We start from the raw sequence: 64,953 nt of genomic DNA, 5'->3' as shown, positions 1-64,953 counted from the left end.
CCCTTAGCCGAAAACGGGCGAGCTTTTTCCCCATATCCGGCCAAGGTGAGTTCTCCGCCACCCCTCACCGATCTTGAGTCCTTTCCTTCAGATCTTTCAAGTTTTTCACTAGTTTTCATCTTGTTTTGAAGATTTCTGAGTTTTGAGCAAGTTTTGGGAGCTTTGAGGTTCAAGAACTCAAAATCTTCCACCTCCGAGTTTAGGACGTCTCTCTCTCGATCTTCAAGAGGTAAGAGCCGATCTTAAGCTCATTTCATGTTTAAAGTGATTTTTATGCAAGATCTATGGGGTAGAATGCATGTTTAGCTCATGGTTAGGTTTATGGGTTTTATATGTGTTTATAGACAATGTGAGTTGCTTGTGTGTTGTAGTTGGGGTTTTTGATGGTTTGATGCCCCTAGAAACTTGTATGTTTGCTTATGCATGATTGGGAATGTTGTAGAATAGGTTTATGCATGATTGGATAGTTTTGGAGGCATAAATGCATAGGGGAGCTGAGTTTCTGCCATTCTGGGAGAAACCAGGTTCGGCAGCCGAAGGAACTTTCGGCCGCCGAACATGCTTGTGGAGGCAGCCTTCGGCTGCCGAAGCTTGCCCCCCGAAAGGAGACTTTCGTCTCTGTCTGGGACTTTCGGCCGCCGAAAGTGCCGCCGAACATGCATGAGTTTCGCCTCTGTCTGGGAGTTTCGGCCGCCGAAGGTGCCGCCGAACCTGCCTGACTTTCGGCTCTGGAGGGACTTTCGGCCGCCGAACCTGCCGCCGAAAGTGCCCTGTCCAGCCCTTTCTTGCATGTTTTTCTATGAATATTCCATGATGTTTTAGGGGGTTTTTGGGGAATAGTTTAGAGTTATGTTCATGTATGTTTGGTCCCTCATTTGAGTCCACCTGTGTAGGTTCGGACCCGAGGAATCGAGGACCCCAGCAGTGAGTCTGTCGCCCCAGTGTCTGGTCAGAGCTATCCAGAGATGAGTGGAATAAACCTTTATGTTTAAAGTAAATAATTTCAAAGTTTTGAGCATTGTTCATGCATCATGAATGCCATGTGATGAATTAGGTTGCTTGCATTAGAATTCACGAATATGTTGCATTGCACATTTTGATGTTGATGTGGATGAATGTTGAATGATCCATAGCCCTCGATCTATGATATGACGATATGATATGTACGGTACGGAAAGTAAGACCAGTGGGACCCATTCTACGTTCGCTGGCACTATGTAAGGGAAAGACCAGGACCCATTCTACGTTCTGGCACAGTTGGACACTGTTATGTTATGATATGTAAGGGAAAGACCAGGACCCATTCTACGTTCTGGCACAGTTGGACCATGTAGAGGGCTATTGGTGACAAGTTCATCCTTGATGTGATTAGCTGTGATGTGATGCATTTCATGTTATCATATGTTTTAAGTGTTTTATTATTCTGCTCACTAGGCTCTAGTAGCTCACCCCTCTCCCTATTTCCCCAGGATTGCAGGTACAGGGTAGACTAGGAGGTTTACAAGAGTAATGAAGTCTAGTATATGTAATAGATAGTGTGGACATGATGAATGTATTAATGTTATGTAAAAGTACAGTTTCAGTCATGTAATGATATTGAGGATTAGATATTGTGCTTGACATTGTGTATGAGGTATCCCTTTTATTACATGATCAAAAAAATGTTTTATTATGTTCATGAAAGCCAACTCATCTTATGATGTATCGCCCATTGGGGCATTGATGAGATCCCACAGAGGGATCATGATTATGATTACGGCTATGTGCAGTGCATGTTCAGGTTGAGTTGGATGTATGAAAGAAAAGTTTTAAATTTTTATGTATGTTGTGATCATGTATGGGATTAAACAGGTTTTCAGGTTGCAAGTCAGGCTTGCTACGGGTCTTGGCGGCCTTAAGCCGACCCGGATCTTAGCGCCGGTAGCGGTCCGATTTTCGGGTCGTTACAATAAGGATAATAGCTTTTTTGTGAATACCACATGTCTCAAAAAATTAAAAGATTTTAGGGTTTCGGATTTGATAAATGAGAATGACACAGGTTAAAATCTACAATTATTATCTAATATCTTATTGTCTAGTGATGTGGATTGTAGTTCTCGTATCCTTTGAATTTCTTTAGGCAAATTAATAATCTTGTATGGTACTATACAAAAAATGAAATATATTCTATTAAATCGGATTATCATTTATTATTTGGTTTTGAGAAAAATCTAAACCAATTTGCTATCCTAGATTTACAGTATAAGTTATGGAAGTTGTATGAATCACCAAAAGTTAAAAACTTTTATGTGGATAGCTTTACGAGGAATTCTTCTTTTTAATGTGAATCTGATTGATAGAGGTTCAAATGTTAGTTTAGATTGTAAAATGTGTGGCATGATATAAGATGATCTTCATGCTTTACTTTTTTGTTCTATAACTACTGAATGTTGGTAGACTGTGGATATACATATCCTCTAACGATCTATTTCTAATATGTTTGATTTATTTCAGTTTATACTGAATTTATCTGATACTTTTTTATAGAAAAGAATATGTATAATTCTTTGGAACTTATGGAATAGTAAGAATAATTATCAAATACTTACGATATAATTCTATCGTATAATGACAGTTCACTAACAGGTGGTGTGCGAGTTACTGCTGGTCGTGATGTCGTGTTACGGCTTGCATTTGACTCATCGGCATAATATGGCTTCAATTTGTTGACGTGAAATACTGGGTGGACTGTCATCCACTTCGGAGGTTCGATCTTGTAAGCAGCTGGTCCAATCTTGGCAACTACTAGTACTGGTCCTTCATACTTCCGGACTAATCTTCTGTCACGGTTGCGGAGGAATCTCAGCTGCTCTGGCAATAGCTTCACCATCACTAAGTCACCGACTGTGAACTCCTGCAGGCGCCGGTTCTCATCTGCCCATTTCTTCATATGACTCTTAGCTTTCTCCAACTGAGCGCGGGCAAGCTCCACATTTTGTCTCCACTCCTTACTGAATTGAAATGCTTTCGGATTGCGACCTGAATTGTAACGACCCGAAAATCGGACCGCTACCGGCGCTAGGATCCAGATCGGCTTAAGGCCGCCGGGACCCGTAGCAAGCCTGACATAACCTGTAAACCTGTACATGATCAACAATCATACATAAAAATTAAAACTTTTCCTTCATTCATTTTCTCATGTACCAATCTCAACCTGTGCATGGACTAAACATAAACATTAACTATAACATTGACCCCTCTGTGAGATCTCATCAAAGCCCCAATGGGCGACATAACATGCGTTGAGTTGTTTCACATATACATCATAAAACATCTGAGATCATGTAATAAAAGGGGATAACAATACCCATAGGGTCAAGCACAACTTCTAATCCTCAATATCATTATACATAACATGACTATTCAACTTTACATCATCTTACAATTTATCATGTCCACTTCCTATCTATTACAAATACATGACTTTACTCTCCTTGACTTCTCTGTCTAGCCCGTACCTGCAAGCCTGGGGGATTAGGGAAAATGGGTGAGCTACTAGAGCCCAGTGAGCAGAATAATGAAAAACAACATTTAAATTCTCATGCCATCATGTAATGCAACACATCACAATAAATCACATCTCGGATGGTATTGTCACCAATAGTCCTCTACATTCCAAAGTGCCGGGACGTAGAATGGGTACAACCGGTCTTTCTCTTAACATAACATATCATAACATTCCAATGTGCCAGGGACGTAGAATGGATACAACCTGGACTTTCTCTTACATAGTGCCAGGGACGTAGAATGGGTACAACCTGGACTTCCATACCATATCATGCCGTAACATCATCATACCATATGAGGACTAAAGGATCATCCAATAACCAATCCACATCAACATCATAAATGCAATGTAACATATTCGTGAATTCTAATGCAAACAACCTAATTCATCACATGGCATTCATGATGCATGAACATGCTGAAAACCTTATAATTTATTTGCTTTAAATCGTAAAGGTTTATTCTACTCACCTCTTGGCTAGCTCTGACAAAGACTGAAGCAGCTGACTCACTGCTGGGGTCCTCGGTTCCTCAGGTCCGAACCTACACAGGTGGACTCAAATGAGGGACCAAACAACTAGAACATAATTCTAAAAACATGCCCCCAAAACCCCCTAAAATACCTCAAAACAAACATGCAAAAACATGCAAAGGAAGGCTGAACAGGGCACTTTCGGCGGCAGGAACAATTGGTACTCACTCTCACCAGACTATTCCCTTAAAGTGAGAGGTCAAGGGTTCGAGTAGTGGGGGAGGCGACCTAATTTCCAAAGGAAAATTTGGGCCAAATCCACTTGGGGAAGGATGCGATGCGAGAACCCAAGGGGACAAATCCTGCCAGGAACCCGTGAGGGTTGTAATACCCGGCTAGACTCCGGTATCGGAATCCCTACCGTCCGGTGGGACCTCGGATGTCGGAAACCTCTAGAAGGGTAAAACCATGATTTTATGAAATGTTTTCATGTTTTTAAGTAAGAATTAAATAAGTTTTTGCATGAAAAATCTTTGGAGGAAAACCCAGGTTCGGCCGCCGAACTTTGAGGTTCGGCCGCCGAACATGCATGCTTTCGGAGGGACTTTAGGCGCCCGAAAGTTTTGAGTGAGGGAAATGCAGGTTCGGCCGCCGAACTCCAAGTTCGGCCGCCGAACCTTGCATGCATGCGGAGGCACCTTCGGCCCCCGAACGTGGCCTGGCCAGCCACTATAAAAGGGACCCTTAGCCGAAATGGGCGAGGTTTTCTCCCATTTTCGGCCACAACAAGCTTCCGATCTCCCTCTCCTCAAATCTTGTGTTCTTTCACTAGATCTCCTCCATCTTTCTTGAGTTTTAAACCCACATTGCAAGTTTTAAGCTTTAAAGGCAAGTTTTGGAGCTTTGGAAACTCAGGAGCTCTCGTGCTTGGATCTCCGAGTTGAGTCGTCTCCTTCTCGATCTTCAAGAGGTAAGAGCCGATCTTAAGCTCAATGTATGTTTCAAATGAGTTTCATGAAGTTTTAAGGGGTAGAGAAGCATGTTAGAGTTAGTTGAGCATATGTTAGGTTTATATGATTTTTGAACAATGTGGCTTGCTTGATGTGTGTTTGAAGTGTTGTAGTTGGGGCATATGTTTGTATGAGACCCCTAGGAACTGGTATGATGTGTATGCATGAGTAGAATCAAGTTTATGCAGGTTTTGAGGCGTTTTGGAGGCTGTGGACACAAGGGAGCCAAGTTTCTGCCCTTCGGCAGAAACTCAGGTTCGGCCGCCGAAGTGACTTTCGGCCGCCGAACCCCCTTGTGGAGGCAGTTTCGGCTGCCGAAGCCTGTCCCCGAAACTCAAGGTTCGTCTCTGTCTGGGAGGTTCGGCCGCCGAAAGTGCCGCCGAACCTGCATGACTTTCGGCTGCAGAGGGACTTTCGGCCGCCGAACCTGCCGCCGAAAGTGCCCTGTTCAGCCATTTCTTGCATGTTTTCATGTGATGTTTTCAGGATGTTTTAGGGGGTTTTTGGGGAGCTTTTCAGAGTCACGTTCATGTATGTTTGGTGCCTCATTTGAGTCCACCTGTGTAGGTTCGGACCCGAGGAACCGAGACCCCCGGTTGTGAGATAGTTGTTCAGAGTTCGTTGTCAAGCTTCAGTTACCAGGTGAGTGGAACAACCCCTTAAGCTTTAAAGTAAATGAATAAATGAATGAATCATAAAGCATTACCCATGCATCATTATGCCATGCAATATTAGGTTGTTTGCATTAGAAATTCACGAATATGTTGCATTGCATACTTTGTTGTTGATGTGGATGAATGTTGAATGATCCATTAGCCCTTATATGTCATGATAGCCTATGTGAGTCCAGGTGTGCCTGCTACGGCTCTACGCCCCTGGCACTATGACTGATTATGAAAGTCCGGGTGTGCCTGCTACGGCTCTACGCCCCCGGCATGTATAAGTAAGAAGGATAGGGGCTAAATGGTGACAAGTTCATCCTTGTTGTGAAATGTTTGTGTTATGACGCATACATGAAAGCATGAATAAGAAAAAGTTATATGATAACAATAATAATAAAATGAATAATAATATACCTAAAAAGGGAGGAATTAAAACAAATGTTTTTAGTTTCCGCTCACTGGGCTTTTAGCTCACCCCACTCCCATTATCCCCAGAGTTGCAGGTACAGGAGAGATCAAGAAGTCAGCTAGAGTGAAGTCAAGTCATATGTATGTAATAGCTAGAGTATGTGGACATGACATATGATAAGAATGTAATGTAAAGTTTGAACAGTTATGTTTATGTAACTATGTTATTGAGGATAGATTTGTGCTTGACCATAGTATATGTTAATCCCTTGGTATGTACATGATCTTATTATATGATGTGTATGTGAACCAACTCAACACAGATTTTATATTGCCATTGAGGCTTTGATGAAATCCCATAGAGGGATTAATGTTTATGTATATGATGAATACAGTGCATGCACAGGTTGAGTTTGGTGTATGAAGAAAAAGAAAAGTTTTAATTCTTAAGTATGTTTGTTGATCATGTATGGGATTAAACAGGTATACAGGATGTATGTAGGCTTGCTACGGGTCCCGGCGGCCTTAAGCCGATCTGGATCCTAGCGCCGGTAACGGGTCGGATTTCCGGGTCGTTACAAGGGTGAATGGATGTTAAGAGCTGTTCACGACGCCAGTGGAAAGCCCGAGGTGGCACGAGGCCAGGCGAGGGATAGCCCTGGGCCGTGAACGGTAACAGTGCCGGTGAAAGGGCCGGGCTGTTACATGAATAAGCCCATCTACATTATAAGGTGCCAACAGTTGTTGACTTGTTACAATCTCAAAAGGACTTTTGTTAGTAGCATAGCTCTGTAAAGAATTAAAACAAAATTGAGCAACATCAAGGAGGGAAACCCAATTCTTCTGGCTGGCACTAACAAAGTGTCGCAGGTACTCCTCCAACATTCCATTAACTCTCTCCGTTTGTCCATCTGTTTGAGGATGGTAACTTGAGGACATCGCCAGGTTGGTGCCCAACAACTTGAACAACTCCGACCAAAATGACCCTGTAAATCTTGCATCACGGTCATTAACTATGCTCTTTGGGATTCCCCAGTATTTTACAACATGCTTGAAAAATACTTTAGCAGTCTCCTCCCGAACAATATTTTGACACAGGCACGAACGTGGCATATTTGGAAAACCTGTCCACAACCACCAAAATGTGATCAACTTCCCCCACTCGTGGGAGTCCAACGATAAAGTCAATGGAAACACTTTCCCATGGCCTACTCGGCACTGTTAATGGCTGTAACAACCTTGGTTTCTTTCTGTCCGCCTTATCCTGTTGACAAACCAAACAAGTCTTTGTATACTCTTGGATGTCATTCGCCATTTTAGGCTAAAAGTACCCTTGTTTCAGAAGTGCTAAAGTACGCTGCCACCCTGAATGGCCAGCCCACCTAGTATCATGACATTCCTTTAATAACAAAACATTGATTCTGTTCCCTCTTATCATGATCAAGTCCGCTTCTAATCAAAATTGCCTAGTTTTGTCGTTGTCCACTAGTTTCCTCAAGGCCATGGCTTGGGGATCCTTTTGTAACTCTTCTCGAATCCTTTCTTTCAACGTTGACTTTGGTACACTCTGGGATAATTGAGCTATCTGCTTCAGGGTTGCTATCTCAAGTTTTCTGCTTAAAGCATCGGCCACTCTATTAAAACTTTCCGGGATGTACACAAACTGGAAATCAAACTAGATAAACATTCGTGCCACCTTGCTTGCTTAGGTGTTAATCTCGGCTGAGAAAAGAAATGGCTGACACCGTGTTGTCTGTCTTCACTACAAACTTCAACCTTAGAAAGTAATTTCTCCACGTTCTTAAACAATGAATCACTGCTAACAACTCCTTCTCTTGAGCTCTGTGTCGAACTTCCGCCTCCTTCAACTTTCGGCTCTCAAATGCTACCGGATGTCCTTCTTGCATGAGTACTCCCCTAGTGCCATGTTGGAAGCATCTGTCTGCACCTCAAAAGGTTTGCTCATGTCGGGAAGAGCTAATACTGGTTCGGCCTCAAAAGAAATGAAGAGTTTATGAACTTGCGTCAACGTTTAGAAGAGTCTTGGGGTCCTATTGTAATTCAACAGCTGATATTACTTTTTGTTGTGAATACCATCTGCTCTACCATTTGTCACTAAGAAAACCATTTTTTCTTTTCACTCAGTTTTTGGGTTTCTCTTATTTCTCTGTTAATGGGTTTTGTTTAGGCAATGTTGTTTGGGGCAACTTCTATATCTTCTTGTGCGGGTTTATTAGCGTGACTGTCTGCATGCTTAATCAAAACCCAGAAAATGTGTATAGATCTCTCTCTCTCTCTCTTTCTCTCTCTCTATGTGTATATATATTTATATATATACACACACACCCCCCTCTATGCATACGTTATATTCTTGACGATGGCAATCTTGTGGGTAACCCACCTATGGAATTTCTATTTTATGAAATGTGTTTTTACACTTAATTTAATAATTATGGGTTTCGTTTCAAATTTCTGTTTCTTGCTATGCAGCTGAAAAGTATGGCTGTTATTGCATACTATTTGTCCAGTGGTGTTTATCGATTTCAATTTGCAGCAGCTGTTAAGCTCAGATTTCTATTATCGATTGGTATGAACATGATTCCTTGAGATCTCGATATACTTTGATAATGAAATGCATGTTTAGTTTTAGATTTTTGCCTGCTCACTGCAGCAGATCCTCCAATCGATGAAGTAATTGAAAGGGGTTGTGTCCCTCGGTTAGTGGAGCTTATTGGAGACCATGTTTCCTATCCTGACCTTACAGTGAGAATTTCCTTAAAGATATTTCCTTCTTTAGGTGAATTGTTCTGTTTTAAATATATCAATTCATGAAAATTCTACAAGTCCAACTTATACATTCAACCAATTAAAAATTAGAATATAGTATGAATATGCGAGCTATAACCAAAACTATCTTTGACTTTATTTCGTAGTTTGAAGCTGCACAAGCTTTGGTGATAATTACAGGTGCTACACTAGAGCAGGCAAAAGTTGTTATTGAACATGGTGTTGTCCCCAAGTTTGTGGAGCTGCTTGCTTCTGAAAAACATGATCTGCAAAAGCTGGTTAACAATTCCATACTCTTTGCTTATTGCTGTCAACTTCTTATATTATCCATATATCTTGCACTCTAATAAACATTACTAGTCAACTGTTCTAATTGAAAGAGCTACTCATCCTTTTCTTATCTCACTGGCGGTCAGATATTGTGTAATTCTCTTGTTGAGTTTAGATTATTCCAGGAGTCAGTGACAATATTTCATCCTAAGGTGTGGTGATGTCATATTTGCTACCTAACTTTTGATTTATTGTTTTCCCTCTTGATTAGGCAGTACAGTCTTTGGGTAGTGTTTCCGCTCAATCTATAGCTTGTAGGGATCTCGTTCTTGGTCATGGTGCTCTCACACCATTACTATATCTGTTAGAGAAGTACTCTGAACCATCCATGCTTGAATGCACGATCTTGTTGCAGATTGCTAGCCGCACTTTGGCTATACTATGTTATGGCAGCCCACCACCACCACTTGATCAGGTGGGGGATCAAGGAGTCATTTTTAGAATTTTCACTGGTTTACTAAAGCTATTATAATCGGAAGTTCTTATAGGTTGATGGAGCAAATTATATGATACACACACAACATTTGCTCTTTTGTTCATATAGGGATAGACTTTTCATAATTTATGGAAAGGGCTACATTTACACGAGTGAATAAGCAGTAAAAATTTAGTGCTCCATGTGTCCCCATTAAGTTCTGGCTTAGACAATCCATAGAGAGAATGTATTATCTAAATTTTTACAGGTGAAGTCTGTATTGCCAACTCTTCGAAAACTTATTCACTTGCACCCAACAGTTGGAGTTCTAGGGAATGTTGTTGAGGATGCATGCCTGGCCCTCTCTTGTCTGTCAAATGGTACAGTCGAACAAATTCAGGTTGTCATTGATGCAAACATCTGTGAAAGGCTTGTGATACTTCAGCGGTTAGTTCCTGTCTTATTGCCTAGTTGTCTGGGTAGTTCTAATTTCTTGAAAATTATGTTCAACTTTCATGAAAACTATGTACATCTTTAATGGTTGCATAATAATGATGGTAACTGTAATAATAATCTACTAAATGGTGGTATTGACAATAAAGTGTGCCTTTGATAGCCATACACAACATGAAATTGTTGAACCTGCTGTTCGAATTGTTGGAAACATCTTCCGAGGTAGTGATTCTCAGATTCAGGTACATCTTGTATTTGTTCACAGTTTGTAGGACGTGTATAAATGATTGCATTAGTTTTACAGTTGTAGTCCCTTTTGTTGGGTGCGATCATACTAGCACATGAGAGCGTAACCTCTTGGGAAGTTGCATCCAAAAGGTTGATTAAGTTGATGGTGAACTGGGATTTATAAACATAGTCTCCAATTGAATTGTCCCATTAATGGTCAAGTACAAGAACTCCAACATTAGAATAGGCAGTCTTAATGTTGTTAACTACATTCAGGATGCGCACAGTTGACAGTATTCGATGAAATTGTGAACTTCCCAGAGCAGAAATATAATAAAGCTTATCGTGCTAGGTTCTAATTGACCATGGAGTATTTGCCAGTCTGCGTTATATTCTAACTGAAGAGGTCAGAAGTAGCATCTTAGGGAAAACTTGCTGGGCAATCTCAAATATGACAGTAGGGAATCGAAGCAAAATACAGGTACATCACATTTTTCCTCTACTTCTACTTTCATGCATATTTGTCTGCTGCATTATATTGTTCTATTCACATATTTGGTGCAGGTCAATTATCTTGGGGACTAGCATGATAGAGTTGATGTGATATATCAACAGAAACTAATAGCCGTTAAAAATTTGTCTCTTTTCATTCACTACTTCTATCACTTCTTGTATTTCACTTGATTTGATTGTTATTATTGAATGGCTAAAGAAATAATGGATTAATTAATTAAAGGTGGGGCTTTTCCAGATGACTAAGGTGATGTTATATGAGGTACCATGTACGTTATTAATTGTGTATGACATTTCCTTGAAGCAGAAAGTTATCGAGGCAGATATCATCCCTCCTCTCGTCAATCTTCTTGAAGATGAAAATTACGAGGCTGAAGTCAAGTGGGAAGCTGTGTGCGCTCTTTCAAATGCCACCTTGAGGGGATCCAGTAAGTAGATTGAGTATGTTTCTCTGCATTATGATTCTGATCGTTTTTACATTTGTATTATGAGAAGAATTCCAGATTGTAGTGCGGAAAGTAGCCATCGCTGCATTTTACCTTTTCATCTTATCGATGTGATAAGAATTTATGGAGACTTCGCAGCAACATGCATCAAGACTCAAGTTTTTATGGTCCATCGTCACAGGCACCTGGTGAACCAAGCTTGCATTGCATATTTTTGTGATTTTCTGCTCTGTCCAGACAACAGGACATTGAAGATGTGCCTTGTGGGGTTGAAGAACATCCTCAAAGTGGGTGAGGCTGAGAAGGGCGACAGAGTTAATCTTTACGCACAAATTATCAAAGAACTGGATGGATTTTGGAAAATTGAGAATCTGAAAACTAGTCCCGACAATGGTGAGATGGCTACCAAGATCTTGAGAAGCTACTGGAAAAGGGAAGATGACAAGTAAGAAAAATGTCCAATATAAGAGAGAAGAAAGCTAGGTTTGTTCTTCAGATAAAGTTACCATCTGAATCTTGCAACTGTTGGCTCTTGGTATACAGATATAATGAAGTAATGATTCTAGGATCTATTCAGACTTCCATAACTTTTTTTTTAAAGCCAACTTTGATACTTTTATATGTTCCTCTCTTGTAGGTTAACATGAAGTTTGCTCTTTTATTGTATTTGTATGAATGAACTTTCTGTTGTTACTTTTTCTAATGTAGTAGTAGCTAATTGCCTAACCGGTGGATCTATATCGTAAATATATCGTAAATATATGAGATTTTATATCAAATCAACTATAATTTTATATTTTCATTTAGATTTGGTTAAGATAAGTTAACATTATTAGCGACTGATTTGCGAACAGAAGACTTAAATTTTGTTAGGAATTTATAGCTTATATTAGTGAAGGCTAGAGGCTGTCACAATAGGTGGAAAAAAATTGAAATACTTATAATAATTTCTGTCACAAATTTTATTTATTAATTTCTAAAAACCTTTTGCCATTAAGACAAATAAAATGCATCAATTATAATAATATTGGTCAACATAAATAATTGTATATGATAATCCATATAAATGGTTTTTTGCCTCATCAATACATTAAAAGGTATTTTGCGAATTGCAACTTTAATTGCCACCAAATTAAACCTGTGAGTGTAATAATAAAAAATGTTATAAAGTTAATAATAAAATAATTAAAATATTTAAATAGACAAACATTTAGTTCAAGAGTTTAACATGACAAATCTATAATGTGTTACAAGCTAAATGCATTTAAGTAAGTTTAAGTCAGTTTTAGAAAATAAATATACTAATAAGGTATAATTCACTTCAAAATATTTATATTCACATGCAATTTGTTGTGTTAAGCATTGTATCGAACACCTACTGGCCATCATAAAAATTATGAAAAATAAGAAATTCTCCAACAAACTAATTATAACACAGGCTCATAACACACTCTAAAAGTGAATGTAGCTTCTTTAATTCTGAATCAATAGTAAAATAGCTAAAAGTACCATTTCCCATATACAAAAAACTAATGTAGAAATTCTCCTCAAGGAACAAAAAGAAAAGAAAAGAAAAGCAAAGCTTTCTAGCGTGTTAAACTAATTCAATTACCTTTAACCAAATATTTAATAAAAAACATATCAGCAATATGAAACAGACCTTAATTAAGCCCAGTTTAAGAATTGATACAAGTATAGACAATTATACAAGTATAGACTATTATATAATCATACCAAGAGTAGCCATTATTGCAGCAGAGATGATGAGTCCTGCTGCTTGCACTCTAAATTTTCCAATGGGATATTTATAGATATTGAGGCTTTTCATTGACAAGTGTGTGGAGATCCAACAAAGAATCAAGCAAAAATGCTACGTAAAGATTCACTCTTTATAGTAGCATATATCTGCAAATATCTATTTCCTACATGCATATATATGTTTAATTTTCAAATATCCGTTAAATTCCTTTTTAAGGTAAATAAATAGATCAAATGGTGATAAATAATAAAATTTAAGGAAGAAATTTTTTTTTTTGCTGTATGCTTGTTGGAGGACCAAAAGCTGAATCCAGGGAACTTGGGAGCCAAGAAAAAGATAAGCAAAACCAACTTACACGCGTCTTACGCTTACCACAAAACAATAGACCACTTCAAGGACCCGCACATTAGTTTGGAACATCACCGTCAACCAAGCCTCTGCTCTGTGACATTTCCTCAAACACACGCAGTGCATTAGCTCTCGAAGTGGGGAAAAATGTCGCTGAGGCCGAGCACGAGAACAGAGGTTAGGAAGAAAGCGTACAAGACGGGTGTAGATGCGGATGAGGCGAGGAGGAGGAGAGAGGACAATCTTGTAGAGATCAGAAAGAATAAGCGAGAAGACAGTCTTCTGAAGAAGCGAAGAGAAGGTCTATTGCTTCAGTCCCAACATTTGCTTGATGCTGCTCAAAATGCAGCCGCCATCGAAAAGCGGGTACCTTTATTTTTATTAAATTTACGTAGATATTTTTGGTTCTCAATTTTATGGATCTCTCATTTGGGTTGTTAAATTGTTCCTTGCAAAACGTGAAATTTGTTTTTTTGTCAAGAAAATATGCCCAGGAACAGTAGGAATTCCCGTGAAATACTTGCATCGGAACTCGATTCAGCATTAAGTAATTTGCCTCGTTGTGATGTATCTTTTCAAATGTTTTCGGGCATCATGTAAGTTATGACGAAAGGTCAACTAGTTGAGGACTTTCGATTTGTATTTTCTCTATGATTGGCGAAATGCTGTGGGATATGGAAGACGAGGCCATTTTGCTGCCTCTCTCTGTGTAGTTTGTAGGTTTGATATATCTGATCGCGTGTTTTTTGCAAAAAAAAATTATGGATAGTTTCTTTTGGTGATGAATTTTGATGTGTCAGATTATTCAACGATCTCCAACCAAGGAAGTATAGTTTTGGTCATCACTTGAACTTGAAGTGGACTAGCTTTTACCTTAGGTAGAGGTGCCTGGTTGTTCCTCTCCTTTCTTCACTTCATGTCTTCTTCTTTGAATAGCAAATATGGTGAAAGTTGCAATACTTTGAAATTAGGAAGAGATGAGACTTTTTCTTTGGCTGCAGCTATTTAGGATACCCTGCTTTGCCTTTTGATATTTGTCTCATGGCTACTGCAATATTAACGTTTTCCTTTTGGTGCGGTTCTGTTATTTAACTTCGGATGTCATGTCCTAATGTTCGGTTCCATTTATTTTGTTGTCTAATAGCTGGAAAGTATTCCTTTGATGGTTCAAGCATTGTGGTCTGATGATCCAGCTTCGCAGTTAGAAGCAACTACTCAGTTTAGAAAGCTATTATCAATTGGTATGCACATGGTTGGTACACTAAGACATACTTTTGCATAAAAGAGTATGCCTATTGATATTGACATATTTTGTCACTTTGCTGCATAATTGAGCAGAACGAAGTCCTCCTATTGACGAAGTAATTAAAGCAGGTGTTGTCCCACGGTTTGTGGAATTTCTTGGAAGGCATGGTCTCCCTCAATTACAAGTAAAATGCTTGAGCTAGTCCTCTCTATCTTCTAGTGCAATAACTTGCTTAAGATAGTAAATTATGTTATAATTAATTTGGCCTTTGTATGCAGTTTGAGGCTGCATGGGCTTTGACCAATGTTGCATCTGGGACATCAGAGCATACACGAGTTGTCATTGAGCATGGTGCTGTTCCCATGTTTGTGCAGCTTCTTGGTTCTGCAAGTGATGATGTTAGAGAGCAGGTTGGCATTCAGCTCCTCATTTGTGAGCTTCTTTTTTAACTTAAGGGTGTTGATGGCCCAGCATTTGGCTTTCCATAATCAAGATAATTTTGAAATCAGTAATATACGGTGTAGATATGGCTGCATAAATGCTTTGCATCCTAGTGAAATAACTTTTCCTTCCCCTTTCTGATTTACATTAAATTCTCAGATTACTTTTGGTTCATTTCATTTTTTTAATTCCTTACAAAAGATTCATTTTTGTCCATGTGCACTTTCGTGTCCTAATATCCTATTCAATATTTATGGCCTTGAACAGACTGTTATGTTGGGAGCTTAATTCCTTCTTGTGGCTACTAATATATTTCATCCTAATTTTGTTCTTGCTAGGCGGTATGGGCTCTGGGTAATGTTGCCGGTGACTCCCCAAGTTGCAGGGATCTTGTTCTTGGTCATGGTGCTCTAATGCCATTGCTAGCTCAACTAAATGAACACTCTAAGCTATCCATGCTACGTAATGCTACTTGGACTTTATCTAATTTCTGCCGTGGCAAGCCACCAACACCATTTGATCAGGTGGGAATTGGAAATGAATTTAGATCTTCATTACCTTGATAAACTGATCCTGCAGTTGTAGTATGATATATTTTAGGAGCTATTTTATAAATGGCTCCATATAATCTGATGGTGACTATAATATTTGTTGTGGCTTTTCGCAGGTAAAGCCTGCATTGCCAATTCTCAGACAACTAATCCACTTGAATGATGAAGAAGTTCTAACAGATGCTTGCTGGGCACTCTCTTATCTTTCAGATGGTCCAAATGACAAAATTCAAGCTGTCATTGACGCTGGTGTCTGTCAACGGCTAGTGGAGCTTTTACTGTAAGTTCCCATGTACACTTCTAATGTCTTTTTTATTTTCACTTGTGTTAGCATATTACACTTGCATGTTTTTTGCCTCTACCGACTGTGTGTACGAGTTAATTTTACAGTTGTCCAACTAGGCTTACTGACTTGAACGTGTTTAATTCTGCCAGTCATCCATCACCTACAGTTTTGATACCTGCCCTCCGGACAGTGGGAAATATTGTTACTGGCGATGATACACAGACTCAGGTACTTCCCATTAGGGGTGAGCAGTATGTGGTTTAGAACAGAAAAACCTACTGAAAGATCCAATTCATAAATTGGTTTGGGTTTAATAAGAAATTCAGTTTGTTTTGGATTTTAAAATAAATAGATTTTTCATTTCATTTTGGTTTTGTTTGAAAAAGTTTAGGAAGGACCAAACTGAAGTAAATAAAATTTAGCAAGAATAGATACCATGCATTAGATGTATTGTACAGTTTAATGGCAGAGAGCTTTCCACAGGTCATGTGTGCCCTGTGTTCAATTCCTATCGTTATAGGCTTTGGTTGAATTTATTGACGACCCACTCAACTTGGTTTGATCCAAACTATCCATCTGTATTCATCTCAGACGTCCATATTCTAGTATATATAGATGAGTTCTTACCCTAGCTGCTTCTTGTTTCTTCTTTTCCTCTCAATTCTTTCTGCTCTCTCAGTTTGGGTAGTCTCTCCTCACTTTCTTGCTTCTCCTCAATGTAAGCACTAACCACATATTTCTTTTCACTTCTTTGATTCTTTCCCTCTATCAATTGTCATCTCTGTTCTTTTCTCCTGTTTGCTGTTGATCTTCTTCACTGAAAATTCAAACCCCAATGCCCATTTGTTTTGACATGGCAGAAGGCATAAGCCAAAATAGCCTCCTAATCTGATATGTATAAGAGAAGAAAATACAGTGGGAAACAGAGAGGGAAAAGCAGTGATTGGAGAGGATATTGACTGCAAGTGATTGGAAAGGATTTTGATATCCAAAAGGTGGTTAGAAGTTGAGAAGTGGCTAGTGTGTTGAGAAATGGAGGGAAAACAGTTAGTAACTGTCAAATAGTAGCATAAATAGAAGGGAAGCTGTAAACAGAAGGATTATTCTGGAAATTAATGAGAAATACCTTCTGATTCTCTATTCTTCCTCCAAATCCCATTCTCCTATCCTTGATATTCTCTGTTCTTCTTCTTCTTCAATTCATCTTTCCTTTCTCTTGGATCTTGGAATCAACAGCTGAAGTATATAAAGTTCTTTTTCTAGGGTTTTTGGTTACATAATCTTACAGCAATTTTAGTTTAGTCAATGTGTAGAAGTCATAATCTGGTCCAGAAGGGAAAGCTTGTTGATTGTTGGTTATCAAGTGGCAAAAGCAGTAATTTCTTGTATTTTTCTTTCTGGTTTGAGAAACATTTTGCTCTCTTGAGATATGATATTTTATCGTAATTACTGTTAATTTGATAGATTGAAGTGTTAGATTAAATGTATTTTTTCTTAAATCGCAGTTAGTAAAATGATGTTAAAGTTTTGAGGTAGGGTATTGATTTTTCTTTTTCTATATGAAATTTGATTGAAAATCAATTTAATGTTTATTGTTGTTTCACTGAAGTAGATCGAGAACTGAGAGGAGTTCAAAACCTAATTTTCAAACTAAATTGAACTGAATATTTCAGTTTGATTCGGTTCCGTTCCTTCACTAATTTCAGTTTTATTCCATTTTTAAATTTCTAGAATTTCAGTTACCATCTGCACACCCCTATTTCCCGAGCTTGTATGCTTGCTATTTAGCAGCTTTTACAGTGATTGATAAGGTTATTCTTTAAATGAGTTCAACACATTTTGCATGAGTTTTTGTCAATAATTTAACATTTTAACTGAAATTTGTTTGAGTAGCCAGACTAGTATTAGTAGTTATTAGGAATATCTTTATCATGTATGTGCTAGTGTGTACATTTGATGTAAAAAGTTTCAGTGCTTTCCTTTCACATCACTCAGTAATCCACCAGGTGTGTCTTTTCAGTTTGTAATCGACAACCAAGCTCTTCCACGCCTCTACCAACTTCTCATGCAAAATCACAAAAAAAGTATAAAGAAAGAAGCCTGTTGGACAATCTCAAATATTACAGCTGGAAATAGAACCCAAATACAGGTACCAGGTTATAAGTTATAATCTTGTGTTTTGCCTCAATAACCTTCTCATTTATGATTATCTTTCCAGTTTTCTAAAATCTGCTGTTTAGCTTTATTGTTGAAGTTTAGTTTCAAATTGAACTTAGCTATTCTAACATAATGGACTAGAATACTAAAAACCTCTTCTCATATCAGTGTGAGAATTTTATATATTTATTGTATTTAGTTACCTTCTTTACCTATAACTTTTTAGTTTGTCTGCCATTCAAAATGTATTGGATAATGGCTAGAATTAGTTACCCTCTTTGCCTCTAAATTATAAATATCTAAATTCCCCTATTAGAAAAGGGAAGTGGGAAAATATTCAGGATGCCAATGACATTGTTGGAAAAGCCTTGGTCTGTACTTTGTTAAAGATACACTATCTTACTTGATTGTTATATTTTTTGTGAAACAGGCTGTTATTGAGGCCAATATTATAGTCCATCTTGTACACCTTCTCCAGAATGCAGAGTTTGACATTAAGAAAGAGGCTGCATGGGCCATCTCAAATGCTACCTCAGGAGGATCTCAGGAACAGATTCAGTAAATCTTCCCCCCTTTTTGTTTTGTTTTTGGTCCATGCTGTGCCCGTGTACTCTCCCAGTTGTCCTTTGGCAATACCTGACCTCTTGGGTTCCATACCACCCAGTTGTAATGCAGAGAAAAATATAACTAATACTTTGTGTCCGAGGCTGAAGCAGATTTTACACTGCAAGATTTAGTGCATGTAAACCAAACCTAACATTGCCACTATTTAATTTTGTTGCAGATTTCTAGTGAGCCAAGGTTGCATGAAGCCTCTGTGTGACCTTCTAATATGTCCAGACCCAAGGATTGTAACAGTTTGCCTTGAGGGGTTGGAGAACATTCTGAAGGTGGGTGAGGCTGACAAGGAAATGGGAAAGAATAACGGAGTTAATCTGTATGCACAAATGATTGATGAATGCGATGGATTGGATAAAATTGAGAATCTGCAGACCCATGACAACAATGAAATTTATGAGAAGGCAGTGAAAATTTTGGAAAGATACTGGGCTGAGGAAGAAGAGGAACAGAATGTTGAAGATGGTGATGGAAATCAGCAGGGTTTTGGTTTTGGAACTAACCAGCTGAACGCTCCCCAAGGTGGCTTCAAATTTGGGTGATGTGGTGGGTATGAGGCTGGTTTTTTTATTATTATTATTATTATTATTATTATTATTTTTTGGGTTTTCTTTTTATTTAGCCTTTTAGGTGTACTGTTCGTCTGAAAATTTAAACTATACTTGTTATTGTTGCCAAGGGTTTTTTGTCTGGCACATTGGGCTATAGTTGATTTATGGAAATTGTTAAAAGTGTTCAGTTTGCAGTGTTCAACTTGATTTATATTCCTACATTTCATAGGAGGAATGGTCTTTTACTGAGAAATTAGAATTGCATGAATGATTGTTGTGGATTCTCAGATAATGAGGCTCTTCTGATGCATCATTTGAGAGTTAAGCTTTATGTGCACATTATATAATTTATATTATTGTTAAAATAAATATATAATTATTAATTTACTATATATATTATTTATTTTAATATTGTAATTAATAAATAAAAATTAAATTATAGATCCGTAGAAAAGTGTTAGTGTTTATATATATAATTTATGGAATTTAGAAGTATAGGTAGATTGGGAGAATAGTAAATTTATCATGAAATAAACGCAAGTAATTGCAAATAATTGTTGATATGAAATTTGTTATTGTAACTTTTTTACTTTTGTTTCAAATGTACCAATATTATAAATAAAAGTGGGAAGGGAATAACGAGATTATCGGTTTTACTGTTATTTAATTATTTATAGTTGATTTTAAATTTTAAAATAAATAATTATTTTATTATTTAAATAATTTTAAATTATTAAATTATTCATATGTTATTTAAAATAATTTTAGATATTTATTATTTAAAATTAATATATGTTTAAATTTTTTATTTATGAGTTTAATTAATTTTATTTGATAATTATGTAAGATAATTATTAAAAATTAATAATTTTGGTAATATTTAAATTAAATCTTTTAAGATAAGATTATTAAAATAATATATTTATCTATGATAAATATATTGCACTTTATTTTATAATTTTATTAAAATTTGTATAAAAATTTAATTTTTTTAATATTAAAAAAAATCTTATCTAAAAAAATAGTATATTATGTAATATAATAACTGATCAACCATAATTAAGTAACAGCATATTTCAGTTTAAATTGAAAAATTAAATTAAATAAAATTGATTGATTTCAGTTCAACAGTTCTATTAATTAGAATATTCAATTTGATTCGATTAATATTTTCTAAATTATTCAATTTTCAGTTCGATTTAAATGTGGTAAATAATAAACTAACCGAATTAACATATTTTACTATATATTATTATATTAATTGTAACGATCCGAAAATCGGACCGCTACCGGCGCTAGGATCCAGATCGGCTTAAGGCCACCGGGATCCGTAGCAAGCCTGACATATAATCTGTAAATCTGTATAATCCCATACATGATCAACAACATACATAAAAATTAAAACTTTTCTTTTCATATACATCAACCAAACTCAACCTGCATAAACATTAACATAACATTGATCCCTCTGTGGGATCTCATCAGTGCCCCCAAATGGGTGACATAACATATGCTGAGTTGGTTTACATGTACATCATAAAAATCTCTAAGATCATGTATTAAAAGGGATAACAACAATCTATGGTCAAGCACACCTCTATCATCCATAAACATCATCTCATTACATAACTAAACTATACTGTTACATTACATCATAATCATTCATCATGTCCACACTAACTATTACATAATCAAAACTTCATTACTCTATCCGGACTCCTGCTCTATCCTGTACCTGCAAGCCTGGGGGTAAAAGGGAGAGGGATGAGCTAAAAGCCCAGTGAGTAGGACTATAAAAAGCATATTAACACTATGCTTTATGAAATGCATCATAACACAGACAATTCACATAAGGGTTGGGTGAACTTGTCACCAATTAGTCCAAGCTAACTCTGTGCCAGGCCGTAGCATGGGGTCCTGGTCTTCCTGTCATACATACATTACTTACCATTATCCCAGGGCCTCCTCTGGGCTCCTGGTCTTCGAGTCCCATTACCGTGCCAGGCCGTAGAATGGGGTCCTGGTCTTTCCTTACTCTGTGCCAGGCCGTAGAATGGGTCCTGGTCTTCCTGTCATGGACTAATTGGGTCATCCAACATTCACCCACATCAATAACAATCGATGCAATGCGGCATATTCGTGAACACTAATGCAATCATCCTATTGCATAATCATGATGCATGAAACATGATAAAACATTTAATTTAAAAGATTAAGTTTAGTTCCACTCACCTCTGGCTGACTCTGACAACACCGAAGCAGCTGAACTCACTGCTGGGGTCCTCGGTTCCTCGGGTCCGAACCTACACAGGTGGACTCAAATGAGGGACCAAACACACCTGAACATAACTATAAACTACTCCCCAAGAACCCCCTAAAACATCATGAGACAACCATACAAAATGATGCAAAGGAGGCCTGGACAGGGCACTTTCGGCGGCAGGTTCGGCGGCCGAAAGTCCCTCCAGAGCCGAAAGTCAGGTCGGCGGCACCTTCGGCGGCCGAAACTCCCAGACAGAGACGAAACTCATGCATGTTCGGCGGCACTTTCGGCCGCCGAAACTGCCCGACAGAGACGAAAGTCTCCTTTCGGGAGCATGCTTCGGCAGCCGAAAGGCTGCTTCCCCAGCCATGTTCGGCGGCCGAAAGTCCTTCGGCTGCCGAACCTGGTTTCTGCCAAAGGGCAGAAACTTGGCTCCCTTTGCACATTTCGCCTCCAAACTTATCAAACATGCATTAAACCTATTCTACAACACACCAACATAAGCATACATGTCCCTAGGGGCCTCAAACCATCATAAACCCCATCTACAACACATCAAGCATCCACATTGTTCATGAACGTATACCCATAAACATAACCATAACCTAAACATGCATTCTAACCCATAGATCTTGCATAAAACTTACTTAAAACATGCAATGAGCTTAAGATCGGCTCTTACCTCTTGAAGATCGAGAGACACGACCAAAAACTCGGAGTTGGGAGAGATTGGGTTCTTGAACCTCCAAGCTCCAAAACTTTGCTCAAAAGCTTAAATCTTCAAGACCAAATTAAAACAAGTGAAAATCTTGAAAGATTTAGAGGAAGAACATCAAAGATGGGTGAGGGACGGCGGAGAGCTCACCTTGGCCGAAAATGGGGAAAAGCTCGCCCGTTTTCGGCTAAGGGACCCTTTTATAGTGGCTGGCCAGACCACGTTCGGGGGCCGAATGTGCCTCCGCATGCATGCCATGTTCGGCGGCCGAACATGAGGTTCGGCGGCCGAACCTGGACTTCCCTCACTTATGCTTTCGGGGGCCTAAAGCACACCCGCAACGCATGCATGTTCGGCGGCCGAACTTGAGTTTTCCTCAAATGCTATTTTCATGCAAAAACTCATTTTCTTTCATGCTTAAAACATAAAACGCATTAAAACATTTTATAAAAACATGGTTTTTACCCTTCTAGAGGTCTCCGACATCCGAGTTTCCACCAGACGGTAGGAATCCCGATATCGGAGTCTAGCCGGGTATTACATTCTCCCCCCCTTAAGAACATTCGTCCCCGAATGTTCCTCAACTAGCACATGCATAGAGTCATCACAACATACACATAAAACACATAGAGACTAACCTTAAAAGAGATGAGGATATTGCCGGAGCATAGACTCCCGTGTCTCCCAAGTGCACTCTTCCAGATTGTGGTGGTTCCAAAGGACTTTCACCATCGGGATTTCCTTGTTTCTCAGCTTCCTGATCTGGGTGTCAATGATCCGCACTGGCTGTTCAACATAGGTGAGATCCTCTTGGATCTCCACATCAGGCTCACTAAGAACCTTGCCCGGATCTGACACAAATTTCCTCAACATTGAAACATGGAAAACCGGATGGATTCTCGCCATTGAAGCAGGCAAATCTAGCTTGTACGATATATTCCCAATCTTTTGCAAGACTTCAAAGGGTCCGATGTATCGTGGGGCTAGTTTACCTTTCTTCCCAAAGCGAACCACTCCCTTCATTGGAGACACCTTGAGCAATACCAGATCCCCCTCCTGAAACTCTACTAGTCTTCTGCGGATGTCTGCATAACTCTTCTGTCTGCTTGCAGCCGTCTTGATCCTCTCTCTGATTAAGGGTACCACCCTGCTGGTGATCTCTACTAGCTCGGGCCCTGCCAAGGCCTTTTCTCCAACTTCTTCCCAGCAAACAGGTGACCTGCACTTCCTTCCATATAAAGCTTCATATGGAGCCATCCCGATGCTAGCATGATGGCTGTTGTTGTAGGCAAACTCCACCAAAGGTAGATGCTGCCTCCAAGAACCGCCAAAGTCCAGCACACACATTCTAAGCATATCCTCTATCGTCTGGATGGTCCTTTCTGACTGTCCGTCTGTCTGTGGATGGAAGGCAGTACTGAAATCCAACCTGGTACCCATGGCATCCTGCAGACTCCGCCAAAACCTGGAGGTGAACTAGGGTCCTCTATCTGACACTATAGAAACAGGAACCCCATGCAGTCTGACTATCTCATCAACATACACCTGCGCCAACTTGTCCACAGAATAGCCACTCCTAACAGGGATGAAGTGAGCAGATTTGGTGAGTCTGTCCACAATCACCCATATGGAGTCCAATCTGTTGGACGTCGCCGGTAACCCCACTACGAAGTCCATAGCTATATTCTCCCATTTCCATTCTGGAATAGGTAGCGGGTTAAGCATTCCAGCCGGCTTCTGATGTTCCAGCTTCACCCTCTGACATACTTCGCAGACTGACACAAACTGTGCCACTTCTCTCTTCATAGCTGGCCACCAATAAACCTTTTTCAGATCCTGATACATCTTGGTGGCCCCGGGGTGAATGCTGTATCTTGCATTATGAGCCTCTCTCATAATGTCTCCTTTTAGCCCTATGTCATCTGGTACACATAAACGACTCCCATAGCGGAGGATCCCCTTACTGTCGAATCGGAACTCACTGTCCTTGCCTGACTGAACAGTCCTGGCAATCTTTACTAACTCTGGGTCCTCATGCTGTTTCTGAGCCACCTGCTCCAGAAACACGGGTGTCACTTTCATCTGAGCAACCAAGGCACTTGTACCAGACAACTCCAACAGTAGACCTTCATCAATGAGCTTGTAAAACTCTTTCACCACTGGTCTCCTCTCTGCCGTGATGTGGGAGAGACTGCCTAGTGACTTCCGGCTTAGAGCGTCTGCCACAACATTCGCCTTACCCGGATGGTACTGGATCTTGCAATCATAGTCACTCAGCAGCTCTACCCATCTTCTTTGTCTCAAATTCAAATCTCTTTGACTCAGGATGTACTGCAGGCTTTTATGATCTGTGAAGATCTCACATTTAACACCGTAAAGGTAATGCCTCCACATCTTGAGTGCAAAGATTACTGCTGCCATCTCAAGGTTGTGTGTGGGGTAATTCAACTCATGCTTCTTTAGCTGCCTCGAAGCATAAGCAATCACCCTCTCATTCTGCATTAGCACACAACCCAGTCCCACACGGGACGCATCACAAAAGACTGTGAAGTCCTCATCACTAGATGGCAGAGCTAAAACTGGTGCTGAAGTCAACCTCTTCTTAAGCTCTTCAAAACTCTCTTCGCACTGGTCGGTCCACAGAAACTTCTGATTCTTCCTGGTTAGTCTGGTCAGAGGAGCTGCTATTTTCGAGAAGTCCTGAACGAACCTCCTGTAGGAACCTGCCAAATCCAAGAAACTTCTAATCTCTGTCACTGAAGTGGGTCTAGGCCAGTTAGCCACAGCTTCTACCTTCTTGGGGTCTACCTCTATACCATTTTCTGACACCACATGCCCCAAGAATGAAATGCTCCTCAGCCAGAACTCACACTTGGAGAACTTGGCATACAAGCCATGTTCCCTCAAGGTCTGTAGAACCAACCTCAGATGATGGGCATGCTCCTCTGCATTCCTGGAATACACTAGGATATCATCTATGAAGACGATAACAAAGTGATCCAGGTACTGGCTAAACACTCTGTTCATGAGATCCATGAATGCTGCAGGGGCGTTGGTTAACCCGAACGACATTACAAGGAACTCAAAATGCCCATATCTGGTCCTGAAAGCTGTCTTTGACACGTCCTCTTCCCTGATTCTCAACTGATGGTACCCGGACCTCAGATCTATTTTGGAGAAACAACCCGCTCCTGCTAGCTGGTCGAATAGATCGTCGATCCTTGGCAATGGGTACTTGTTCTTGGTAGTGACTTTGTTCAACTGCCTGTAGTCGATACAAAGTCTAAGGGATCCATCCTTCTTTCTCACAAACAAAACTGGAGCACCCCAGGGTGAGGTACTCGGTCGGATGAAGCCCTTGTCTACCAGTTCCTATAACTGCTCCTTCAACTCTTTCAATTCTGCTGGCGCCATCCTGTAGGGAGGGATAGAGATCGGTCGGGTTCCAGGCATCAATTCTATCTCGAACTCTATCTCCCTAGCAGGTGGTAAACCTGGCAGCTCGTCTGGAAACACATCTAAGAACTCTCTAACCACTGGCACCGAGGCGGGCTCTCTGACCTGACTACTAAGCTCTCTCACATGAGCCAAATACCCCTGACATCCCTTCCTAAGCAACCTACGAGCCTGAAGAGCTGATATCAGACCTCTAAGTGTACCCCTCCTGTCTCCTCTGAAGACGACCTCAGACCCATCCTGACCTCTGAACTTGACTACCTTGTCCCTGCAGTCCAAGGTAGCACCATGGGTAGATAACCAGTCCATCCCTAGAATGATGTCAAAATCTGTCAAATCTAGAACCACTAGGTCGGCGGACAAGCATCTTCCCTCAACAAACACAGGACTACACTGGCAGACTGACTTTGCCACTGACGGATCACACTTGGGTCCACTGACCCAGAAAGGACACTCTAACCCAGAAGTCATCAGACCTAACCTCCCCACGGCTCTCGGAGCAATAAAAGAATGAGATGCACCAGGGTCCATCAAGGCATACACATCTGAATAACCAATGATTAAGTTACCTGCCACCACGGTGTTAGATGCATCTGCCTCCTGCTGAGTCATCGTGAAGATCCGTGCTGGAACTGATGGACCTTCACCTCTGAAACCCGCTGAAGAAGAGGCTGCCCCTCTCCCTCTGCCTCTGCCACTGGCCTGAGTCATGGCTGGAGCTGCTGGCTGCGCTACACTGCCTGAAGCTGTTTGCTGGGACTGAGCCATCGGGACTGCTCTTGGACAATCTCGAGCCATATGCCCCTCCTGACCACATCTGAAACAGGCGTTCATCCCAAACCGACATACTCCCCTGTGTGGCCTACCACACTTCGCACAAACTATATTATCCGCACCAGAGCTTGAGCCACTTCCAAATCCCAGACTAGACTTAACTTTGTTCCAGAACTTGTTCTTCTTACCCTTAGGCTTACCCCATCTCTTACTGCCTGAAGCTGCTGCACTCAGGGTAGAGGGATCTAACCTTCCCCCACCCGGAGTTTTAGAACCAGAAGACTGTGCCACTGTCTGCTTAACTGTTCCCTGAACGATGGCACTGGCCTCTATCTTCCTGGCCATATCTACTATGGCATGGAAGCTCTCCCTGTCCACGGACTGGATTAAGGAGGAATACCTGGAATGGAATTTCATGACATACCTCCTTGACCTCTTTGAATCTGTATCCAGACTCTGTCCAGCAAAAGGCAACAGCTCCAAAAATCTGTCGGTGTACTCCTCTATACTCATTTCATCTGTCTGCCTCAACTGTTCAAACTCTATCATCTTCAGCTCCCTTGAGCTATCGGGAAAAGCCCATCCTGCAAACTCGTTCGCGAACTCTTCCCAAGACATGCTGTCCACTCTCGGGTTCACATAATTCTTGAACCACTCTCGTGCCTTCTTGCACTTAAGCGTGAACCCGGCCATTTGAATGGCTCTACTGTCATCAGCCCCAATCTCCTCTGTGATCACTTTAACCCTTTCAAGATATACAAATGGGTCATCCCCTTTTTCATACTGGGGAGCACCCAACTTCATGTAGTCAGTCATCTTAACCTTGCTCCCACTGGCTGAGCTAGGTCTAGATGGCTGAGCAACTAGGGCTGCTGGTTCTGTAGGTGGTGGAGGTGGTGCAACATTTTCTGAGGTAGGGTTTGCTGGATTTGGATAGTAGGGTGGAGGTGGATACATTGGGTACTGTGAGTATGGTGGGTAGTATGGTGGGTATGGCATCTGTGTGGGATAAGGGGTGAAGCTAGGGTAATCCGATGTACCTCCCATCGAATACCCGGGATGTTGTGAGAAATGTGGGTAGTGGGGTGGCTGAACAAATCCCGAGGCCTGAGTGCCTCCTTGGGATTCTCCCATACCTTCCTCTGACATGCTAACTCCCAGACTGCCATCCCTTCTCTGCTCTACGTCCATATCATCCCCCATGTCCTCTGACGCTCCTCCCTGAACTGTTCCTCTAATTGATCTGCTCCTACCCAGATCCAAAGACCTTCTAGGGTCTCTTACTGCTGTATCTCTGCTAGACCTACTAGACATTGCCCTAGGCAATGCTGGAGGACGGGCGCTCATGCCCTCATCCTCAGGTGGCACTCCAGTCAATCGTGCAGATCGACGAGTTCCTCTCATCCTGTTTTCTGAAAAACAGTACACATAACACAAACATTAGCATCACATGGTTCATGTGGGCACACATGAACCCGCATCACACATTACATATCATTAATGCACATGCATATAATCATGGCATTTCACATCATCATGTAAGACAGGACTCCACATCCTATCCTAGTGGACATGATCTTTCCTATTGTGCTTGACCTTCTATAACATCTATGAGCCCGACACTCTAGGTCCGACCATATGAACCTAGGGCTCTGATACCATTCTGTAACGACCCGAAAATCGGACCGCTACCGGCACTAGGATCCAGATCGGCTTAAGGCTGCCGGGACCCGTAGCAAGCCTGACATATAACCTGTAAACCTGTATAATCCCATACATGATCAACAGCATACATAAAAATTAAAACTTTTCCTTTCATATACATCAACCAAACTCAACCTGCATAAACATTAACATAACATTGATCCCTCTGTGGGATCTCATCAGTGCCCCCAAATGGGTGACATAACATATGCTGAGTTGGTTTACATGTACATCATAAAAATCTCTAAGATCATGTATTAAAAGGGATAACAACAATCTATGGTCAAGCACACCTCTATCATCCATAAACATCATCTCATTACATAACTAAACTATACTGTTACATTACATCATAATCATTCATCATGTCCACACTAACTATTACATAATCAAAACTTCATTACTCTATCCGGACTCCTGCTCTATCCTGTACTTGCAAGCCTGGGAGTAAAAGGGAGAGGGATGAGCTAAAAGCCCAGTGAGTAGGACTATAAAAAGCATATTAACACTATGCTTTATGAAATGCATCATAACACAGACAATTCACATAAGGGTTGGGTGAACTTGTCACCAATTAGTCCAAGCTAACTCTGTGCCAGGCCGTAGCATGGGGTCCTGGTCTTCCTGTCATACATACATTACTTACCATTATCCCAGGGCCTCCTCTGGGCTCCTGGTCTTCGAGTCCCATTACCGTGCCAGGCCGTAGAATGGGGTCCTGGTCTTTCCTTACTCTGTGCCAGGCCGTAGAATGGGTCCTGGTCTTCCTGTCATGGACTAATTGGGTCATCCAACATTCACCCACATCAATAACAATCGATGCAATGCGGCATATTCGTGAACACTAATGCAATCATCCTATTGCATAATCATGATGCATGAAACATGATAAAACATTTAATTTAAAAGATTAAGTTTAGTTCCACTCACCTCTGGCTGACTCTGACAACACCGAAGCAGCTGAACTCACTGCTGGGGTCCTCGGTTCCTCGGGTCCGAACCTACACAGGTGGACTCAAATGAGGGACCAAACACACCTGAACATAACTATAAACTACTCCCCAAGAACCCCCTAAAACATCATGAGACAACCATACAAAATCATGCAAAGGAGGCCTGGACAGGGCACTTTCGGCGGCAGGTTTGGCGACCGAAAGTCCTTCCAGAGCCGAAAGTCAGGCAGGTTCGGCGGCACCTTCGGCGGCCGAAACTGCCCGACAGAGACGAAAGTCTCCTTTCGGGGGCATGCTTCGGCAGCCGAAAGGCTGCTTCCCCAGCCATGTTCGGCGGCCGAAAGTCCTTCGGCTGCCGAACCTGGTTTCTGCCAAAGGGCAGAAACTTGGCTCCCTTTGCACATTTCGCCTCCAAACTTATCAAACATGCATTAAACCTATTCTACAACACACCAACACAAGCATACATGTCCCTAGGGGTCTCAAACCATCATAAACCCCATCTACAACACATCAAGCATTCACATTGTTCATGAACATACATTTATACCCATAAACATAACCATAACCTAAACATGCATTCTAACCCATAGATCTTGCATAAAACTTACTTAAAACATGCAATGAGCTTAAGATCGGCTCTTACCTCTTGAAGATCGAGAGACACGACCAAAAACTCGGAGTTGGGAGAGATTGGGTTCTTGAACCTCCAAGCTCCAAAACTTTGCTCAAAAGCTTAAATCTTCAAGACCAAATTAAAACAAGTGAAAATCTTGAAAGATTTAGAGGAAGAACATCAAAGATGGGTGAGGGACGGCGGAGAGCTCACCTTGGCCGAAAATGGGGAAAAGCTCGCCCGTTTTCGGCTAAGGGACCCTTTTATAGTGGCTGGCCAGACCACGTTCGGGGGCCGAATGTGCCTTCGCATGCATACCATGTTCGGCGGCCGAACATGAGGTTCGGCGGCCGAACCTGGACTTCCCTCACTTATGCTTTCGGGGGCATAAAGCACACCCGCAACGCATGCATGTTCGGCGGCCGAACTTGAATTTTCCTCAAATGCTATTTTCATGCAAAAACTCATTTTCTTTCATGCAAAAACTCATTTTCTTTCATGCTTAAAACATAAAACACATTAAAACATTTTATAAAAACATGGTTCTTACCCTTCTAGAGGTCTCCGACATCCGAGTTTCCACCGGACGGTAGGAATCCCGATATCGGAGTCTAGCCGGGTATTATATTAACTATTGTCCAACCCAATTAACTGCTCAAATCCTAACTTATTTCCTCCCCACCCATATTTAACTTAATTAGTCAATCTATTTCCTCCCCTCTCATATCCAACTCAATTATTCGTTCAAATTTAAATACGTTAGATTTATAAATTTCAATTTTGATATAATCAAACTGAATCGAATTAATTTTTATCAATTTAGTTTAATTTAATTATATTTTAATTATCCATTTGATTCAATTTTTAATATTTTTAAAATTTAATTTTTAATTTTTTTGACCTATTACAAAGACCTAACAGTAATTGAACTGAAAAAATAACAATTTTAATTTTTATTTAATTTTTCTTCATATTTTTTATAAATAAATTAAAAATAATATAATATTAATGTAGCTGCAATTATTTAAGTTTTATATATTTTATTTTATAATATATGATATTTAATCATTATAAAATTAATTAATTTAATATTTATAGCAATTCGTAAAAAATATTTATATATTATACAAGTGAATTTAATTTTTAATATTATTAATTTTAAATTTAGTAAAATTAAATTACTTATTATATTAAAAATAATTTAATAAATTTAATAAAAATTAACATTTAAAATTTTTATATATTATGTAATTTATATTTATTTAATTAATTATAAATATAATTAAAATTTAAGTAAATAATAATTTTATCATTTAAATTAATTGATAGTTAATAAAATTTAAAATTTATATATATTTAAATTTATAAATGGATGGTAATTTTATAATTGAAATTAACTTTTAAATAGATAATAATTTTATTATTTAAATTAATTTATTATTAACAAAAGTTTAAAATTTAAATTATATATAAATAATAAAAGTTAAATTTATAGTATAAAATTATTAAAATAATAAATTTAAATATTAAATAATATTAAAAAAATAAAAAGTGACTATAAACTTAGTAGATAATTATAATTATATATAAACAATTTACAGTATTATAACAAATATTAAACGTGTAATGTCAATATTTTAAAAATGATATAAGATTTTAATTTTATTAAAATTAAATATTTTAAATTATAAAAAATTAAATTCTTTCACATAAAATAAAAAAAGTACAAAAAAAAAATTGAATTAAAATTTTCCAAAATTTTTGATAGCACATCAGTTAAACGACTGGTAGTTTATATGAGGACATAAGTGGTATTGGCAGCAGCTTGAAATGAAACCCCAACAAAGGTGAGGGATAAACATATTAGGGCTTTGTGAAGTTAGAGAGTTCCAGCACTGCACAGAGTTTGCTCGGAAATCTCAAGTCGTTAACAATGGCAGACAACAAGAAGCAAGACCAAGACAAAGATCAATACGGCGTTCTTCTTTATTACAAATACACTACAGTTCCGGATCTACATTCCCTCCTTTCTTTTTACCAGTCCAATTGCAGCTCTCTCTTTCTCCTCGGCCGCGTCCGCCTGTCTTCCCACGGTGTCAATGTCACCGTATTTACTCTAACCCTAGCCATATTCACTCACCTCTTTCTCAAACCTCATCGTAAATTTTTTCCTGTTCTAGGTTGGTGGTACACTTTCGTCGCTTGAGAAGCATATAGCAGCTGTGAAATCGATTAGTTTATTTGAAGGGACAGACTTCAAGCTCGCGTCTGCACATTATCCTTTGAACGACAAGGTTGCTCGCGAGTGCGGTTTCACTTCACTATCCATTCGGATCGTCAAGGTTTTGTATGTGCTTTAAATTAAAATTGTTCAACTAGTTCATTTTTTTAAGTTTCTGATTGTAATTCTCTTTTTGTTTGCAGGAATTGGTTACTTTTAGCTCTCATCCTCTGTTAAAAGCACCAGATGTTTCAAACGCTGGAAATCATCTTTCTGCGCATGAGTTCCATTCTGTTCTTCAGAGTGCTCGTATGTAGTGTTTTTGCTTTTCTAATTGCTCTTTTCTTTTTTAGGCTATTTGGGGTTCTCTCTGTGTGTAGTATCATAATCACATTGTTTAGTGTTGTGCTATGCTTCCTTGTAGAAGGAAAATATTTGGAAATTGTTAACTGTGTTTGCTGATTCTTTTCACGTTAATCAGAGCAATGTGTAGAGAAAGAGGGTTCGACTGCCAATGGAGGACTTGTCGTGTTAGATGCAAGGAATTTATATGAGACGAGAATTGGGAAATTCCATATGCCAACAGTGGAAACCTTGGATCCAGGAATTAGGCAGTATAGTGATTTACCCTCCTGGATAGATGATAATTCGGACAAATTGCGAGGCAAACGTGTGCTCATGTAAGTTCTTACTTGATAATTGAAATTTGAATTTACGTCTTGATTTTATGCATGTGTGGCTCCATTTTGATATTCATTTCTCACCCCCCAACCCCCCAACCTCTTTTTCTTGTGCGGTGCTGTAGGTACTGCACTGGAGGAATCAGGTGTGAGATGGCATCAGCCTATATTAGGTCAAAAGGTGTTGGATTTGAAAATGTATTTCAAGTAAGCTTCTTAGACTAGGTGGAATTTAGTATGCCATTAGTCTTTGTAATATGGCTTTGAGGAAGTAAGATCATTTTTTGGTGGTGGTAATAATAATCTATTTGGTAATGTGGGTGTTGTTGCAGTTATTTGGTGGAATACAGAGATATTTGGAACAATTCCCTGATGGTGGCTTTTTCAAAGGAAAGAATTTTGTGTTTGATCACCGGTATGATTACTCAGTCTCTCAGTATTGTCTAGTAGTTAAATCTGGTGTCACTATATGTTTATGTCCTAAATCCCTATCTCTTTATATTGTTGGTGCAGTATTTCTGTTGGGAGTTCAGATGCAAATATTTTGGGTGCCTGCCTTCTGTGTGGCATACCCTTTGATGACTATTCTACACGTTGCAGATGCTCTTATTGTAGAATGCTTGTTTTGGTCTGTGATAGTTGCCAAGTATGTATTATACTTCCTATCCTGTCATTTTTAATGTTAAAAATTAATTATCAGAAGATGTAAAAATAATACAGTAGCTTCCATTTTCTGAGGTGAATTAATTTGAAAATCTTAAAATTCCTGAACTTTCATCATACATATGTGCTTTATATATGTAAATGATTTGCCTCTATTCAGCTTCGGTTCCACTTGTTGGATTCTGGATTTTCTGTTTCTTGTTCATAAATTTAGTATTCTGGATTTGCAGATGAATGAAACTGCCTATGTTTGTGAGCTATGTCAGAAACATGAGAAGGTTGCTGGCTTAGTTCAATCAACTGAAAATAGTAAGCCTGAGGAAACGATGCCAGATAGTGAACTCGCATGCATTTCCTCAGATACTGTATTCTTGTCTCAGCTGCATCAGGGACATGGTAAGGTCTGTATCTATATCACTGGGGTCATTTTTGCACATTTTGCCAATATTTAACTAGAATTAGTGTGAATTCTCCCTGCAATTGTGAACTTCTCTATACCTTGTATCCATATTTACATCTAGTTTTCTTCTCACGTTCTTCATGCTCTCAGTGTCCTCCGTGTTCTTGTAATAAAACAGGTGCTGATCCGCCCAGAAAATTGAGAATCCTATGCTTGCATGGCTTTCGTCAGAATGCCTCTGGTTTTAAAGGAAGGACTGCTTCTTTAGCCAAGAAACTTAAAAACATTGCTGAGCTTGTCTTTATTGATGGACCCCATGAATTGCCATTCATTTACCAACCTTGCATAACAATACCACAGCATGATAATGCATCATTATTTCCATTACAAGAAATTCTCCCCCCAAAAGATAATTGCAAGAGGAAGTTTGCATGGTTGATAGCACCTGATTCCTCAGGAAGGAGTGAAACTGACTGGAAAGTGGCAGATGGTCCATTTGATCCCCTCCAGTATCAGCAGCAAACTGAGGGTTTTGATGTATCAGTAGCATACTTGAGGACTATATTCTCTCAGGAAGGGCCTTTTGATGGGCTCCTAGGATTTTCACAGGGAGCAGCGATGGCTGCTTCTGTTTGTGCACTAGAAGGTAGACTGAAGGGTGAAATAAATTTCAAATTTGCAATCTTGTGCTCTGGATTTGCTATTCAACGTGCAGACATCAAGCCAGGATCAATCAACTGTCCCTCACTTCATATATTTGGCGGTGGTTTGGGCAAGGACAGGCAGATTGCAAATCAAGCCAGCAGAGACCTAGCTTCCTTCTTTGTAGAGGATTCCTCGGTTCTTATTGAGCATGACTGTGGTCACATAATTCCTACTCGACATCCTTATATTGATCAGATTAGAGGTTTTCTGCAACGTTTTCTTTGATGTTATTGGGGAAAAAAATTTATCATTTTGCTTGTAAACTAACTAAACCAATTTTATTTTGCTTAATCACTGTTAAGTTAATCAATTAAGTGTAAAGAAATAAGTTGAGGTATACTGAGGGAGATGCACGTGATATTTTCACCGTCTCCATTTTTTGTGTATTGAGATTGTGTTGCGTGTTGAATCTCGCAACAGAAGTAGAGTTAAGAGATTTTGGCGTGCGGATGATTCAGATTTCAACCTTGTGAACTGGAGGGTTGAGACTTTTGAGCATGAACATTAATTCTGAAGGATATTTAGGGTAGAAACTTTTGAGCGAGAGAGTGAGCAGCGGTATTGTGAGTCCGACGAACTGTCGAGCAAAGGAGCTGATTGAAGGCTGAAGCTAAGCATTTAATGTCCAGTATCAGGTTGTAGAAGACGACCTTTGCATGCATTAAACATTAGCTCCAATTCCCCTTCCAAGATGATTTTTTTTTTTCTTTTTGTCAAACACGGTAAGTATGGTGAAGTTGACACTCTCTCTACAGGTAAGACTCTCCAAAGCCGAAAGGTCCTACATGAAACCCACAATTTACAACTTCAATCCACCATCCTGCCCTGACAGTTGCGAGCTACCACAGCTGTGGCGGCCTTAGAAGTAACCTTGTTACTACGAAATCAAAATTCAATTTGATAACACAGGGCAGCAGGGGAATTGGTAAAACCTCTTCCGGCAGGCTTGCTGAGACTTCTTCATCATTGAAAGCTTTCATAATTGCCTCCGAATGAAGACAACTAATTGAATCATATATTGAGCATTATTGTCACTTAGAAAATCACAAATTTCAGACCAAACGCCTGGTTTATTATGTATTGTATGAGAATTATAGTTAATCTGTTAACCAAACAAAACTTGAGATGGAGGTTTACTTAATTTGTACCTATAATTTGTAAAGGTGGCTGTTGAGTAGATGTGGTTTTCAATAGTAAAATAAATAGAAGTAAATGATCCTTTAAAAAAAATGAAGAAAGTACGAAGAAGGAAGTAAATGGGCTTCAAGATCTTTCCAACTAACAACCACCCACCCGTGTGAGCTTTGAATTAAATTTATATAAATATTAATATGTTTATATAATAATTGTTAAACACGTTCTCATGTGATATTAAATTTACATTATGTTCATTGTTTTATCATTAATGCTAAATAGATTTAAATTTTTTAAGGATTTTTTTTTTTTCAATTTTGTTAAGAAGTTGAGAGAAGAATGGAGAAAGAGATATCGAATCCAGATCACCGAGAATTCACCCGATCTAGAGGAAACAGGCAGAGGCTCACACTGCGAACTTTCTAGAAAGAAATAGAGGCAATGAGACATCAAGATTGGGCCATATTCATAATTGGTATGTTATCCTTTATACAACATTTTACAATTAGTTCATCAATTTAATTCAGCTGGCTGCCATTAATTTCAACTCTCAACTGGCAGAATTCCAACTAACCTAATAAATTGGCATTAGTCAATTTTAGGATATTTTCTAATCTAAAAAACAATCCAAATTGAAAGCTACCTTCGTATCAGAAATAAATTATTTGAAACTAGAAACTGATGTTTTGAGATCCATTCAGAAAATAGAGTTTACGGTGTATAAGTTAGGAATGATTACGTATCTCTCCTTATTCTTTTTTTTTTTTTTTTTCTCTAGTGATGTATAATCGTCACTCTGCTATAGTGATACCTCTCCTTGTCACACAGTCCGTACATACGAACGTAACAGCTATCTATTTCAGTTTGGCGGTCATTTAATTCTCTCGACGCGCGTATTGATAGAATGTAAGGTAGCTCGGTCTGCTCTCCTACCTCTTGTTGTGTCACATTGAGTTGAGCTCTCTTGTGATGGATTCAAGCTTGGATTAGTTCGGTCTGTTGAGTCTTGGGCTAGATAGCACGATGGTGGGTCGGACTGCTCAGTAAGGTCTACTAAATTTTGGGTCTGTACTTTCTCTAGGACCCGGTCTCAACTTAATTACTTGAAATCCGACAATTATCAGAAACTTTTTAAATTTAATTTATAAAATATAAAGATATTTTAATTAATTAAATAAAATTATAAAAATATGATATTAATTCTCCCTAAAATTAATTCTACTGTAATATTTGTTAAATTAATTATATTTTAATTTTAGATTTAATTGTTAATTTTATCAATTTCAATTTAAATTTAATTGTACATCGATGATAAAAAGAATTTTCCGTATAATTTTGTTATTATTTCTTTTCAATATACATTATTTAAACTAATATTTAAAAATTATTTACCAATATAATTGAGCCAAACTATGATTAGTAAACAATCCTATAACTTTTCACATATTTTTTATTCTACAAGAAAATGTGAACCTATTTTATATAAATCATTCCAATTATCTATAAATTATTTACATTATCTTAATTTAACAAGTATTATCAATACATAAGCTTTTTTTATTAATTTTATTATAATAAATTAAATAGTTTTGATGAATTAATTTTATCTATACTAGTCAAAATTATATATTTTATAATTTAAATTAATTTTAGAGTTTTTTTTTTGTAAATTTAGAGTTTTTAATCTTACTCATACTTAAATACTCTTTGATTAATTTTTTTATTATTTTAAGATAAAATTTTCTAAGAAAATAACTAAATACTAAAAATCATTTTTTTATAAAAAATCATTTTTCACATTTTAAAAAAACTTCACTTTAATTTATTTATAATTTTCGTGTTTTAAATAATTTATTTTAAGAAAATAATTATATCTATATATATATATAATCTATAATATATATAAAATTGAAAAAAAATAATGTGATTACCAAAAATGTTCTTTATTATCTATATTATTTACAATTATATATTGTATTATTTAAATTAGTTTTAGAATATTTGTAAATTTAAAGTTCTTGATCTTACTTATGCTTAAATACTATTTAATTTAAAATAAAAATTTCTAAGAAAATAACTTAATGATAAAATCATTTTTTTATAAAAAAGGATGTTTCATGTTTTAAAACTATTTATTCTAAAAAACGAACTACAAAATTAAAAAATTCACTTTTATTTATAACTTTTATGTTTTAAAAAATTAATGATATTAAAACTCAAAAGCATTTGTGACGTTTTAATTAATTTTATAGATTTGATGACGTTTTGAATTAATAAAATAATTAAAATGAAATTTCATTGGATTGTTTTTTTAATATAAATTGTTTCCATTGATATATTTTAAAAAATTCTTTAAAAAAAATTGAAATTTATATTGTGACTATTAATTGCTGCTTAACGCATTCTTCTACATTGTAGACTATCATGTAATATAAACGAATTTTAAGTATTTAATATTAATTAAGTGTATATTTTATATAATTATACTATTATAATTTTTATAATTATATTGGTATAATAAACATTTTATTCATTTAAATATATGTTTAATATTAATTAATATATTTTTGTTCTTAATTTTATTTGGGTATAATTTATTCTGCTAATTTTATTATTTATTATAAATAACAAGTATAAAAAAATACAATACACATAAATAAAATACTAGTTTATATGAAAAGAGGTAAAACAAAGAAGGTTTTTTATTAAAATAATGTAATTTATAAAACATTTTACATATTTTTTGTGGTTTTTGAAACTATTTTAAAAAGTAATGTTTGTTAAAAAAATTACTATTTAAATTCTATGATACAGTTAATCTCAATCGTTAATCTTTTAGTTTAATTGAAAATATGCTTTTTTTATAATGAAAAGTTTTAAAAAATATATTTTGTTAATTTTTCAAATAAAGTATTGTGATTTAATTTATAAAAAAAAAGTTTTATGATTTTACACTGTTAACAAGGATTTCCTTTCTAATATCATTATATATTTTGATGTATCATTTAATATTCAATTAAAAATAAATCCACTTTTTTTTTAAAAAAAAATTCAATAGTTTAATTCATTTATTTTTATTCTGTCAAGTTAAATATTTTTTCATCTAATTTTTTTTATTAATTGTATAAAAAATTATAAAAATAATTTTCCCAAACTATTAGAAGTATTTCAGGTAATTCTATTATTTTTCATTTTTTCTATTTTTTTTTATATATATTATAAATATATATAAAGCACCAAGTCTCTTTTTACAATTAATAAAACAACATGTGTGATGCGGAAATTAAGTCCCTGGAGTCTGGTTCACGATCATTGATTACTTTCTCTTTCAATAGTTAGGTGGGTCTGCCCATGCTACATGAATGAACTATATCATTACCATCCCTTGGCTTCAACTTCCACATACGTGTCACCTCATCTTCATTACATGTGGCCTACACTTATTGGCAACTACCTCCAACCTCCTATGTCCCTTCAATTTTGCCTTAAATTTTCAACTGTCCTCACAAATTCCAAGTGTCTGCTACCCCTCTTGTTCACCTAAATTACAACCCTTCTCTAGTTTTTGCCCATATGAACCGTTTGTCTCAGCCTCTAACTTTTCTAGGGAGACGTGTGTTTTTAGACTCACCTTCAGTCCCATGTGGTTTGTTTAGCAATTTGTAGAAAGTTAAAGGGCAAATAGAAACCTAGACTAGTATATATATGCTATATATTTCCTCCACCACAGCATCCTTCTTCTCTACCAAGTTAAGGTCATTTAGAAGCAGCAACCAAAACCAAGTTGAAAGAAAATGTCTCTTGTCAATGAAGAGATAAAGGCCAAAGCTGAGGTCTACCATGGAGATGAAATCTGCCAAGAGAAAACAAAGCTATTGCTCAAGGAAGTAGGCCTGCCCAATGGTCTCTTGCCCTTGCATGACATTATAGAATGTGGGATTGTGAGGGAGACGGGATTCGTGTGGCTCAAACAGAAGAAGAGCATAACTCACAAGTTTGAGAAGATTGGGAAACTTGTTACCTATGCAACTGAGGTCACAGCTATGGTGGAACCCGGCAAGATCAAGAAGCTAACTGGGGTAAAGACCAAGGAGCTATTGATCTGGGTGTCACTATGTGATATCTATCTGGATGACCCACCAACTGGCAAGATCACTTTCCAGACACCTACTGGTCTATACAGAACTTTCCCTTGTTCAGCTTTCGAGGTTGAAGAAACTAAGGATGTCAAGGAAGAAAACAAGGAAGTGAAGGAAGTGAATGCAGCTGTGGAAGTGCAGGATGCGTGAGTAGTTCAGTTTACAAGTTTGAGTACTAAGAAGTCTTTATCCCTTGTGTCTTGCTATCCCTAAGTTGTTTACTGGAAATAAAATGAGTTTAAAAATTTAAACAATGGTTTCAATATTCAATGATTTTACAGAAACTATTTGTGGTGTTCAAGTTGAAAATTTGTAATTTTGGGAAGTGCAAAAATTATCTTGAAGTGATGATTTTGCAAGTTCTCTTTAAACATGAATGAAAAAGTAAGAAATTAAATTAAGGGTCCATTTAAATAGATGTAGAATTTGTAATTTTTGCAAGTTCGTTAAAATTTTTTCAAGCTTTCTGTTTGTTTATATTTTTAAAATTTTAACGAACTAAGCTTTCTGTTTGTTTATATCCCTAAAAAATACGGCAGATTTCTTACAACTCCCAATTTTGTAATCTCTGTTTCTTTCTCCCCCTGTATTAAGAATATTTCCAAGCATCTCTAGAATGAAAGAGTGAGCTTAAGAATGATTTATGCAGATACAAAATTTTTTAATGTCTCTTCGGTTTTGTGTCCATCGACTTTCTTGTGCCCATTTTCAACAAGCTTTTATGGGCAACTACTTCACTAACAGCCCTACAACTGCAAGTAATTAATTCCCTTAACTGTCCACAACATTAATAATGAAGTTTGCTTCCCCACCAAGGGATTGAAAAATTTGTGAAGATTAAGCCATGTGCTTCAGGTCTTTAAATCCATTATCACAAAACTTGCACTGACAGATCACTTTCTTCACAAATGACATGAATACGGCTCAACGATACGAGGAAGAATTTTTTTACGAGAAAATCATTAAGTTTGGATATGTGTTTGGAACGGAGTGAGATTTTATAAAATAAGGGTTTTGAAAGAAAAATTTTCAATTTCAACCCATGGGTTGACTTTTTTTTTTTTTTTTGAAAATCTAAAATTCATGAAAAACCCTAACTCATCAAATCAGATTTTATAAAATCTTAATTTACTCTATCTACTTCTAAATAGTGTAATCCTATGTTTGGACCCTTAATTATGCAAAAGAATTGGAAAGAAATTAAAGACAATAAATCAAGAGGAAAAAAAAAAAGAAAAGAAAGGAAATTTAACTTACTTCATTGTGTTTGGATAGATAAGTAATTTAGAGAAGAAATTAAATTTCTCTCTTAAAAGAATCAATAGATTTAAGTGTTTTATATCTATCTCCCTTCACTTTCTAGCAATTTGAAGAGAAATATTTTGGGATATTTGTAGCTAATTGAGAAATGCAATTTCCACTCTTTTTCTCTCTTTACTTTTCATTTTTTCTCCTTAATTCATATCCAAACAAAAGAAATTTGAGAATTTTCTTTTCTTTTCCTTTCTTTTCCTTTCTTTTCTCTCCATTTCCCCAAATGGTAGAGGTATATGATGGAGCTAAGGTGAGGTACCTCCAATTAGAAATTTATCAGTTCAGATTGATCAATGTATGCATAAACTTAAAGACTGCCAAAGAGCTAATATTTAATCCTCATGTTAGAGCAGCAAGTAGCGTACCTTCAGTGCATTATCCACGTAAATAAACCCTTGTATGCCATGTTGGATAGCAAACCCATGAATCAGAGCCCCACAAGCAAGAGTTTTCATGCCTTTGCAAACCTTTACAGAAGTATTTGGGTTCATTTCATTCCTTACCATATTATAGAACATACCCCACGCATAGGCATGCCCACTGCAAGATGCGTAACCTTCTACACGGCCGTCCAAGCAACCACGTGTCTGTCGGACATTTCATCGAACAGGATGCGTGCTTCTCTAATTGAGCCCTTTTTAGAGTTCGACATGAAGGAAGTGGTTTGGGCCCGTTACAGATGGTTTAAGACCATTGGGCTTTAATGGGTGGAAATGAATGGTAATGCCCTCTTTGAACTCATATCTAGTATGTGTGGTGATGGCATTCTCAAAAGTGCTTCTGTACATTGTTTATCATTTCAAATTTTTGTAGCATGGTATGTTTCATAAGCTGAAATATGAGGTAATTTAAGTTAGAGCTGTTGATGAATTGAAGTGAGGCAATTGTCACTGCATTGAGACGCAGTGTACATCTTATAGATTAAAGCTTGCTTGCTGCTGCTTTAATAAGCTTGAAAATTTTAACCAATTGACTAGTAATTCATTTAGTATGAACTGAAAGTAAATACTTAAAATGTAAAATAATTTTAAAATAAGAGAAATATAAGAGAATCTAATTTATCAAATTTTGGAATGTACCAAGAAAAAGAAACACAATTATATGTATAAAAAATGGGATATTATAAATGAAATTTATAAAGAATTTAGTAATTTACAGAGTGGCAATGTGAGGAACCACAATACAAATTTGTGGCCGTCCCTCAATTCTAGTCCTTCAAAATTCCAAGACTAATCAACTGGGAGGTATGTTAGCAATCTATGCAGAGGTTCAAAATTCCTCTTTTATCAGACTCTTTATGATCCTCTCCTAAACTTGAAGCTGTACAGTTATAAAAGATTCTGCTTTTGATGAACGGCTGTTATCCTACACGAGAATTTGCGTCTTAGCAGCACCTCGAGAGCACTTCTTCCGACCAGTCTTGCTAAGTGCACAAACACAGATTTCAAGAAGCTCATAGTCCTCCTCCCATAATAACATTGATGCCATCTGGGGGTTTTCTAAGAGAACTTTTGATGTCAGGAACCCAGCAATTGTCCATGTTTGATATAGTCGAGATTGTTTTCCGATAAACTTTCCTGTACGTGTGTCGTAATACTCGGGCCAGTGATCAACTGCAAGTCTTTCTTCAGCCAAAGCAACTGCCTTCTGTGCTAGTTCTAATCTGCCCATCTTGATGCATGCCAAAGTGAACTGAAACAAATACATAGAAGGAAAATTTATGAGGCAGTAGACTAGGGAACATTTTATGGGAAAAACCACATGTAAGCTGCATCTTCTTAGAAAAAAACAATTCTCATGCAGTTTTTTCAACAGCAACAACTCATTTGTCTTTAGGATCAAGAAACAACAAAATGGCACCTCAATCAGATCCCCAAAACCAGCAGGAGGTGTGTTGAGTATCAAGTGACATCACCTCTTATAATAAAGGCCCAAATCCAACAATGGTTGGACATTTATCAACACATGCTAATGCAATAGAAAGTGAAGAAAGAATATGATGGAAAATGGGCACAAGTTGATATGTTTGATAGATTATAGGGCTTTCTATAATCGGTGATCTTGGGAGTGTTCAAAATTAAGCTAACCTGCCAAAGAAGTGTTGGCCAAGATCCACCATTATGATATGACCAAGGGCTGCAAACATCCACCAATTACAGGAACATAAGAATTTATTAAAACCACAAAACCACATTGGCACATGGTTAGTGAAGTAAAGTTCCAGGAAAAGTAACTCACGTATTCTTTGGGTCACTTCCAGTGATTATACGCCAATCCTCATCCTCCAGAGCAGGGTAACATATTTTAAGGGGCATACGTCCAACAAGATCATCCCATTTGGCTTCAATCAAATTTAGAATAGCTTTATTTTGTTTTGGGGTACCCAAAGATGAAATAACAGACCAAAGATTTCCGAGAGTGAAAAACCTAAAATCCATGTGTGCTGGCTGTAGATTCCCAATAAGATACCCACCTTCCTCTGGTATCCAATCCATGAGCCAAGAAGGTATTTGTTCAGGATATATATTGAACTTGTTAGTGGCATCCATGGAATACTCTTCTGTTTTATACCGGTAAATCTCATTGATCTTCTTGATGTCAACCCAATAATATTCTCTAATATGGAATGACAGTGCACTGAGTCTGTTGTTGATGGTCCTCACCAAATTCTTGGAACCATCATTTACCGTCAGCATCTCACGAGAGCAACGCAAAGCAGAGTAAAATAAGGCCTACAAAAAAAGACTTGCAATAAGATGAACCATATGTGAGTGGACATGCAAAGGGTTGGACTGAGATGTCAAAATGTGATCAAGCACAAAATTAAAATAAAGATCATACAACAGACTCATATCACCCAAAAAACACAAAACGGAAACCAGGATTTTAGAACAGATCTATAACGTTTCCAAATAGACAAAATCTCCAGGCCACTAGAATTTTACAGATAATAACAAATAGAAAGCAACTCATGACTTACTTGGATCTCAAGGGGATGACCATGAATACCCATCCGTCGATCTATCATGCAAGATCCATCAGTGACCAACAGAGAAGGAAACATATCAAACCCATCAGTCAAGCACAAGTTTAAAATCAATTTTATGCCTATCTGAACATCCACCCTTTCTTGCAATGTGTTGTCACCGGTAATTTTCCCGTATGCCCTCAATAAAATAATCCACCACAAACCTACCAAAAAATTTGAAAAAAAAATGCAAATTCAGATGCAACTTCACGATGAGAACAACAGAAAGAACAATTGCCATTTTTTACCCTTTTTTACTTGCTTTACTTTAAAACTTTGTGTTTGTGCAGAACCACACTTAACAGCATAAAGTAAAAATCATCTAATAAAAGCATAAAGTAAACATCCTTATCAGAAGAACTACTCCTACAAAATTTACATATTATCATGACTATGAGGGATGGAATAACAAACCAGAATCCACGGGGGCAACACGGCCAATAGCTGATTCACCAAAATCTGGATCTAAAACTTCTTCAGATTTATTGCCATCAAGAGGCACAGTTCTGACTTTAAAACTAGCAGGCATCAACCCCTGTCCTGGACTATAGCAATCCACTGTTTTCTCCCAACTCTAAGATTAAAGAAAAGCACATTTTCAGTTGTAGAATACCAGATATTAATGTATAACTACATAAAGCAAGTATTGGGTCAATGGCCATGACTAGGCAAAACATAAAATATATGGACAATTTAAAGAAAATGCGACTCAACGATGCAAATATCATGCTCAACCTCTTGGACACCATCTATAGCTGTATGACATGATTTTCAACTGTAAAGTTTACAATAAAATATCTCCTCTTAAGAGGTTCACAACTATGAAAATTGTACCCACAAAAATTGGATAACCTCCCAAACAAATTAATGCATAAAAGAACCAAATCAAGTATATGAATAATCACATAATCGATGTTATAGCTTCAAAAAATATACAAAAGTTGCCAAAACAAAACTTGTTCCGGAAACTGAAATGAATGGCTCATGATGGAGTATCTCTGTATTTGATAATGTGTTAGAGGATAATATAAATCCAATGGTGTCCTTACCAATAATTAGTTACATAGATATCAGGCTAAAGCTAAACACTACCCAACATATAACATATTATACAAGTAAGGATTAAATGAAAATACAAGAGGATTTGAAACATCACCTGCAATTGCAAGGTGTGGAGCAGGAAATTCCTCACGATCTCTCCTTCTCCTCTAAGCAAGAAGGCAAGAGCTGAGGGCACAAAATCACGGATAAACACCTGATCATAATTCAATGGCTGCTTATCACCTTGATCATTTGCAGCCACCGTCCCTACAGGACTCCCACAGTACGTAACAATCGCATCATTCAACAACTTCCACGCCTCTTTTTCAATTTCCGACTCTTCCCTCCAAGAATTCCCAATCTCAACTCCCTTAACACCTTCCAAATTCTCAGTATTTACCTTTTCACCTTCATCAGGAACAACGACTCCTATCCTAGACGCTGCCTCTCCTAAAACATTCTCATCTTTGTCAATCTTCTCAACTACCAACGGCTTTACGCCAATTCCATTGTGCACATAAATTCTCTCAAAATTCTTATCATTCACCCTGGTCTCAACGGAAGTTGAATATTCTTTCACTTCGGATGCAACACTGGCAACAACGGAAACGCCCCTGCTTGTTCTTCTTCTTGTACGCTCACCACAAGAAGATCCTGATACAAGCCTGGGTGGGCCAAAATTGGCAATTGGTATACAAAAAAATTTCTGGGTACTATTGATTATGCTTCGAAACCCGAAAAATCCAGAAGGGTATTCTGAAAACTGTTTGTTATGGTCAAAACTGATTTGATTCCTTGATATATCGCCGGTTAAAGTATGGTGGTATTTTGCAGACCCGAAAATACCCGGAGTCCTTCGAGTTATGAGGAATCTACAAGACGGCTTCATGGTGGAATTGCTGAGGAAAATTAGTGTAGCCATAGCATCAAGAATCAAAGACAAAATGGGCACAGCGCCAAATACGTATAAATAGAGATAGAAAATTGATTATCGTGGGATTTTCGTGAGCCAAGCAGAGGATATTGGGTAACAATTAGAACTAAAGAGGAGAAAGAGAAATAAACAGTAAATTGATGGTTTGAAACAAGAGAAAATGTGAGGGAAAATGGCGTCTGGAAATGAGAGCATATTTCAAATCAAGAAGGATACAGTTTATATAGAGGAGGAGGTGACGGTGAAGCCAGACAGAGGAACGCAGGCTTCCAGCCTATTTCGCATTGATGTTGGGTTACAATTTTTTTTTAAAATTATTTTAAAGGCCGTTGAGGAAATTTGTTTTTTAAAAAATAAATTATTCTAGATTATATTAAAAACAATTTTTAATATCTTTTAAATATTATTTTTAAAAATTGTTTAATAAAAAATAACTATTTAGTTCCCGTATTTAATGGAACTCTTCGATTAGTACATTAATTTAAAAAATTTATTAAAATATCTTTAAAATATTAAAAAAAATTATTAATTAATTATTTTTTAATTTTAAATATTAGATGCTCTACTATTTAATTTTTACAATATAAATAAAATTTATTAATTAATTTTTTAATTTTATAAAAATTAAATTAATTAATCTTTCAAATCCACAGCATTTTAGATTTTTTTTATTTAATAACTAAAATTAATAGGAAAATTAATTAATAAATTTTCTAATCTATTTCAAAAGTATTTTAATATATTTTTAAAATTAAAAAATTAATTAGTAAATTTTACTAAATAATAATTTTCTATTTTACTAATTATTTCAAAAACAATGTTAAATGAACTATTTATCAATTTCATTATCCTTGGAAGATTTTAAGGAGATTACTCTCAGACTCTGAATTTTTTAAAATTTATTAATTTATTTTTATTTTTATTTTTATTTTCAAATATTATTTTTATATTTTATAAAATTAAAATTTCTAATTCTTTGAGTAAAGAAATCATTAATCACAATTATTTTGATTTTGATCATAATAGCTAAATAGTATAAATATTTAAAATTATATAAATTAAATAATATATATAATTAAAATTTTAAAAATTAAATAATATAAATAATTTAAAATAATTAATATTTTTTTAATGAAATAACAGAGATATTTTAAATAAGTGATTTTAAAGTAAAAATAAATAAATTAATTTTATATTTCTAAAAAGCAAAGAAATACTTTGTAGCCTTTGCTAATTAATTTTCTTGTAGGCATTTTCACTAATTAAATAAGGGCTTTTTAGAAAATACATTAAAATTATGAGTTTACTCCTAATTATCCCACCCTTCAATAAGAAGAAAAGAGATTAGAAATTTTTATTTTTTCTTTATATCCAAACAATAGATAATAATTTTTTTTTATCCATTTCTTTTTTTTATTTTTCCTCATTTTCATTGCATAACTAAGTATGCAAACAGAGGACTAAGTTGTTTGGATAAGTGCTGGTGACGTGTCAAGGAATTGGTATCCACTACTTTTGGAATCTCATCCACCACTTCTGGACCATAGGTTGATGTTAAACCACTACCATTAAGCCACGTGGCACATGGTGATGAATGGGATTGCACTTTTTTGGCTGAAGGTCTCCTACATTCCAAAATTGCAAGTGGGCATCAATCTTTTTCCGGGGAAAGCGCAAAGAGAGCCAATGGTATTTGAGTTATCCACACCATTTTTCATGGAAAATGCCACAAGCAACTAAACCATGGCCATGTATTTCAAAATTAAGCACATTGTTTTTTTTCTCTCTCTCTCTTTAGTGGATAAATATTCAACAATAGATCATGGTGAATTATGACATTTGCAATTTTAAAAAAGTTATTTTTTAAAAAATTATTTTAAAAATATTACAGAATAAAAAAAATATCCTCACATTCACAAGCATAATTTAATAGTAAGTATATCTAAATAAATTTGAGAGATCTTAGATTTTAATCTCTGATCCAATTCTTATTTAAAAAAAAAAAAGAAAAGAAAATCTTCATGTGGTCCAAAATGACACAATAGGGGCCCAACCACTCTCATTTGCATCTCATTTGAGCTATGAGCATTTGCTATTGGGCCATAATTATATGTTCAATAACCAAAATAACCTAGTGGCCCAATTCCATTCAATCCAACTCGTAAAATCTGTAGCTGATATTAGAATCCAAGCCTGCATCTCATCTCCTTCTTCCACAGACCTATCTTCTTCTTCTTCTTCTTCTTGATTGCGTTCGGAAATCTCTGAAATGGCCACAATCCTTGACTCACTTACACCTCCGGTTCAGCTCACCCCTCCAACTCGTTCTGCTGTTCTTCCTACTTGGTTTGGCTGCTCTCTGCCCATCTCCACCCATTCCACTCGCTGCCCTTCCATTTCCTGTAAAAATGAAAACCACTCGGTAAATTCCTCCATTTCTTGTAAATATCACCTCATTGCTGATTAAACCATTTCTGATGGCTTCTCACCCCCCTATTTTTTGATCGTATATAATCAGACTAAAGCTTTTGTAGTTCCAAGGAGAAATGCAGTGGCCTTGATCTTGTCAAGCTGTGTCTTCTCAGAGATGGGTTTCCACAACACTGCTGTGGCTCAATCATCTGTTGGGTTCAGGGAATATATTGATACTTTTGATGGGTATTCCTTCAAGTACCCACAGAATTGGATTCAGGTTCGAGGCTCAGGAGCAGACATTTTCTTCAGGGATCCTTTTGTTTTAGATGAAAATCTGTCGGTGGAGATGTCATCCCCTTCATCTTCAAATTACAGGAGTGTTGAAGATTTGGGTCCTCCACAAGAAGCTGGAAAAAAAGTGCTTAAACAGTATTTGACAGAATTCATGTCTACTAGACTTGGTGTCAGGCGTGAATCAAATGTACTTTCCACTTCCTCTAGAGTAGCTGATGATGGGAAGCTTTATTATCAAGTTGAGGTAAGGCATTGGCTATTTGTTGCTTCTTTGATTATGGCCATAACAATTGAGCTTGGAATTTGATTCAGAACTTAAAATGGGATGTTGGTTTTTGGGCTGTTTTGTGATCAGGTGAACATAAAGTCTTTTGCAAATAACAATGAGATGGCTGTCATGCCACAAGATCGAGTAGTTCGTCTGGAATGGAACAGGAGATACCTGTCAGTTCTTGGAGTTGAAAATAACAGGCTGTATGAGCTGAGATTACAAACACCAGAAAATGTATTTTTGGAAGAGGAAAATGATCTTCGTCAAGTAATGGATTCCTTCAGGGTTAACAAAGTGTCTGGTTGATGTGATGAGGTACATTTGATTCACTCGACATTTTGCTATGTAGGATCCTTATTTGTGATTGCACTCATTGTCTTGCCCTGTTTTTTCTTTTTTTGGGTTTGCAATTCTATCAAGATTTTGTTTCACTGTAATGTGCTTGTTGAAATAAAAGGAGAGATGAAAAGATAAAAGAATGTGCACAAGATAAGATTGGAAACCTGAAAATGTACATGGATGAAATTTTTTTTGCACTCAACTGGCTTCTATGTTGTAATACAAGAAAACAAAATATCCATAACAAGAAGCATCACAAACAATTTGGCAATTTATATCTATACAAAATTTCAACTATGACCTAACTTCATATAGTCCAGCATGTGTCAAAGCTCGGAACCCTTTATAGAGACGATTAGGTACAGCCTTCACATTCAGTTTATCAATTCGCAGGCCTGTGAGGGCAACACCTTGAATCCTAAAACCCACTTGAAATATGGGGAATGCATGAAGAAACTCTATCTTTTGGTATTTGATCAATTGACCAAGGGCAAATCTGCATATATATGTTAGCAAAAAAAGAAAAAGAAAAAAACAACATAATCAAACTCTTGTAGTTAAAAAGGATTGTTGCTTCTTTAGTAAAATACTCGGGATCATCCTCGACATCAAGATTAAAATTAGCTTCTCACTATGAATATCCTCAGATAACATTCATCATATGTCATGTAATGTAGTAGTAAATTGAGCAGAAAGGCACTGAATTGGTGAAGTCATGATATCTTCAAAGGAGACATGAACTGTGAGAGTTCTATACATATTAGAAGGATAGAATACAAGGATTACTACATTAGATAGGATATTCACTGCTCCATGATTTGAAGTCAGATCAGCTGATAAATTGGAAGGAGGCAGTTGAAACTGCATAGTTATTGAGTCAAACATCTTCGAAGGTCATTTTTTATTCCAACCATCAGATTGATACAACATGTCTCAGCATCAGATGCAAGCTGTGGTTTTTATATATATCAGTATGCTTTTCAACTTTTTAACTCTGCATAGAGATAAAATGCTATATACATGTATACATACCACATATAAGTACAATTAAGAGACCAGAGATGATCAGATGGGACTCACAAGGTTGAAACCGAACACTGGGATGAAATCTCACATCATCCAGTCTTGTAAATGAAAGAGTTGAGCTGGGAACACCTGTGATATGGAATTTCACTTGAACTTCACCTTATATTTCACACTTCACCAAGACCCCGTCCCTGAACAATTTTTGCTATGTGAGAGAGAATTGCATAGCCCTTTAACAAAATCATGCAGTATGAACATAGGAGCTGTACAAATGTATTTTATGGAAGTCTTTATTGATCCCCACTGACATTCCCGCATCAACTGCAACCATGCATGCCAACCATTGACATAAATCAATCTCTCCTTGTTGAGGAAAAGAGAAATATAAAAGGAGTAAATGGACAGTGTCTATATTTTGTGACATTATATAGCCAATTTAAACGTATTTTTTGAAACTACTTTCAGGTTAAGAGACAGCAATCACAATCAAGAGTTCCATCTATGAATTTTCCATCCCAATACAAATCCTATGTAGCATAATCATCAATATTACATATAATTAATTGTTCATTAACGATATCAACTTTCTAGTATCTGCCAACATCCCCAATTTTCCCCCTAGGAATGTTCAAAATATTCAATTAAAGATTTGCAGATGTCTCAACAGTTATTGATCTGACATGCTTGTAGAATTCATATCTAGAAATGTCTTCAATGAGAAATTACTTCATGACTTCCGTCCATACTCTTGGCTTATATATTGTTGCCCCCATCCAAGCATCCCTCAAGCTTTAGCAGAAATCGCAGGGTTCAAAGCTAAACACCATTCCCCAGTCGAACCTGTCTTGCAATAGTTTTTGTGGCTGCAGAGTGAGAATGTGAAAGTGCTACCAAGTTTTTCTTTTTCTTTTTTACCATGTTAAAAACATTTAAAGGCTTAGATCAAACTACCGGAGTAGGCATTGAACTCGAGATAAATATATATACGCCTTGCTTCCCAATAAGCTACCCTTCGACGCTATTAAAGCTTTTCATGAAGCAAGATCCTCCCCCCCCCTTTTCCCCCCCCCCCCTTCCCCCCCCCTTTTTCCCCAAGAAGGATATTAATATGTTTTCAGGCTCATTCCAACTTTCGCATCCCATGCTCATTCATATCTAGAACTGTTTTACGTTAAAATAATAATAATGATAATAATAACAATTTTACCATGCAAAAAATTTTCTGTTCATGATATACCAAGTCATTCTAAGAATTTCCCTAATGAAAGTAGGGCACTATAGTTCATTTCAAAATAATCGACACATTCCTGTAACTATTCTTCGTAAACAAAAACATCCACTATGTATCAGATATCAGTTTAAAAAATAAGGCAATTAGTACAGTGCCCCATCAGTCGGCAACTCTCTTACAAAAACCTGCAATTTTTCCATCCTATTGCCCATTTTCCATATTGAATTCACACGACACTGAAAGCCGATTGAATAGTAGAGGAGACTCGTGAAGCAATTGTCTGGGATGCAAACTGCTGAATCTGCTTCTTTGCATCTACACACACCACAATTTTTTTAAGAACTGTTAAATCATTTTCCAAAGCCCTGGTCCAACTGTGTCTGGCAGAACTTTGAAAAGAACAATAAAATCTACAGGATTATAGGAACTTCCAGGGAATGTGTGATCCTCAAATTAAAAAAAAAAGGTAAATGTAAGAACAGCACAAGCAAAGTCCAACAAATAACACACTGTGTACTATTATCATGTTATGTGTGAGAATAGGATTATTTACTTTATTTAGTAGCTACTAGCTAAAGCTTATACAACTCAAATCAATTGCGGCCGAACAAAGCCCTGCCTTAGAAGTCAATTGTCAATACTCAGTATCCTACTTCCTTCAATATTTGAAATTCACATACAATGTTAAGTTGAATCCTGGTCTCTTTTCTCTCTGCCTGAACATGGTTTTTTCTTAAGGATGTCGATATTTATTTAATATCGACATATATTTTACATTGCTATGCTACTGGCATCAAGTAATAAATCTTTTCATGAACATTTAAGGAAAACAATGCTGAAGAGCATTGCCAAAGTTCATAATCAAGCAAATAATACCATTTGAGAAACCAATTCTCACCTTTGCGGCATTTAGTGAAGCCGATGATGTTTGCTATACTGAGAGTCAAACAAACTCCAATAATGAGGCAATAGTCTGCTTGAAACCTTATGAGGGAGAAAATTCCAAGCACAATCCATGCAACAGCCTACGAGGTCAATGGACAATATTAAAAATATAGAAAACATTGGGAATAAAGGATAATCCATCTCATTTCAGACACTAAGAGAGTAACCATATCAAATCAAACAGGAATGACCACTAGCAACATAATCACATCCACAGCTCTAGATTCACTAATAGTTCCCAATGTGTTTACACTTTTCAGACGCTTCAATTAGAATCTTATAAAAAAAAAGGAAATAATTCATTTTAACATTAAATGGTATACCCTCTTAAATTTCTTCAACTCCTCAAAGTATTCCAAATCCAACTTTTCTAAGTATTATATGTAAAGCACATGGTGAGCATAACTTGCTATATCAAATTCCACTTGCTTACCGTTAGGTAAAGAGTCCACCAGAATAACCACGAATCCTTCTTGTTGAGCCGTGCCAATGACTAATGACAAACATGTCGTGAGATTAAATGACTCTGAGCAAAGATCCTAAAGCAATAAATGTTTGAATATGATGAAAAGCAGATATGAAGTTATACTAACCTCTTGATCAAGCGATTCAAATTTCCAGACGCTCTCACCCAGATCATTTATTTCATTCCACCACCTAAGACCAACTAAAATACGACCACTTACATTCTTGACCACCCAAAAATCAAGAGCAGCAAGAAGAACAGTCACCACAAAAATGATGACAAAATTATCAATGAACAATGCAGAAAGTATATAAAATGCCAAAGCTGAAGCCTGCCAAACAAATGAAAGACAATAATGTATATGAGTGTTCCTGTAAAGCTAGATTTACAAGGTCAGGCATGAGTAAGACATACCTTGAAGAGAACATGAAAGAAGCATGCCCTTGGATTAGCATAATTCTCTCCAGGAGGCTGTCAACATTGTTAAAATATATCATTTGAGAAGCAGAACTTATGATTAGTCCTGATCAGGGTTTTAACATCAATAACACTCCTATCTCATAAAACTGAAAATTATTAAGAGAAAAATAAAAGTGCCAGACTGCCAGTAGAATCTCTGTACAGTCCATCTAATGCAGACACCGTAGAACTGCAAATTTATAGAATTCATTTAGTTAATTTCGAAAAGGAAATTGAGGAGCACAAATTCTCAGAAGTGACAACTGCAACTTCGATAACTTATTTAATTAAATTCCAAAAAAGGAAAATCGTTTCCATAGTTTCATTGATACGTCTAAACTAAAACAAATTTGAAACTAGGATACGTGCACAAATTTCATTTTATGTCTTCTCAATATCACAATTGTCAGTTGAAACTTACACCACAGTTCTCATACTAATTCTATACTTACGAACTTCAGCACCAACACAAAACTAAATGGTTTCTATAGTCTCGTCCCCTTTTCCTTTCTTGTAAATTTTATCAATCTTTTGCCGCGAACCAAACAGAGGGAAAGCTCAAAATCCACCAGTGGAAAGGCAGATCGATTTAAAATGCCACGCATAACATTATACACAAAAGGATTACAAGAAAACCCTAAAAAAATCAACACCGTCTAAGCTAGCAATTGAAATTGTGAGGCGGAGTCAACTCACCTGGCTGAAATCCATTTTCAGAAAGATTTTTAGCAATTTATGAAGAATTTGAAGGCTGTTTTTCTGTGATAAATCGATGAATAAGCTAAATAAAGATTCTCTTCTTCTGGTAATCCTATTGTGATCGAGATCGAGAGAGAGAGACAGAGAGAGAGGGGGAGAGACAGCAGCAGAGAACCTTCATCAGGACCTGGCTTATATTTCTCAAAGAGTCAGAGGTCCAATTTGAAAGTTTTTATATGTATGAATGAGCCCCTCTAATTTCACCAAATTACATTGCTAGACCAACTTTCTCAAGTGAAAATTTCCTTCTTTTGTTTTTTTTTTTCCTCCTCCCCTGCTCTGCAGGATTTATTCAATTTTTTTTCCCCCAAAATTAAGCTATTATTTGAATGGGCTTTTAGAGAGAACAAAAAAAATAATAATAATAAAATAAATTTGTATGAAAATTTTAAATTTTTTATTATTTTATAATTTAATTTAAAATTTTAAAAACCAATAAAATTATTTAAAATTATAAACGTTATTACAATTATTTACTAAATCTGCCTCGCATATAACATTGTTATATTTATAAATAAATGTTATTAATAAAAATTTAAAATTTTAAAAATCAATATAATTCAACTTAAAATTTTTAAATTTATTTATTTTCATTTCCATTTGATTTAATATAAAAATTTATAATTTTAATTTTTTTATTTATCATTAATTTTAATAAAAATTACAACGGTTACATATTTATTGATTTTTTATTTTTAAATATATTAATAAATATTTATTATAAAAAAATTATTTCAATACAAATACAAATAAAAATTATAATTTTACTATTTATAATTATATTATTAATATTCTCTTATAACATTAGATATAATTAAAAATTAAAAGAATTTAAAAAATCAGAATTAAAAAATAAAAAAAATTCTATTACAATATTTTGTATTAAATAAATAAAAATAAAGTGTAATAATAATGCAAATAGTAAATAAAAATCAAAACTAATAATTAAATTGTAAAAATTATAATTTACTTATTTATTTAATTATTTTATAATATAATATTTTAATTTATATATAAACTTTTTTTTATCTGTAAATGATAATTACATTACTCATTGTATTACATGATTACAACTCACAACAAACTTTATTATAAAAGATAATGCAAATCAATTAATATTGTCAATTGGGTGATAATAAATATTTTTGATAAAATTTAACTATTATATTAGTAATAGTATTTATTTAGCGGAAATCAATTGAAACAAGAGCAAATAATAAAATTATTTGCAATCAAAGCTTTGATTTCTCATGGTAATACATGGCAAACTGCAAAAAACAAAATTAAGCTCGCATAACAATATCATGCACAGTTATACTCGAATTATCTAAAATTACCGTAGCTAAAAATTAATCCTTCTATACCACTTCACAATTAAATTTAATATATTTTATAGAAAAAAAAAACACTAAATTACAAGTGAACAAGGTTTAAATAAATGAAGAGAATCGGTAAAAATATTATTTTATTGTAATAGACCAAAATTAATAGAGATACGATGTGACGTATTGACTGAATCAGACTATATAAATTCAAGTTCTATAATATAGTAAATTCTATTTAATAGATTAAAAAATTGAAAAATTTACTATTTAATTTTTATAATACGAGAAAATTTACTAATTGTTTTTTAATTTTAAAATATATATTAAAATATTTTTAACGTTTAAAAAAAATCTACTAATTGATCATCCGTTAATTTTTATCATTTAATATTTTATTATTTTGTTTCTATAATTTAAAAAATTTATTAATTAAAATTTTAATTTTATAAAAAATGTACTAATTAGTCATTGAAAATATTTTAAATTTTTTTATAATACTTAACTATTAATATTAATAAAGAAAATTAATTAATAAATTTTAAAAATATTATATATATTTTAATATATTTTTTAAAATCGAAAAAATAATTAATGAGAATATATATATATATATATATATTTATTATTATTTAAAATATTTTAATTTAATTTGTTTCTATTAATTTACTGTTTTAATTTAATTTATATTCTATTAACAAATATAATATTAAAATTTAGTATGTGAAATATTTATTAACACTATTATATATTTTTATCACTAAAAGAATATTATTTTTTATATTTGATTATATAATGTGATTTATCATAATATTATCTTCTTAGATAGAAATATTTTTTAAAATTTTTATATATTTAATTTATTTATTATAAATAATGTTAGGTTATATTTTTAAAATATCTTTTTTTCTTAATAAAATTAATCATATCATTTAGAATTTCTTTAATTTTAATTTGACTATTAAAAATTAATATAGTAAAAAATAGAGGGAAAGATCGAAGGATCTTGAATTTGTTTAGTTTATGTATTTTTATAATTTTTTAAAATCGAAACTAAATAAATTAATTTTAAAAAATTAATTTTTTAAGAAATAAAAAATTTAAACCTGAAATGTAATTTTTGAAACTTTGTGTTTATAGATGTAGCCTCCAACCACGGAAATGTTTTTTGTGTTGTTTCCTCTCTCTTTCAATTATTCTTACTTTAACCTTCCATAATCTTTGGGCTTTGATGGTTTCTAGGTTCAAGTTAAGTTGTTAGACTCCTATGTATTAAATGCTTTAAAGTGAACCGATTTGTGGTGTTTGAATTCTAACCGAGTTTACATCTTGAAATTTACCCACTGCCCATGTTAATATAATTTGTGCACGTGCTAAAAAAAATCAGAAAAAAGAAAAATAAGGAAACGTATCGTTTTAAATAGATGTAATACAATTAGAAGACCTTAGATGGCAAGCCTACCACGTGGCACTCACCACGTGGCACTTGGTATCACGCCCAGGAGGAGCCCATGCATGTAAGCCACACGCATTAGTTATCCGTGACTCCACCCTCAAGCTCACCGATTTTTTTTTCCGTAAAAATTAACTGGAAAAATTATAGGATATCAGTGTTTTACATAAATATAATTATTATAAAATAAATATTTTATAGTTATTTATATTTTTATGTTTATATTATATTTTATCTATATTTTTAAGTTTTAATAAATTAATGTTTCAATTAAAAAAAAATTAATGTTTCATATAAAAATTATTCTATCTTAAAATCGATTCAATTAAATGGTTTCTGTTGGCTTGCCACCTGTCTAACTTATAGTGTACGTGGCATTTTCCACTTTATTCATTTATTCTTGTACTTGTATTCTTTTATAAGAATTTTTATAAAAATAATTATTTTATAAAAATTTTAAATACAATTAGAAATAAATTAAATTATTTCATATTATTTTATAAATTAGTAATACGATAATTTATTTTTAATTAATTATTTTTTATGAAATTAAAATTTTAATAAATTAAAAATTTTAATTTAAATATTTAATAAGTTAATATGAAATAATAAGGGGTATAACTATATGTTTGGCGAATTAATTAATCACCAATAAATCCTATAAATACCCCCAACCCATCAACCCAAATCCATCGCCAAGCCCAACCAGCAAAGCAAATATTCTAATTTCTCTCTTTTTTTCCAAAATCTTCTCACATTTTCTATTAGATAATCCTTTGTATCTAATTTCTCTTCATGGCTCCTGATCTCACCACCGCCCCCAAGACTACAACCTTTCTGGTTGAGCAAGCTAGTATATCTAGCTGTGCTTATGTAACATTCTTGGCTGGCAATGAAGACTATGTAAAAGGCGTTGTCGGCTTAGCCAAGGGCTTGAGGAAGGTTAAGAGCAAGTACCCACTAGTGGTGGCTATGTTGCCTGATGTCCCAGAGGAACACCGCCAGATTCTGGTCTCCCAGGGCTGCCTGGTCAAGGAGATTGCACCTGTGTACCCACCTGAGAACCAGACCAAGTTTGCCATGGCTCATTATGTCATTAACTACTCCAAGCTTCGTCTATGGAAGGTATGTGCTTGTTAAAATATATATATTGATTTATAAAATACAAATATCATACTATAAATTGTTTAATTCAACGTTACATTAAATAATTATTAAAATTAATTAATTACTATATAATTTTGTTTTGTTTCAAATTAATTAATATTAAATATTTATCATTTAGTTATATTTTATCTTAATAAAATATAATTTGATTATAAAAATATTTAATTATAGAGTAATTATAAAAAAATATTAGAACATTAATTTTAAAAAATAAATTAATTAACTCATTTAAAAAATCCTAACACCGTTCTTTTCTTGTGAGGAATTTAATATATATAAAGTAATATATATATTATTAAACTCTTCTAAATCTAACAAATTTTAATTTCAAATTAAATTCTTTGATTTGCAGTTGGTGGAGTATAGCAAGATGATATATTTGGATAGTGACATCCAATTATTTGATAATATAGATCATCTCTTTGACTTGCAAGGTGGATACCTATATGCTGTGATGGATTGTTTCTGCGAGCTATGGAGATTCTCTCCTCTCCACAAGATTGGCTACTGTCAGCACTGCCCTGATAGGGTTCAGTGGCCGGCTGAGATGGGCCCTAAGCCTCCCCTTTACTTCAACGCCGGCATGTTTGTTTTCGAGCCCAGTCTGTCCACCTACAACGACCTCTTGAAGACCGTAGAAGTTACCACACCTACCCGCTTCGCTGAGCAGGTGAACTTCAAGTTTTACTTCTAATATTTGATCGATTAATCGCATATTTTTGCTCATTTGTTTCCTGTGAATTGTGGCAGGATTTCTTGAACATGTTCTTCAAGGACTTTTACAGGCCGCTGCCTCCAATTTACAACCTTATCTTGTCTTTGCTCTGGCGTCATCCTGAGAACATTGAACTTGACAAGGCCAAGGTTGTCCATTACTGTGCTGCTGTAAGTATCCAATTTGTGTTTTAAACTATACGGCATACAAAGCTTATCTGTCTTGAGGTTCTATGATTCTAATGGTGTTGTTTGAAATCTTCTCCAGGGTTCGAAGCCATGGAGGTACACTGGGGAAGGAGAGAACATGGACAGGGAAGACATCAAGATGATGGTTAAGAAATGGTGGGACATTTATAATGATGAGTCTTTGGACTACAACAACACTGTGGCTACTGCTGGTGGAACTGAAGGCGATCCGGAATCATTCTTGGCTGCGCTGTCGGAGGCTGGTGTTGCTCACTACCTTACCGCCCCATCTGCTGCCTAAGGCTGTCAATAGTAGCAATGGATTGCGTAGGAAAATATGAGGCTCTGTTTAGGTAGTGGGTGAAATAATATTTAGTTTTAGCAAGTCTCCCATGTATTAGAATTGGCGGGTTCTCTACTGGGCAACTCGAATGCCGTCCATAAATAAAGATATTAACAAGCCTATCCAGGCCCAATCACTTGATCAATATGCTCGATATCTCGTAACAAGAAAATTTTTAAATAGACCCGATTCATTGTAGACTCATGACCGAGTACAGAGATTTTTTTTCTTATCAGAACATAATCGGCCCATATGTCTACTGATACTCTACAATTGAAATCAAAATTGAGACAGAGCTTACTGGAATCAAGAGGTGTTAACTGGACTTCTTTAAGGCCAGTCTACATCTATGGGCTCTTAAACTACAACCCAGTTGAAGAGTGCCTCTTTCACCGGCTGAAAAGCAGGTTGCTCATGCAAATTACCCAACTCGTCATGTCAAGGTTAGCAATTTGTCACCCCATTGAGCATTTGGACCAAAAGCAAGTCTAGAAGTGACATTTAATCATGTCAGCATAATTAGAATTAGGATCCTATAAAGAGTTGCACGTAAATTGCTTGATGATTTGCTTCAACCAGTTTCATTGAGTGATTATTTTCAGAAGCTAGCTGTACTTGTTTCCGCACAAATAATGCCCTCTTTTAAAAGCATTCAATGTTTATGTTTAGCCATTAAAGCAAAGAAAAACTGTATATTTATTATCATAATAAATGTGAAGAACATGCATGGAATCTGCCTAGCATAAAAGCCATGACAGATACAGTGTTAAAAATGGAAAAGCTTTGCAGTGTGAATGCAGCAGCATCCAATGAAGACCAACTTATTCCACTTATAATATTTTAGCAAACATCCAATAGAATATGGACAGTGATGAATCAGGGAAGGTGCTTTTACTTAAATTATTGTCTATTGTATCAGTTACTTCCTGCAGAAAAAGCTGAAGGTGAAGTTAGCATCATCACTAGTTGTAGATTAACAGTGATGGATTAGTTTGACAGATGAAATCAGGAACTTCATTTCACACTAACCAAACTCGCATAGCAAATCGTAAAGACAGGACAGCCGCACAATCTTAAGCTTTCATGGAGTAGTTTGACACAGAAAAAGCTAAGAAGTCTATATCATTATGCCCAACCCTCTTATTTACGTACTGATAACTTTAAATTATAATATAAACTTTAACGATGATTTGAATACTTTGACACACGGTTTTCAAATAATATGCATATGATATAAGAAGTTTTCAGTATAAATTTTATGTTTATATATATTACTTTCTAAATATAAATGAAAAATTATTTAATTTTTTATTTATTAACTTTTCTAAATTAAGCTTTAATTTATTATTTTTTATTTAATTTTTTAATTATAAACGTGAATCATATTTATAAATTTTTAATGTGGATATAAAAATTAAATTAATATATGTGGTTATAAAAAAGTGTTAAATTTAACTAGATTAACCTTTTAATTAAAATTTTAAAATTATACGAATAATTTAATATATTTTTAAAAGTATATGTACTTTTTTTAATTAATTTCAGCATATTATAAAATTAAATAGTGATTTTCAGGATTAATTAAAATTGAGGAGCGGGGTCATAGTTTACCCAACCGACGAGAACACTAGTTTGAATTTTCAGACTTCAATCAACATATGCGTGGTGATTTGTCCGCCGTGGATCGGATACGCTTTGGAATGTGGCTACAGATTAGACGCCCAAATTAACGGAAACACTTAAAAGTCCGAGAAGTCCCGCAACCTTGACTAGTTACTGGCTTATTTCTTCCCACTTTTCTTGCTGAAAATTAGTTTTTATATAAATAATCAAAACGCACCAAATCTATTGGCCAATATAAATTCTAACATTTAATTTAAAATTATTAATTTTTTTTTTGCATAAATCGACTTTATAGTAAGTAATATGTTCTAAATGAAATTGTACTTTCTATATTAAGAGATCAATATTTACAACCTTCAATTCAAATTGGTATTAAAAAAATAAAAAATATTACCTTAAAACAAGATAAACAATGGGAGTATATTAATATAATATTTAAGTAGCTACTGTCCCAAACCCATCAATTTGCAACTAATTCAAAGTATACAAGACATGGGCGGCAAATATTAGTCGATGTTTGAATGAATACGAAAACTTTTAACTATTTTACTGTAAAGTCCAAAACATTATCCAAATTAAATGTCGGTCCAAAACTACCACTCTTAAATTTTTTATTTCTTTCCTTTTTCTTAACAATAAATAACAATTGGGTCCCATTTTAGATCAACTAACAAAACTGTACCAGTGGAAAATACGACAACTGGATCGTTACAGTTGCTTCCTCCCACCGACTGTTCTTACCACGTGGCAGTTTCTACTACGCCCAGGGGGAGCCCATGCACGCAAGCGACAGGCATTAGATATTTGTGGGACCCGCACCACGCTCAAGCTCCCCGAATTCGTAACAATTAACTGATGTCTCCTAGCGTGCCACCTGTCTAGAATATGGTGTACGTGGCATTTTTTTAAGACGGACCCACTTGATTTTGCTTATTCTCGTATTCGTATTCTTATCATTAAAATGACAGACTCCTATATGAATGCCACGTGGCATTAAGAGTGACCGTCACGTATTATTGTTAGAGGTGAGTATTTAGTCGGTTCGATTTAAAATCGAATTGAATCGAATAAATTGAAAATTAAAATTTTAATTTTTATAAAAATCGAATCGAATTGATTTTAATTAAAAACTGAATCAAACCGATCTGATTCGGTTCGATTTGATCGGTTTCGATTTTTTTATTTTTTACACTTATGTTTAGTATTTTAAAATTTAATTAAAATATTTTAATTTTAATATGATTTAATTTCTCTGAAAAAATATATTATTATCATTAATCGATTCGATTTGATTTTTTTAATTTTTTTATGATTAAAATCGAATTGAATTAAAATAATTAAAATTTTTAAAATTAAAAATTAAATCGAATCGAAATATATAAAAAATTGAACCAAAATTTTAAATTAATTCAGTTTAATTGATTTTTTTAATTTAAATAGGATACTGCTGGATCAATTGTTGCTAGAGGGTGTGGTATTTCCTGCAGGGCCCACGCCCCTGGCCAGGTTCCCGTCCTTTGGCGGTGGCCGTTAACCTGGAAATAAATATTTTATGGGCACTTTTACTTTTTATTTTTTTAAAAAAATTATTTTCTAACGTGTTAATATTACCCTCAAATCCGTAGATAATAACACCCATACCCCAAATCTAAATTGTAAACAAATGAGATCTGAAGGGTATATAGATGAAGGCATAGGTGGGACCAAAGAGATACTGTGGTATATTCTGTTGATAATATTAATAACGTAACTGGCAATTTCTTTGCACCGTCCAATTCGAAGATTCATTGTCAACGGTCAGATCTGAAAATTTGCCACACGTAGAGTCCGTTTCCTTTGGCATAAGATAATATTAACGGATATACAAATTACGCAAATTATGACATAAAAGATATCTTTCCAAATAGCTAGTATAAGCAAAATCTTGTGGATCCCACCAACAAATCCTATAAATACCCCCCCAACCCATCAACCCAAATCCATCACCGAACCCAAACAACAAAGCAAATCTTCTAAATTTTCTATTTTTCAAATCCTTCTCTCGCATTTTCTCCATTTTATTCAACAGTCTTCATACTCTCTTGCATCCAATTTCTTTTCTACAAACAGTCACTCTTCATGGCACCTGATCTCACCACCGCCACCAAGACTACTACCTCTCTCGTTAAGCAAGCTAGTATATCTAGCTGTGCTTATGTAACGTTCTTGGCTGGTAATGGAGATTATGTGAAAGGTGTTGTCGGCTTAGCCAAGGGCTTGAGGAAGGTTAGGAGCAAGTACCCACTAGTAGTGGCTATCTTGCCTGATGTTCCAGATGAACACCGCAAGATTCTGGTCTCCCAGGGGTGCATAGTCAAGGAGATTGAACCTGTGTACCCACCTGAGAACCAGACTCAGTTTGCTATGGCTTATTATGTGATTAACTACTCCAAGCTTCGTATATGGGAGGTATGTGTTTGTTAAAATTCCTTTTTACGTACTATATTAGATTTTCAATTTGTTTTCAAGTTATTTATGTGCGGATTGTCTTTTGATTTGCAGTTCGTGGAGTATAGCAAGATGATATATTTGGATGGTGATATCCAAGTGTTTGATAATATAGATCATCTCTTTGACTTGCAAGATGGATACTTTTACGGTGTGATGGATTGTTTCTGTGAGCAGACATGGAGCTTCTCTCCACAGTACAAGATTGGTTATTGTCAGCAGTGCCCTGATAGGGTTCAGTGGCCTGCTGAGATGGGACCTAAACCTCCCCTTTACTTTAACGCTGGCATGTTTGTTTTTGAACCCAGTCTGTCTACCTATGATGATCTCTTGCAGACCGTCAAAGTTACCACTCCTACTCTCTTTGCTGAGCAGGTAAATCTCAAGTTTGATATTTGTTTGTCCTTTTCATATTTGATTGATTAAGACCATTTTATGCTTAAATTGTTTCCTATCTTGGATTTTGGCAGGATTTCTTGAACATGTTCTTCAAGGACATTTACAGGCCACTGCCTCCGATTTACAACCTTGTCTTGGCTATGCTCTGGCGCCATCCTGAGAACATTGAACTGGAAAAGGTCAAGGTTGTCCATTACTGTGCTGCTGTAAGTATCAAAGTTGTGTTTTAAATTATACGGCATAATATAGCTTATCTATATCTAAGAGTCTTTGATTCTAATGGTTTTTTAAAAATCTTCTCCAGGGCTCCAAGCCATGGAGGTACACTGGGAAAGAAGAGAACATGGACAGGGAAGACATCAAGATGCTGGTTAAGAAATGGTGGGACATTTATACTGATGAGTCTTTGGATTACAAGAACACCGTGGCTGCTGCTGGTGGAACTGAAGACGATCTGCAACCATTCTTGGCTGCATTGTCGGAAGCTGGTGTTGCTCACTACCTTACAGCCCCATCTGCTGCCTAAGGTTATCAGTAGTGGCAAAAGTTTGTATAGGAAAATATATAAGGCTTTATTTATGTATTGGGTGAAAGAATATTTTTGTTTTTGCAACTTCCCCATGTATTAGAATTGGGTGGTTTTATCTGCTGCGAGGACCTTTTATACCTCCTTGGTATTGTTGATTTTCTGAATTATTTTACAATATAATTGAACTTTTTTTTTTCTTTTTGCTGAATTCTCTCCCTATTTCCTCTTCAATGAACTTGATTCCTACAATGCAAGAGATCTATGAAAGCTCATAACGAATCTTCTGCATGGTAGCCTTTTTTTTTCATCTCATAAGCTGCAGAAGTTTTTGTTTCTTCTATTTTCAGAGAAGCAGAGAGCAATCTCAGCACAAGTTCAATTTCTTACTTCGATTACACTTGACTTAATCAAGTAAAATATCTGTTCAAAATAAGAAATCCCAATCTTGGATGGTAAAATTTCTTGGGATAAACGTATATATTGACTGGTTTTGTTTTTAACGTTTGGTAAAGAGAATAAAAGTATCTCCAACTGAAGATGGTGTGTGCCTTTGTA

General features: G+C 35.9%; 9 protein-coding genes and 1 long non-coding RNA gene across 15 annotated transcripts; 7 read left to right on the top strand and 3 right to left on the bottom strand.

The window, feature by feature from the left end:
- Positions 1-8,475: 8,475 nt before the first annotated feature.
- On the top strand, positions 8,476-11,949 carry LOC110621558 (importin subunit alpha-2-like). The gene is made up of 11 exons (XM_021765830.1): positions 8,476-8,490; positions 8,589-8,685; positions 8,770-8,861; positions 9,032-9,163; positions 9,427-9,630; positions 9,899-10,077; positions 10,247-10,325; positions 11,132-11,252; positions 11,508-11,715; positions 11,814-11,823; positions 11,908-11,949. The coding sequence occupies exons 1-11, from the start codon at positions 8,476-8,478 to the stop codon at positions 11,947-11,949; spliced, it is 1,179 nt and encodes a 392-aa protein (XP_021621522.1).
- Positions 11,950-13,302: 1,353 nt separating this feature from the next.
- LOC110621499 (importin subunit alpha-4) lies at positions 13,303-19,427 on the top strand. 4 transcript variants are annotated; one of them, XM_043959271.1, is made up of 11 exons: positions 13,603-13,743; positions 13,859-13,973; positions 14,522-14,618; positions 14,716-14,807; positions 14,902-15,033; positions 15,403-15,588; positions 15,732-15,895; positions 16,051-16,129; positions 17,922-18,050; positions 18,489-18,616; positions 18,843-19,427. In XM_043959271.1, the coding sequence occupies exons 3-11, from the start codon at positions 14,540-14,542 to the stop codon at positions 19,216-19,218; spliced, it is 1,365 nt and encodes a 454-aa protein (XP_043815206.1). In that variant the 5' UTR covers positions 13,603-13,743; positions 13,859-13,973; positions 14,522-14,539; the 3' UTR covers positions 19,219-19,427. The 4 variants fall into 4 exon arrangements, with proteins under 4 accessions (XP_043815205.1, XP_021621470.1, XP_043815206.1 ...); XM_021765778.2 differs by lacking the exon at positions 13,859-13,973 and having other exon boundaries at positions 13,306-13,743; XM_021765779.2 differs by lacking the exons at positions 13,603-13,743; positions 13,859-13,973 and adding an exon at positions 13,982-14,255.
- Positions 19,428-31,535: 12,108 nt separating this feature from the next.
- LOC110620044 (rhodanese-like domain-containing protein 6) lies at positions 31,536-34,763 on the top strand. Its single transcript, XM_021763605.2, has 9 exons — positions 31,536-31,815; positions 31,889-32,050; positions 32,133-32,238; positions 32,411-32,609; positions 32,735-32,816; positions 32,942-33,024; positions 33,123-33,255; positions 33,503-33,668; positions 33,851-34,763. The coding sequence occupies exons 1-9, from the start codon at positions 31,642-31,644 to the stop codon at positions 34,600-34,602; spliced, it is 1,857 nt and encodes a 618-aa protein (XP_021619297.1). The 5' UTR covers positions 31,536-31,641; the 3' UTR covers positions 34,603-34,763.
- A 4,447-nt stretch (positions 34,764-39,210) lies between these two features.
- LOC110620271 lies at positions 39,211-40,051 on the top strand. The gene has a single exon (XM_021763942.2). It carries the CDS (start codon positions 39,306-39,308, stop codon positions 39,798-39,800), a length of 495 nt encoding a protein of 164 aa, XP_021619634.1. The 5' UTR covers positions 39,211-39,305; the 3' UTR covers positions 39,801-40,051.
- Positions 40,052-42,066: 2,015 nt separating this feature from the next.
- Positions 42,067-46,240, bottom strand: LOC110620836 (alkaline/neutral invertase A, mitochondrial). 2 transcript variants are annotated; one of them, XM_021764751.2, is made up of 6 exons: positions 45,149-46,238; positions 44,407-44,566; positions 43,945-44,156; positions 43,203-43,696; positions 43,052-43,100; positions 42,067-42,656 (listed from the first exon to the last, which is right to left on the bottom strand). In XM_021764751.2, exons 1-6 carry the CDS (start codon positions 45,953-45,955, stop codon positions 42,330-42,332), a joined length of 2,049 nt encoding a protein of 682 aa, XP_021620443.1. In that variant the 5' UTR covers positions 45,956-46,238; the 3' UTR covers positions 42,067-42,329. The 2 variants fall into 2 exon arrangements, with proteins under 2 accessions (XP_021620443.1, XP_021620444.1); XM_021764752.2 differs by lacking the exon at positions 43,052-43,100 and having other exon boundaries at positions 42,298-42,656; positions 45,149-46,240.
- A 1,976-nt stretch (positions 46,241-48,216) lies between these two features.
- LOC110620838 (psbP domain-containing protein 1, chloroplastic) lies at positions 48,217-49,334 on the top strand. The gene is made up of 3 exons (XM_021764754.2): positions 48,217-48,389; positions 48,486-48,920; positions 49,032-49,334. The coding sequence occupies exons 1-3, from the start codon at positions 48,237-48,239 to the stop codon at positions 49,251-49,253; spliced, it is 810 nt and encodes a 269-aa protein (XP_021620446.1). The 5' UTR covers positions 48,217-48,236; the 3' UTR covers positions 49,254-49,334.
- A 660-nt stretch (positions 49,335-49,994) lies between these two features.
- Positions 49,995-51,372, bottom strand: LOC110620839. Of its 2 annotated transcripts, none has more exons than XR_002488868.2 (2): positions 50,319-51,372; positions 49,995-50,236 (listed from the first exon to the last, which is right to left on the bottom strand). It is a non-coding gene; the product is annotated as an uncharacterized LOC110620839 (long non-coding RNA). The 2 variants fall into 2 exon arrangements; XR_006351711.1 differs by having other exon boundaries at positions 50,367-51,372.
- Positions 51,373-51,489: 117 nt separating this feature from the next.
- Positions 51,490-54,360, bottom strand: LOC110621557 (Golgi apparatus membrane protein-like protein ECHIDNA). The gene is made up of 6 exons (XM_021765829.2): positions 54,110-54,360; positions 53,369-53,425; positions 53,082-53,285; positions 52,922-52,981; positions 52,442-52,568; positions 51,490-51,858 (listed from the first exon to the last, which is right to left on the bottom strand). The coding sequence occupies exons 1-6, from the start codon at positions 54,122-54,124 to the stop codon at positions 51,770-51,772; spliced, it is 552 nt and encodes a 183-aa protein (XP_021621521.2). The 5' UTR covers positions 54,125-54,360; the 3' UTR covers positions 51,490-51,769.
- A 3,295-nt stretch (positions 54,361-57,655) lies between these two features.
- LOC110620837 (galactinol synthase 2) lies at positions 57,656-60,226 on the top strand. The gene is made up of 4 exons (XM_021764753.2): positions 57,656-58,072; positions 58,467-58,784; positions 58,865-58,999; positions 59,097-60,226. The coding sequence occupies exons 1-4, from the start codon at positions 57,743-57,745 to the stop codon at positions 59,316-59,318; spliced, it is 1,005 nt and encodes a 334-aa protein (XP_021620445.1). The 5' UTR covers positions 57,656-57,742; the 3' UTR covers positions 59,319-60,226.
- A 2,729-nt stretch (positions 60,227-62,955) lies between these two features.
- LOC110620480 (galactinol synthase 2) lies at positions 62,956-64,606 on the top strand. The gene is made up of 4 exons (XM_021764235.2): positions 62,956-63,431; positions 63,525-63,845; positions 63,941-64,075; positions 64,174-64,606. The coding sequence occupies exons 1-4, from the start codon at positions 63,102-63,104 to the stop codon at positions 64,393-64,395; spliced, it is 1,008 nt and encodes a 335-aa protein (XP_021619927.1). The 5' UTR covers positions 62,956-63,101; the 3' UTR covers positions 64,396-64,606.
- The last annotated feature ends 347 nt before the right edge of the window (positions 64,607-64,953 follow it).

Source organism: Manihot esculenta, chromosome 8 (genome assembly GCF_001659605.2).
Source record: "Manihot esculenta cultivar AM560-2 chromosome 8, M.esculenta_v8, whole genome shotgun sequence".
NCBI lineage: Eukaryota > Viridiplantae > Streptophyta > Magnoliopsida > Malpighiales > Euphorbiaceae > Manihot > Manihot esculenta.
This window is presented reverse-complemented; position numbering and strand designations above follow the sequence as displayed.

What these genes read in the sequence shown, in the direction of transcription:
- LOC110621558 (XM_021765830.1), top strand. An exon ending in CAGATTTCTATTATCGATTG is followed by an intron (nt 8,686 to 8,769) that starts GTATGAACATGA and finishes TGCTCACTGCAG; the next exon opens with CAGATCCTCCAATCGATGAA. An exon ending in CACCACCACCACTTGATCAG is followed by an intron (nt 9,631 to 9,898) that starts GTGGGGGATCAA and finishes AAATTTTTACAG; the next exon opens with GTGAAGTCTGTATTGCCAAC.
- LOC110621499 (XM_021765778.2), top strand. Translation starts at nt 13,525, where the DNA reads ATGTCGCTGAGGCCGAGCACGAGAACAGAGGTTAGGAAGAAAGCGTAC. An exon ending in TAGAAAGCTATTATCAATTG is followed by an intron (nt 14,619 to 14,715) that starts GTATGCACATGG and finishes ATAATTGAGCAG; the next exon opens with AACGAAGTCCTCCTATTGAC. An exon ending in ATGGTCTCCCTCAATTACAA is followed by an intron (nt 14,808 to 14,901) that starts GTAAAATGCTTG and finishes CTTTGTATGCAG; the next exon opens with TTTGAGGCTGCATGGGCTTT.
- LOC110620044 (XM_021763605.2), top strand. Translation starts at nt 31,642, where the DNA reads ATGGCAGACAACAAGAAGCAAGACCAAGACAAAGATCAATACGGCGTT. An exon ending in CGAGGCAAACGTGTGCTCAT is followed by an intron (nt 32,610 to 32,734) that starts GTAAGTTCTTAC and finishes GCGGTGCTGTAG; the next exon opens with GTACTGCACTGGAGGAATCA. An exon ending in TGGTCTGTGATAGTTGCCAA is followed by an intron (nt 33,256 to 33,502) that starts GTATGTATTATA and finishes CTGGATTTGCAG; the next exon opens with ATGAATGAAACTGCCTATGT.
- LOC110620271 (XM_021763942.2), top strand. Translation starts at nt 39,306, where the DNA reads ATGTCTCTTGTCAATGAAGAGATAAAGGCCAAAGCTGAGGTCTACCAT.
- LOC110620836 (XM_021764751.2), bottom strand. Translation starts at nt 45,955, where the DNA reads ATGGCTACACTAATTTTCCTCAGCAATTCCACCATGAAGCCGTCTTGT. An exon ending in TCCACACCTTGCAATTGCAG is followed by an intron (nt 44,567 to 45,148) that starts GTGATGTTTCAA and finishes CTTTAATCTTAG; the next exon opens with AGTTGGGAGAAAACAGTGGA. An exon ending in GTCATCCCCTTGAGATCCAA is followed by an intron (nt 43,697 to 43,944) that starts GTAAGTCATGAG and finishes CTTTTTTTGTAG; the next exon opens with GCCTTATTTTACTCTGCTTT.
- LOC110620838 (XM_021764754.2), top strand. Translation starts at nt 48,237, where the DNA reads ATGGCCACAATCCTTGACTCACTTACACCTCCGGTTCAGCTCACCCCT. An exon ending in GTAAAAATGAAAACCACTCG is followed by an intron (nt 48,390 to 48,485) that starts GTAAATTCCTCC and finishes GTATATAATCAG; the next exon opens with ACTAAAGCTTTTGTAGTTCC. An exon ending in AGCTTTATTATCAAGTTGAG is followed by an intron (nt 48,921 to 49,031) that starts GTAAGGCATTGG and finishes TTTTGTGATCAG; the next exon opens with GTGAACATAAAGTCTTTTGC.
- LOC110621557 (XM_021765829.2), bottom strand. An exon ending in TTGAATCGCTTGATCAAGAG is followed by an intron (nt 52,982 to 53,081) that starts GTTAGTATAACT and finishes GTTTGTCATTAG; the next exon opens with TCATTGGCACGGCTCAACAA. An exon ending in CTTCACTAAATGCCGCAAAG is followed by an intron (nt 51,859 to 52,441) that starts GTGAGAATTGGT and finishes TGGTGTGTGTAG; the next exon opens with ATGCAAAGAAGCAGATTCAG.
- LOC110620837 (XM_021764753.2), top strand. Translation starts at nt 57,743, where the DNA reads ATGGCTCCTGATCTCACCACCGCCCCCAAGACTACAACCTTTCTGGTT. An exon ending in CCAAGCTTCGTCTATGGAAG is followed by an intron (nt 58,073 to 58,466) that starts GTATGTGCTTGT and finishes TTTGATTTGCAG; the next exon opens with TTGGTGGAGTATAGCAAGAT. An exon ending in CTACCCGCTTCGCTGAGCAG is followed by an intron (nt 58,785 to 58,864) that starts GTGAACTTCAAG and finishes GAATTGTGGCAG; the next exon opens with GATTTCTTGAACATGTTCTT.
- LOC110620480 (XM_021764235.2), top strand. Translation starts at nt 63,102, where the DNA reads ATGGCACCTGATCTCACCACCGCCACCAAGACTACTACCTCTCTCGTT. An exon ending in CTACTCTCTTTGCTGAGCAG is followed by an intron (nt 63,846 to 63,940) that starts GTAAATCTCAAG and finishes GGATTTTGGCAG; the next exon opens with GATTTCTTGAACATGTTCTT. An exon ending in TTGTCCATTACTGTGCTGCT is followed by an intron (nt 64,076 to 64,173) that starts GTAAGTATCAAA and finishes AATCTTCTCCAG; the next exon opens with GGCTCCAAGCCATGGAGGTA.